General features: G+C 34.0%; 3 protein-coding genes and 5 pseudogenes across 3 annotated transcripts; 6 read left to right on the top strand and 2 right to left on the bottom strand.

The window, feature by feature from the left end:
• Window positions 1-19,103: 19,103 nt before the first annotated feature.
• LOC120124974 lies at window positions 19,104-23,548 on the top strand (annotated as a pseudogene).
• A 5,385-nt stretch (window positions 23,549-28,933) lies between these two features.
• On the top strand, window positions 28,934-30,965 carry LOC120125071 (annotated as a pseudogene).
• A 2,899-nt stretch (window positions 30,966-33,864) lies between these two features.
• LOC120125070 lies at window positions 33,865-36,248 on the bottom strand. The gene is made up of 2 exons (XM_039143569.1): window positions 33,987-36,248; window positions 33,865-33,882 (listed from the first exon to the last, which is right to left on the bottom strand). The coding sequence occupies exons 1-2, from the start codon at window positions 36,246-36,248 to the stop codon at window positions 33,865-33,867; spliced, it is 2,280 nt and encodes a 759-aa protein (XP_038999500.1).
• Window positions 36,249-36,487: 239 nt separating this feature from the next.
• Window positions 36,488-38,362, bottom strand: LOC120125069 (annotated as a pseudogene).
• Window positions 38,352-42,420, top strand: LOC120125166 (annotated as a pseudogene).
• Window positions 42,421-44,233: 1,813 nt separating this feature from the next.
• LOC120125165 lies at window positions 44,234-48,807 on the top strand (annotated as a pseudogene).
• Window positions 48,808-49,597: 790 nt separating this feature from the next.
• LOC120125068 (cyclin-dependent protein kinase inhibitor SMR6-like) lies at window positions 49,598-49,948 on the top strand. Its single transcript, XM_039143568.1, has 2 exons — window positions 49,598-49,670; window positions 49,716-49,948. Exons 1-2 carry the CDS (start codon window positions 49,598-49,600, stop codon window positions 49,946-49,948), a joined length of 306 nt encoding a protein of 101 aa, XP_038999499.1.
• A 20,170-nt stretch (window positions 49,949-70,118) lies between these two features.
• LOC120124872 lies at window positions 70,119-70,983 on the top strand. Its single transcript, XM_039143442.1, has 2 exons — window positions 70,119-70,333; window positions 70,437-70,983. The coding sequence occupies exons 1-2, from the start codon at window positions 70,195-70,197 to the stop codon at window positions 70,850-70,852; spliced, it is 555 nt and encodes a 184-aa protein (XP_038999373.1). The 5' UTR covers window positions 70,119-70,194; the 3' UTR covers window positions 70,853-70,983.
• The last annotated feature ends 1,106 nt before the right edge of the window (window positions 70,984-72,089 follow it).

Below are 72,089 nucleotides of genomic sequence, written 5' to 3'. Positions count from 1 at the left end.
CCGATATCTTTGAGGAAATCAGCGGTCTGGGTAGAGCATTTTGAGTATAAGGTGCAGTTTCAATTGGGGTGTTTAAAGAGTTAAACAGTTTGTGATCCTCAAATTTAACTTAGTCAAAATCAATAAAAACTCGACTCGAGATAACTCAAATTCGAGCTTGACTCAAGACCTTAACAAGTTCGCGAGCAACTCGTTAATTTTTTTATATAATTTTTCAGTAGTTATATTAAAAATATTTCATTAAAAATATAATTTACTAATAGATAATAGAAAATATGATAAATTACTCATCTATTAATTTTCTAATAAACAATAAAAAAATACTAAATTATTAATTATATTTTACTACACAAAAAATCAAACCATATTTATTATTTTAATGTATTTGTGGATTGGTACTTTAGAGTTTAGACTTTGAAATGTTTTATAAGCTCTTTTAATAATTTTTTTGTTAAATTTATTAATTTATGTTTATATTAAGCTCTATATAGTATCAGTAGATTTTACCTATAATTAAGAAAATAAGGTAAAAATTTCGGTGAGCTTAACTAGCATCGAGTTTAACGAGCAATGAGTCGAGCAACAAGTTTTTTTAACGAGCACGAGTCGAGCAAAAATTTAACGAGCTTAACAAGCAACGAGTCGAGTCGAGCAACAAAATTTTTTAACGAGCACGAGTCGAGCACTGTCCAACTCGCGATCGACTCGATCGATAAGCACCCCTAGTTTCGACTACCACGGTTGTTGAATTAAAAATTTTAATTTATTCAATAAAAATTTTAATTTTGAATTTTAAACGTTCAAATTAAAAATTATAAGATATTAAAATTAATTTTAATTAATATTTAAATAAATAAATTATAATAAATTAACTTTATATCATTAAATATTTTATATTGTTCAATTTTAAATTAAAATTATTATATTTTTAAAAATATCATTAATTTTAAATAAATAAATTATAATAAATTATTATATTTTTATATCATATATTGTTCAATATCAAATTTTAATTAATATTTAAATTAATTAATTATAATAAATTAACTTTATGTCATTAATAAATTAAATTTATTTCAATTTTTAGTTTTTCAAATTATATAATATTTTATTAATTTAATATTTTATTTTACACTCATTTAAATAATAATAATAATATAAATTTATTAAATTAATTCTTTAATCTATCAATTATTTAAAAATATTATTATTAATCTATTTCTCAATAAGTGAATTTATTAGAGATAATTCCAAATTCATATAGATTATCAATTAATGTATATTGTCTTTTATATTATAAACAATTTATAATTAGTTAAATGTAATCAAGGAACTGATAGTCACGCTTATCCTAACATGGATTATTTATTAGATATAATTCAATAAAATACAAATTCATATAGATTATCAATTAATATATTGTTTTTATATCATAAACAATCTTATAATGTAATTTATAGTTAGTTGAATGTAATCCATGAACTGATAGGGATAAACGACCAGATCCATGGGATAGCCCTTCCTGTTAAATATAATAGTAATGAAGGGGATAAAGCTTACTGGGGGTTAGCGAAAAATGGTAGGTGTTCTGTAAGTTCCATGGCTAGAGCTATCATGGAAATGGAAATGGAAGGACAACCGAGTATCAACCAGAAGTTGGTTTGGAAGGTGGAAGCGACAGAACGGGTCGGTATTCACATGGTTGTGCATGTTAAATAGGCTCAACGCAAATGAAATGCGCGTGCGAAAGAAAATGTCCCAAGAATCTAAATGCATGTTCTGTCAAGAACCGGTGGAAACTATTGACCATATACTTAGGCGATGCGGAGCGGTTGGGTTAATGAGGGACGCCGATGGAGACTGGATACGGGGTCTCATGCAGACGATATAGGAAGGGTAAACAGTACTGCGGCAGAAATTTGGGGTGTTAGGCAGGGATTAATGGTAGCAAAAGACATAGGAGCAACGAATCTAATTGTGGAAATGGATGCGAAGTGGGTCGTGGAGGCTCTAAACGATCATACATTGGAGGAGGAATCTGTTCATGTTCTTCTAGACGATTGCCGGAAACTACTGAGGGAAGGATGGGTTAGCGAAGTTAGACACATTTTGCGGGAAGGAAACAAGTGCGCTGATAGGTTGGCCAATCTTGCTCTGGACCGAACCGAAGATATGACAATTCTGGAAAATCCCCCTAGGGAGCTTGGTAATCTACTGGAGGCTATCAAGGAACAGATAGTTACGCTTACTTGTTATTTTAAACGACATATTAACTATGATTATTTTAGTTAATATTAGTTACGGTTGAACCCAAAAATTTCAATTCACCCTTACTTTTAGCTGCTGCTTTTCAATCCTTTCTACAATCTTGGTAATTTTAGGGTACCCCAGAGCAAGCTGAATCTCCAGTGGTGGCGCGTGGCCCTGTAGTTGGGCAAACAAATAACCCTCAACAGCCTGCTCAAGCAGCAGCTGTTCCTGCGAGGGACCCATTGCAAATCCATTAGACCTTCCCCCAAGCATGTGTTGGAAGCGTAGATGACTCTCGGTAATTTATAATTTGAACTTTTTATAGATACAAAACAAAATATTTTACAATGACACTACCTCAATGTTACAATACTGCAATACTAGCTGCGGCTAGTTTACAAACTCAACCTCACTATTTTAAGCTTTGCTAAGCTCTCTCTCAATTTTCTCTAATTTTTTTCTCGTTATTCACGCTCACTACTCACTCGTTACTCACTCTTTTCCTCATATCTCACTTGTGTTTTTCATATGGCTTACATACAGATATATAGTTGTAATAATCCGACATTGATTGAAGACTTTAGAAACTTCTCAATTTTGCTTGATGTGTTGTTTCATGTTTGCTGCAAACTTATCCTTTTATGGGACCACCTTAATAACTAAGTAATTCAAGATGCTTCTAGCTTTTGCCATCTTAAATCTTGCCGACATATTGTTGCAACTTCTAGCCACTTTTCTTGACTTTTCTACATAATTCCAAGAGTTTGAATTCCAACACTCCCCCTCAAACTCGACTTTCCATTCCTAGCTTTTCTTTGAGTCGATTGAATATATCTGCTCTCAATGGTTTTGTAAAAATGTCTGCTATTTGATCTTCAGTTTTGCAGTAAATTAGCTCCACATTTTTGTTCTTCACCTGCTCTCGTATAAAATGATACTTTGTATCAATATGCTTGCTTCGGCTATGGGAGACTGGATTCTTTGCAAGGGAAATTGTAGACTTGTTGTCGACATAGATTGTAATTGGTTCTTCTTGTGCCACATTTAGCTCGTTCAAAATATTCTTTAACCACATTGCTTGGCAAGTGCACGCTGCTGCGGCTATGTATTCTGCTTCACATGTTGAAAGAGCTACCGTTTTTTGCTTCTTTGATGACCATGAAAATGCTGCAGAGCCGATATGAAAGAGATATCCAGTTGTGCTTTTTCGATCGTCTAAGTCTCCCCCATAATCACTATCAGAACCAACCAGCTTTGAATTTTCTGATCCCATGTAGAATAAGCCATGACCTGTTGTACCTTTGACATATCTGAGGATTCTTTTTGCTGCAATCCAATGATCTTGTTTTAGATTCTCCATGAATTTGCTTACCAATCCCACAGCGTATGTTATGTCTGGTCGTGTGATAGTCAGATACCTTAGACTTCCAACGATGCTTTTAAACAACGTCGGATTCACTTGCTCTCTTGTTGAATTCACACTTAATTTGACTCCTGGTTCTGCTGGAGTGGCTACCGGCTTGCAATCTTCATTCTAAATTTTCTTAAAATTTCTTCTGTATACTTCTTTTTTGATATAAATATTCCTTCTTGCATTTGCTTCACTTCAACTCCAAGGAAGTATGACATTTCTCCAATATCTGTCATTTCAAATTCTTTAGTCATAGCTTTCTTAAAATCATTGAACATACCTGAATTATTTCCTGTGAAAATCATGTCGTCAACATATAAGCACACGATCATGATATCACCATCTTCATTTTTCTTTGTGTGTAAGGCATGCTCGTATGGACTCTTCATGAACCCATTTCTCTAGAAATATTCATCAATCCTCGTGTTCCATGCTCTTGGGGCTTGCTTCAGACCATATAGAGCTTTCTTCAATCGGTAAACTTTGTTTTCATGTCCCTTTTTAATGTATTCAGGTGGTTGCTCAATATAAACTTCTTCTTCTAGGTAGCCATTTAGAAATGCAAACTTCACATCCATCTGGTAAATTTTCCATCCTTTTTGTGCTGCAACTGCTGTGAGAAGTCTGATGGTCTCGATCCTTGCTACTGGAGCAAATACTTCATCATAGTCTATTCCTTGTCTTTGCTTATAGCCTTTGACAACTAGCCTCGCTTTGTGCTTCTCGACCTTTCCTTCTTTATTGGTCTTTGTCTTGTAAACCCATTTTAATCCAATTGGGTTATGGCCTTCTGGTTGTCTTGTTAGCTCCCATGTATCATTTTTTTCTATTGATGTAATTTCTTCATCCATTGCATTCCTCCATTTGTCATCTTCAATTGTTTCTTCGTATGTTATTGGATCACTGTTCACAAGCAAGCAGAAAAATGAAACATTATTTAGTTCATAATCGTTGTATCTTTCTGGCATTTTTCTCTCTCTTGTGGATCTTCGAAGTTCTGTGGGAGATGCTTCAGGATCTTTATTATGTTGCTGGCATCGCTGCTGTTGCTTGAAGACGATGGTATATTTTGTTGAGGACCTTGATCATTAGCTTGTTCATCTTGATTGATAAGATCATCATCTTTAAAAAATAGTCCTTCAACTTTCTTTTCCTCTTTGCTCCACCTCCAATAGTCTACTTCATCGAACTCGACATCTCTTGAAATTATTATCTTCTTTGTAAGAGGATTATATAATCTGTAAGCTTTGCTCCTTTCATCATAGCCAATGAAAATACATTTTTCTCCTCTGTCATCAAGCTTCTTTCTAGTCTGTTCTGGAACATGGGCATATGCGATGCATTCAAAAATCTTGAGGTGTCCAACTCCTGGTTTCTGTCCACTCCATGCTTTGTTTGGCGTCATATACATCACGCTTTTTGTTGGACATCGGTTCAATAGGTAAACTGCACATCGAACTGCTTCAGCCCAGAAATTTCTCGGTAGTTGTTTGCCTTTTATCATGCTTCTCGTCATGTCCAAGATTGTGCGGTTCTTCCTTTCTGCAACTCCATTTTGTTGTGGCGTGTATCTGGCTGTCAGCTGATGAATGATGCCATGCTCTTTGCAGAATTCTTCAAATAACTTTGATGTATATTCGCCTCCTCTATCTGATCTGAGTATCTTCAAATATTTATCGCTTTGTTTTTCCGTCATTGCTTTGAATTCTTTCAATTTTTCCAGTGCTTCTGACTTTTCTTTCAAGATATAAATCCAACATTTTCTACTAAAATCATCAATGAAAGTTAGGTAGTACCTGTTACCGCCAAGCGATGGTATGTCAAAAGGACCGACTATATCTGTGTGTACTATCTCCAGTGGTCTTCGGGCACACCAGGATCTACCAACTGCAAAGCTTTGTCTATGTTGTTTTCCTTTGATGCAAGCCTCACATAATTGATTTGGAGGGTTGATCTCTGGTAGTCCTTTCACCATGCTTGTTTTTTATAACAATTTCAAACCAGAAAATCCAAGATGTCCATATCTTAAATGCCACAGTCATGAATCATCTTTGATTGCGGTCTTCATGCACTTGACTTCTCCCGACTCGATATCAATTGTAAAGAGACGATTTCGAGTCATATCAACTTGGGCTATCAATTCTCCTTCTTTATTTTTGATGGTAAGCGAGCGGTTTTTCATCTGCACTTCATATCCTTTTTCCAGGAGTTGACCAAGACTGATGATATTGCTTTTCAAAGCAGGTACATAATAAACATCTGAAATATATTTCTTTTCTCCATTTCTCTGAGTAATCATGACTTCGTATTTTCCTTTTATTTCTGAGTGTGAGTCATCTCTGAACGTTACTCGTCCATGAACTGTTCATCTAATTTCATAAACAGTTCCCTTTGACCACATATACGGTTGCTGGCACAATTATCAAGATACCAAATATTTTTCTTGAATTCCCCATTTCCTTTATAAATGAGGAATATGTGAGATTTTTCAATTTTTTCTTCTTCAACTACTGCTACGTTATTTCTTTCTTCTTGTTTAGGAGCAGATCTACAGTCATAACTATAATGACCATACTTATTGCAATTATAACATTGTACCTGGAATTTACTTCCTTGTTGATATCTGCCCCTACCTCGGCCTCTGAATCCTCGTCCACGACCTGATGTTGGAATATTTTCACTCATTTGTTCGGGGCCATATGATCGACCACCACGTCCATGAGTTCCTCGTCCTCCTCTTTATCTTCCACGATAACCACCACGATTTCCTCGTCCTTGTGTGTAGCTGCTGCTAGCTTCTCCTTCGTTGACATTCATCTTGCTTTGTAGAGCTTGCTCCAGATTTTCTGAATCTTCATTTTGTTTTATTTTCTGCTCATGGGCTTGAAGTGAACCCACAAGCTCATCAATCGAAATTTGTGATAAATCTTTTGATTCTTCGATTGCCACCACCACGTAATCGAATTTTCTTGTCAATGACCGCAAAATGTTTTCCATCACTCTAACATCATCGAGTGATTCACCATTTCTTTTCATTTCATTTACGACCGCTTTCACACGGCTAATATAATCATCGATGGTTTCTGTATTTTTCATTTTTAACATCTCAAACTCAGCTCGGAGAGTTTGTAAGCGTACCTTTTTTGCTTTTTCGGCACCTTGTAGAGATTTTTGCAAAATCTCCCACGCTCTTCGCATCAGAAATTTTTTCAAAGGTAGATTCGTCTACTCCTTGAAAAATAAAGAACAACGCTCTTTTGTCTTTTTTCCGGGATTCCTTCAATACCTTCTTTTCTTCATTTGCCAGGACTACTTCTGTTGCTGCATTTTCAGGCTCGGTGTAACCATCCTTGATGATATCCCAACAATCTTGGGAGCCTAGTAACGCCTTCATTTGAATGCTCCAATTGTCGTAATTCATCTTTGTCAATCTCGGAATTTGAGGTTGAATCATGTTGGACATCTTCTCCCCACGTTAAACTCGAACCAAGCTCTGAGGCCACTTGTTGGAAGCGTAGATGGGCTCTCGGTAATTTATAACTTGAACTTTTTATAGATACGAAACAAAATATTTTACAATGACACTACCTCAATATTACAATACTGCAATACTAGCTGCAGCTAGTTTACAAACTCAACCTCACTATTTTAAGCTTTGCTAAGCTCTCTCTCAATTTTCTCTAATTTTTTTTCTCGTTATTCACGCTCACTACTCACTCGTTACTCACTCTTTTCCTTATATCTCACTTGTGTTTTTCATATGGCTTACATACATATATATAGTTGTAATAAACCGACATTGATTGAAGACTTTAGAAACTTCTCAATTTTGCTTGATGTGTTGTTTCATGTTTGCTGCAAACTTATCTTTTTATGGGACCACCTTAATAACTGAGTAATTCAAGATGCTTCTAGCTTTTGCCATCTTAAATCTTGCCGACATATTGTTGCAACTTCTAGCCACTTTTCTTGACTTTTCTACATAATTCCAAGAGTTTGAATTCCAACAGCATGTTGGTATGCAGTCAAATATTTGTTATACCAAGGATTTTAAGTTTGGGAGCGACTTTGAACTTATAAAATTTCAGGAGACGAAAATAAATTTTTAATAGAAAAAATCTAAAATATATGATAATTTTAGATTTTTAGGAGGGCGGCTGGCCCGCCTAGGTCCATCCCTATGTTAAACCATTAACTTGATGGTCATGGCATTCTCAACATGGGTTCAGATGGTGCAAAGGTATACATTCAGATATAGATTCTATGTTATGGAGTGTCAATTTTTAAAATTTTAGAAGGGTGAATTTATAAAATTTTATTGTGGATTTTTCTTCTTGAGTAGAATGTTGGGATTGCATCCACTATTGGGTTATGTTCCAACGATCAGTATTTATTGTAGCACAAATTTTTCATATTTCATTATGAATTAAAGTTTCCTTGTTTCGTTTGTTTTGTTCTGCTATTTTTTGCATGTAAACTTCAAACTTGAGGCTTGATGGTCGGTATAGGTATCATTGAACGGGATGGTATCAATGGCTTACTAGTGGTTTTGTTTGAAGAACCTACCAAATAGCAGGTTTGCTTCCATTCTTCTCCCTCATTTTTTATTTCTTCTTGAATGTTTGGTTTAGAGCACGATTACATTTTGGTCATATTCATAATGTTCGGTTTTGTAATCGCAGGAAATTTGCAGAACCAAGTAATCATGTACTGTACAAGCAAACTCTTAAGCTGCCAATTAATTTTGCAAGCCCTTCATTTGTGCTGCAATTACCACTATTGTTTGTAAGACATTCATTTACTGAAAATTACGGGGTTTAAAGTTCATTCGAGACGGCAATCTGTAATGTCCAACAGTTACGGTGACCGACAGTTGACGATAAAGATTTTGATCAAATTCATCAATCAAATTAATTTTCTATCCAATATTTAAGAGTTAATTTGGTATTTTATTTAAAGCTTATACACTTATGTCTTATCTATGGTTTTTTTTAATCGTTTGATTGGATTTTTAAATCATTTTTATGTATAATTCTTTTTTTATTTTTAGGTGACTAATTTGTTAAATTCAACGATTTGTGTGATTAGTTAACTTTTGTCTTTCTGCACTTTTCTTGTAATATTAAGTATTTTTCCTTCTATTTTGTAAAACTTCTACTTTAGATTTAAAAGGATAAACTACATTAGTGAGAACCTAACTATTGATAGATTTTATTTCAATCAAATTAAATTATGACTAAATTGATAGAATGTATAAATATTGAGGATCAAATATATAATTATACCAAGTTTTTTAAATGCCACGTCCACTTTAAAATTTAATTGGCATTGACTTGATTGAAACATTTAAATATTTGGGTGGTCTGACTGACTCAATCGAAATATTGATGGTCAAAATAAAATCTGACAATAGTTAGTTGGCCACCAGTGTAATTTACCCCAGTTAAAAAAATCCTAAAAAATTTGAATAAAATACCATGCTATCATGCACATATATAACATTTGGTTTGTGTGAAACCTCACAGCCATGGGAAACTCCTAGCAACACAGGCCTCAACATACTGTATAAACCTTCCATGTTTATATGAACTGGTATCCCACGCTTGTTAAAACATTTACCAGTAAAGTATCCCTTCTTCTTTCCCTTTGTATACGGGTTTCCCTTTCCTTCCGCTATGTGTTCTATCTCGTGGATAAATTTTCAAGGGGATTCCAAAGGTGATGGATTTCGTCGGAAAGGAGAAACCGGCGACGGCGGAGGGCAATGGCTACGAGAACTCTTTTGATGCTATGTTCCATTGCATGTTTTAATTTCTTTTCTCGTGTTATTGGGCTTCAAGTCCTTGTAGAACGAACTCATCTTACAGGGCTGCACCGACCTGACCCAACCCTGATTTCTTACTCCAAACATTCTCCAACTCCACTTCTTACATCTCTTGGGCCTAAAGATTTCATTTGTCCGAAACATTGGTAGAGACCTCTACATGTTTAATCCCATGTTGGCCTAAGGCAAGATTTTATGGAAAATGTGAGATGCTTAGATCAAGCTGCATGTGCAAAGTAATATTTAAACGATGCGGATAAAGTAGTAATGATAGCTAACAATTGAGTTATGGTGGTTATAGATGATTTATTTATTTTTTAGTTTGAATGAAGAATTATAGTCGATGGTTAATAGTGAAGTTTCATGCATGCATGAATTTTTAAGATTTTGAGAAGTAAAAAAAAGTTATTTTTAGTGTTGATTGAGTATTTTATAGTGGTCTTTTTAGTTAGTGTCAGACATAGAATTACGATGACCACTCGTAAATTGACAGGTTAAATGAATATGAAAGTTCGACAATAAATTTAATTCTAACAAATCACTTGTTAACTATCGCTTCAAGAAAATGGCTCGCAGAAGGTATGAGGTACCAAAATTTGTGACCCATACAGGGAAACTTTTCGAAGAACTCTTATTCTGAGGAGTTCGATTTTTGAAAAAGTTATTTATGGATTAGGTATAACAAGCATGATTAGTGTCATTATGTACTTGGTTATACCACCATCATCATGATGGTCCATGAGATGATGACTTAAGTAGGCCAGCATGTCGAAGGTTTTATTACAACCTTGGTTTAGCTTTGGGGTAAAATAGGCATACATGTTGTGTCTCTCAGAGAAAGTCATTGCTCATCATCCATGTTTCATATGGCTTAAAAAAGTTTTTTTTTATGTGAAAGTTTTACCGAGCGGCAGCTTTAATATACGGTTAAAGAAAAACGTTATCGGTTTTGTTATTATTTTTTTAATATTTTCGGTAAAGCGCTACCTAAAATATTATTATTTCTAACTAAAACATTAATATTTTTTTAACATTTTCGATAAAATGACCAATAATAATAAAATCGGTAGAAAAAAATAATGTTTTAGATAGCGCTTTACCGGATATGTTAACAAAACAGATAAAACGTCCAATAATAATAAAACCAGTATAAATAATAATGTTTTAAGTAATTTTTTACTAAAAATATTAAAAAAATAATAATAAAATCGATAACATATTTTTTTAACTGTATATTAAGACTATAGTGCGTAAGAATTAAATTTTTTTTTTCATCTCATGATTCTATTCTCTTCTTTTGATGCTAAAGTCTAAGTGGAATTCCCTTTATTGTTATTTTTTTTATTCTACTTTTAACTATTATTCTAAATCTCCATTTTATTAAGTTAAAGATAAATATAAAATAATAAATGTTCTAAATATTCACAATAATTTGATAATAAATGATTAATCATCTTATTGTAATTGTGGGTGATCGAAATCGTAACTTCTAAGAACAATAATGATTCATTTAATCACTGAGGTAAGCTGATTCGTGCTAGATGTATTTGAATACTTTCAATTATACCCTTTAATTTTTAGAAAATAGGATAAAAATTGATATAACTTTATTTTTATTATTATTAATATTTTAAAATTTAAGTTTATATTCTTATGTAATTATAATTTATACTATTAAATCTGACGTAAAAAAATTAAGATGTAATTACACTCCATTAATCAAATCAATTTAAAAATATATAATTTCTTGTAATTATATATATATTTAAAACAATTTCACATTGATATTTAAACACATCGATGAAACACGATGAAGTCACAACAAACTTAATTTTTAATTTTCATCTGTCACATATTCTAAATTTGATCTTGGACATTTTCTCCTCTCTTTATCTAGCTTTTAGAATTTGATTTTGTTATGATAAAGGTTTGATCTCTTTTAGAATTTCATTGTGTTGAATAGACGGTTACAAAAAAAAATGAATAATTGTGATAATTTTTAGAATAGTTGTCACTAATATAATAGTGACAATATTATTAGTGATAACAAGTGACGATTTAAAATTGTTACTATATATTTTAGTGTCTAAATTTGATGTTTTTAGTGACTATTTACATTATCACTAAAACTACATTTTCTTGTAGTGATTTTAGGTATTTTATATTTTCATATTGAAAATATGATTAAAAAATAATTCAAATTTCGAAACTATATATTAATTTTGATTTCACAATGTCAAAAAGAATATTAATTTGTTTAAGACCTTATCTTGTTGAAATGGGATGGAATATATAATAATGTTAAAGTTTGCAACCTTTAAGACCTGATTTGATGGGCTTCATGACAAACTCCCTTAAATTCCTTGAAGAATGCATTTTTCGTCAACAAGCTGCCCACTAAGTTTGTGGAGTTAGACCTTACATTCTTTTGCTCAAATTCTATTCTCATTTACTCCGTTTTCGAGATTGTCAGGGGGTTTCCTTTTTCCCTAAAAATAATTTGGTTGAAAAGAAAAGGAGAGTATATGCTATAATTGGGATAGAAAAAAATATAAATTGACAATTTTGTTATACTATACGATAGCAACAACGAGCGGTAAAGATCATGAATTAAAGGGCAAATTACATGATCGACTCAAAAAATTATAAAATAGTCATTCGATTGTTTATTATATTCTAAATTAGTTATTTTTCGTCAAAAAATTAATGGTCATATGAGTTGGATATTAACATGCTAACTGAGATATGATAGTCGTTTGGGATTATGAGATCAAATTTTATCATATCTCATTCATTAGGTTAATGTATAGCTCAGACAATCGTCAAAATTTTAACGAAAAAAGAGAGTTTGGAATATAATAAATAATTGATGACCATTTTATAACTTTTAATAGTCAAGAGACTCAACAAAGCAACTCCCTATAGTCGGAAGATCATTTTGTAACTTTTATTAGTTGGAAGACTTAATAAATCAATACATATAGCCATGAGACCATTTATGTACTTTACTTTAAATTAAAAAAGAAAAAGATAAAATATTAAGATTTTACATAGAAAATCATAATAAAAATTATCATAGGAAGAGGAAGAAAATTTGTACTTAAGTTAAAGAGAAAAAAAACATTTCATAGCTTTTTGTTGCTTAACTTAACTCCTAACCATAATCTTTAATATCTATTTATAAGAATAATTACATGATTATAAAGAAAATTTGTATTAAAAAACAACTCAAATTAGGCTTTCTATTCTTAATCAACGTTTAATGGTAAAAGTATTATTTTATATAGATTTTGAACGAAATTAAAGTAACTTTGGAGATTTCCAACTGTAGTATCGATAGAGTATCGATAATGCCCCTAAAATATCGATACTCAGGGTATACAATATCGATATTGGGCCAAATTTCCAACAACAGAAGTCATTTTTGGTACGAATACTCATAGGGGTATCGATACTTGACCCTAGGGTATCAATATTGTAAGTAGAGTATCGATACTACTCATTTTGGACAGTTAGATTTGACCTTTTTAAGCCCCGTAAAAGCTAAGGATGATCAGTAATAATGAAACTTAGTCTATGAGGGACATAAATGATGAAGATAGCCTAAAACACTCATAGGAGGGAGTTACTACTGAAGTAACCATACTAAGTGTAATACGTCCAAATATCTTCAATCCAGCATGTACCGACAAGCGGTACGATAAGTAAGTTAGATTATGTAATAACGAAATCATGTACTCAGGGAACGTCAGTGTACCGAGACCGTATAAGTCGTACCTCCAATTCAAGGGGTTTTGAAGGAAAGTGCAATAAGAGCGACTAGAGTGTCGGTACCCAATGATAAACATGAGTCATGTATCGAGTATGGCCTATAGAATTTCATTCGACATATACATATATAATTGTGATCAGACCTTTTAATCCTTTTGTTGTTTTTTCTTCAAGCATCAATATTATCAAAGTCATCTTATATAACTCTAGGAGGGCATTGTCTAAATCTATATGTGCTAAAACTTTCTACATCTCTACCTATCACAATGTGAATCTAGTGTTGTTGATAAAGAAACGGTAGCAGATTGATGGATGTTACTCTTGTTGAAGAATCAAACCTAGAATGCTTTAGACTCAATAAAAGAACTAGAGGGAAAGATGATGATGTGGGCGGCGAGAGAGGAAGATGTTTTATTGCTATAAAATGAGACAAACATATTATTAAGACAAGAGAAAACAAGGGTATTATAAAGATAAAGATAAATAAAGACAATGGATGTAATAAGATAAGAATAACTGAGTCAAATTAAGGTTTTTGACAAAATTGATACTGACACGGAATGAGACAAGTAGATAGGTGTTAGAAAGGTAATTAAATAAGGAATTTGAAAATGCAAATGGAATTGAAAAAGGATAAACAATCGATGGAAAAACTGAAATTGAAATTTCTCCCCGATAGGTATGGGGTTAACGCAAACTTGATATAATGGAGATGTTGGGCGTGTAATTGATGTAGAAGATGATGGTGGTGATGATAAACGATGGATGAGTTTCCTACGAACCATCCTAATCGCAATTGACTAGGCAAACTCGATAATAAACTCTAACCAGCCCTCTTAATCGCAATGAAGAGGCAAACTAGAGTGTGAATATCTCTCTCACAAAGAACTTGAAAAGAACTTAATGGAAAGAAGCTTCGAAGGCACAAGAATCAACACTTGCAAAAACAAACTCTCAATGTATTATATTCAATAAAAGATGTGACTACAATGGTGGGATGAGCATCCTTTATATATGTTTAGAGGAGACCTTGTTGTAACATGACTAAGTAATATAATAAGAATAAAATAACAAATAAAATTTATCCTAATCTAGATGGAATGGGTGGCACCAATGTGAGCCCTTAATGTAGTGTTTGATCCAACAATGATGATAAAAACAAGGAGTTTGAAAGCTTGATAAAGTCTCTTAGTTTGTATGATGAGATGGACGGTCATGATGAGTGTTTTGGAAGATAATATGCAACTAGGCTTGATAAGCAAGGTGATAAGCAGTCAAGCTTGTGATAAGCAAGGTGATAGGCAGTTATGGGCTTATGATAAGCTATTAGAGCTTTATCATTACAAACAATTACCCCTTTATCCTTATCCTAATATGATAAAATAAAAACTCTTATAATTGTCTAAATAACTCAAATCCTAAAAGAGGAAATTATCTTATGCTTTATAAATTAAGCAATAGGTAATTTTACAAGATGGATCTCATATAAGGGGCTTGAACATAATTTCAGGGTTCTTTTTGTGATTCTTGCAATTTGGGCCGGAAACAGTTTCAACTTTTGTTGTGATGATCCAAGTTGATGTAAACAGTGGAAGATGTAGATTTCTTTCATTGAAATCTTCAGTCTCCATGTGGGCGTGTAAGCTCTCGTTGATGAAGGCTTACACAATCGTCTAAAGTTTGTCTTTAAGAAGTTTGACCCATCCTTGTGTGATTGGGCCAAGTGGAAGAATTAGCCTATCTTCTTTAGAGTTGTGGTGTGTGGTGCATGTATCAGTTATGATATAATAATACATTTTCATAATTTAGGGACATTATTATTGTGATCAAATGAAACCTTATACGTTCTAATACCAATTTATGATGCCATACGATGATAACAACAAGTAGAAACGATCGTAATGTAAGAGAAAGAAAATTGAGATACTAAGATTTTACGTAGAAAATCCTAATAAAAAATTACAAACAAAGAAGATTTTTTTTAATTATAATAAAAAAAGGAATACAAGATAATTTTCAGGTTTTCGTAGATCGACTTAACTTCTAACCCTAATCTATAATATCTATTTATTAAGATAATTAATTGATTGCAAAAGAAATTTGTTTAATAATAAATCTTTTCAAAAAAAAATTATTTTTAATCAATGTCTAACAATAAAAGTATAATATTGTAGAGTTCAAACGAAATTCGGGTCACAAAATTTAACCATTGAGGTGAAGGTTCAATGGTCTTCTGGTTTCTAAAAGCACAGCAAAAAATGAAAAGAAAAAAGGTCATAGGCCAATTGGATCTCAGCTTTGAGGCAGGAGGATTCATCAAGGGAACATGAACTAATTATGATCGACAACATGTTTTGAATGGGCATTGGCCTGCCGACCAAAGCACCATCTCAATACGAAATGCAACAGCTAAGGACCGATTGTAAATATAATGAGAATGGAAGGATTGAAGATGGAACATATTAGCAAAATAATAATAATTTTGTTTTTGAAGTGACCTTACATTACACGTCATGCATCATTTAACCTAGAGTCAATGCAAATACAAACGCACTGAAAATGTCAAAAAAAGGTGACCTTTGGCACCCACCTCTGAAATGTCCATTTCGTTGTGTGGACCTTACTCAAATACTTTCCTTTCTCATGCTCTAGATTTTAATTAAACATATTTATTTAAATCGTTTGTGGTAAAAATCATCATTAATATATTAAATAACTCAGGTTTATTACGTTGATCTCTTGGGTTCAGCTTTTCTTCTTCCTTCTGATGATAAAAAGGAAAACACTGAATTTTAGCGGCCAATGTTACATCACATGGATATATTTATATAGAAGAAGAACATCAACACCTGCCTCTTCTCCCTCGAAAATGTCGAATATATATTCATATGAATTGATCTAACTTTAAAAGGACCTTTTAAAAACATATATATATATATATATATATAATAAAGAAAAAGAATAAACACATGCTATGCTTCCCTTTTCTTGAAAGATCACTAATTCAGTTTAAGCACATTACCGCGTAACACAGCCATTGTGGAAACAACACAAGATTTCTGTCATGTCTGACTATGAAGCAGTTTTTTTTTCTTTTTCTTCTTTTTCCTAATTAATTATATTTTCAGGGAAAAAATAATTTGTTAATTATCTTAATATTGTTTTTTTATGGTAATAAATTTATTTTCTCAGATAGGTCTTGTTTTAATTGAGAGTGGGTGATATTAAAATACCATTTTAACTTGTTACAACAGTGGGTGAGTCAAGGAAGGGGTTTATATTTGTAGAAATGAAAATATAAATATGATTTTTTTTCCTTTTTGAAAAAAAAGGAAAGCGAATATGATATGGGAAGTGGGAGGCATCATTGCCAGATACCCTATAAAGAGAAATAGATAAGGGAACGCTGGCCCAAAGGGCAGGCAAGCCCTCCTAGGTGCCTTTACTAGCCATCTAATTAACTATATTTCATTTACGGCTCTTAACCTTATGGTCGTGGGATCGAGTTTCACTGAGGGTAATTTATAACGGGGGTCTTTCACGGAAACTGTTATCAACCTCGCGTTGGGGGCAGCCTATTACCCTACCTCCCTTTTATCTCATTACATATGAGAATAGGGTCAGCTAATTTTCATTTACGGCTAAGTATTCAACAACCCACCGGACAAAAAGAAAGAATGTAATTTAATTACAATTAATTAATCTATAAAATAATGTTAGCAATTAACATTGGTTTCAAAAGTTGGATGAAAAATTAATTCTATGATTATAAGCGTGGTTTAAATGTTAGACTAAGTGCTTTGACAATCACATCATTAGTTAAATCTCTCGATCTACCTCCGTTATTTCCGGTTGTTTTCTTTCTTTCTTTTTTAACTAATTAAGATTAATCTTATTAAGTATTGCTTCGGGAAAAATTATGAAAATTGAAAAATTAATATGATTACTATATATGATCAAATAAAATAAATGTTTAATTTCTTCAATGAAATAATTACTTCCCATCACACGTAGAGTCAGATTTGAAATGTTACCTTGTTAGGTTGAAAGAAGGGAAAAGAATAATCCAAAAACCAATTGCAAATCATAGTTGAACCCCTAAATTAGAAACACGAAGGAGGCATGCATGGAGATGGAGGCGATTGTAATGAAACCAAACAAAAAAGCATGCGAATGCAATTGGCATGGATGTCTGCATCAGTGGTGGATTTATAAATTAAAAATTGGGGTCTAAAATTTTAATATCCTATTTTAAAAAAATTGAATATGCAAATTTTCTTATTTTTTTCTATTTCCATTAATAAATTAAATTAAATTTAACACTTTCTTAAAATAATTAGTGTGCAATGGTTCTCCTAGGCAGCCATATACATCAACCTCTGGTCTGCATCATACCCAAAGCCAAGACATGCACAATAGCCAAGTGCGCGTGCATGCCATTGCCAATGCACATCATCGTATTGTCTCATCATATTGTGAGCGTTGATGTTCGAATCTGAAAATTTTAAGAGTAATAACGATTCGTTTTTTCTTTTAAAGAATTTTCGCTTTTAAATTAATATTTGAATTAACCATTTTCTCTTAAGTCGACGTTTTTCCTAAGTTGATGTTTGAAAAAATTTTGCTCTCAAGTTGCACTCGAAGTTTCATTTTATCTGTTATGTTAATAATTTTAGTAACGATATTAACTTAATGGAATAGAAAAATAAATGTGTTGCACGTCAATGATGATATCTTCGTTTATTTTTTTCTTCAATTTTTAAAAACTATAAAAATAATAAAATATTCAAAATAAAAATAAGAATTAAAAGATAATTATCTAGGTTTATTACTTTCGTCTACTTTACTACTCTATTTATTCATATGTTTATTTTGGCGTCCTCGTTTATGTAGGGTGTTGGAAAAAAAATTCCCCATATAAGACTCTATCCAAATTATTTCTTGAACTGAGGTATTTGATACAGTGACCTCATTGGTCGCCAAATGATCCATAGGTCGTCAAATGCTCATTGCGACAAAATCTCATCTGTTGCAGCAACTCTTCTCTCTTCTCTCTTCCCTCTTATTGCAGCTCCATAGGTCACCAAGTGATTCATAGGTCACCGTGTGCTTCTGGAGATTTATGGAGGTATGGAGGTCGTCATATACTCCTGGAGACCTATGGTGGTCACTGTAGCAATCAATCTACTTAAGCAAATAATTATTCGACTGCACTATGTGCAATTTTTTTTCCATTACATTATTCAAACACTTTTGCCTGTTTATTTTTATTCGAATCTTCAATATGTTTTTCATTTACCATGAGAATTTTTTTTTACCTTTTCGAGGTGTAAAATCATAACATTTTGCTCTTTCTTTTATTGTTTTATCTTAATTTTAAATTTAACACTATTAATAAAAGTATTAAAAAAATAAATGAAATTAAAGTTTAGATGTCAATTTAAGAACAAAATCTTTAAATACCATTTTAATAGAAGGTACTTAATTCAAATATTAATATAAGAATAAAAACTATTTTGAGTACCGAATTGAAAGAAAGCACCTAATTCAGTATCAAATGCATATTTAATCTCAAAAAAAAACTAAGCAGCTGACACAAAGAACATCTAGGAAATGAAAAAGTAGTAGTTAAAGCAAAGAACTTTGGAAACCCAGACCCAGAGGCAGAATCAAGTGTAAATTCCTATCTGTCCTCACAAACCAAAGTAAAGAATACCATATAATCTCTCATCATTTAATGAACACAAAAGCTAAATTTTGCAGTCCTTGTATCGGAGACCGGAAACACAGCCCTTCTTCTTCTCTCTTCCCCCCCCCCCCCAAAAAAAAAAAAAGAAGAAGAAGGAAATAATTAACCCTAAGCATGATTTCATCACTACTTTGTATTTATATCGCCCCACCCACATGCCCGAAACTTTAATAAAACTCAACCCATTTCTGCGTTTTCCATTTTCTAATCACCCAAAAGAAGTTTTTATTTTAGTATTAAATATTTTGTTTTTGTTTAAGTTTTTTTCCACCCTTCAAGCTTTGGAAAATGGTGAGAGATTGAGGAAGTCAAGAGAGTTTGAGGATGGATTATTCGGTGGGAGCTTCGTTTCTTAATGGAAAAACTAGGAACAATCAATGGTGTTGTTTTGGTCGAAGAAGACGACAACGGAAATGTGAAAAGAGAAAAACAACCGACACCAGACATGGCTTCTTCCTGTTCTTGTTCTTGTTGTCGTAAGATTTCGCCAATCATTCCCTTTTTTGTTTTCTTCCTTGTTGTTTCTTCTTCGTTTTGTCCCGTTCGTTCGTCGGAAAATGGTATTCTCGATCCAAAAAATCAAACTTTCCGGCCGGGAGAAGAGTCGCAGAAGTTGAAAATGATGAGGAAACGTCTCGACGAGATCAACAAGCCGGCGGTCAAGACAATTCAGGCAATTTAAAGCTTTCATTAAAACTTTGACTTCCAATCTCTGTTTTTTTTTCACCAACGCATTTCGAAAACGGCGGTGCAGAGTCCAGATGGTGATATCATAGATTGTGTTCTATTGCATCATCAGCCGGCGTTTGATCATCCTCGATTAAAAGGAAAAAAACCATTGGTAAAATTATTATTAGTGAATTTTATTACCATTACCGTTCATTAAAAACAAAAACAAATTATCGGATTGAACAGCTTTAATTGTGTTTTTCCTTTTCTCTCTCAGGATCCACCGGAGAGACCCAGCGGGGTTAACGGGAATGGAATGGGAGCTGACGATTTTCAACTGTGGAGCATGTCGGGTGAATCATGTCCTGAGGGGACAATTCCGATCAGAACGGCGGAAGCAGACATGTTGAGGGCTAGCTCTGTTAGAAGATTTGGAAGAAAAGGACCAAGAAGACGTGTTCGAAGAGACTCCACTAGCAATGGCCATGAGGTAGGTTTCTCCTTCAAAAATTACTTCTAATCCCTGGAAATTAGTTCCACGTGTCAGGGATGTAAATGAGATGAAAGAGCTCGAATTTGATCAAGTTAAAGTTTGATCAATACTTAATCCGAGTGAATTTGATTCGAATTTGAGATCAAATTAAATTTTTAATGAGTTGAACTCGGCAGTAACTTCGATTTTGAGCTTCAATCGAATTAATTTTAAAAATATTTTTAGTTCAAAATTTTTCTAATTCAAATCAAGATTGCCAATTTTTTAGTCAATATCATCTTTGAATTTTTTTAATCAAATCTAACTAAATAATACTTTGAACTCAACTAATTTATTAAACTTATTTTTCCTTTTTTTTAATTTTCACTTTATTTTTAGTACTAATATTTAGGTATCTAAATTCAAATGAATAAAGTAGCTAAAGTGAACAGCAAAACTAGGCATGCCAATTGTCTCCCTTTCTATGTATGATTAAAGATGACAACCTTATCAAAGAAAGAGTTTTCGATTAACAATGCTTATATTTTATTATTTATATGTTTACTATATTATATTTATTGAATTGGATATAAAAATGTATTAATTCTTTTTAAATATTAGATACCGTGTAGCGTTTTCCTAAAGATATAGAAGAGAAGATACCAAAAACTTGCTTTATGATTTTTTTTTAATATTTGTTCTTAATAAATTTAATGCGATTTGGAAATTACATTAAAAATAGCACAACAAGATTAAATTTGTACTTGTTAGGGATGGTAAAAATATCTGAACTTCAGATCCGACCAGATAAGGATTGTTTTTTCTTTTGAATTTTTGGGTCTCAAGACGGGACAGGGTTTAAGTTGAAAAATCATTGACCCGACCCAATCAGGTTATTATATATATATTATAATTAATATTTTAAGAATTTTTTATATGTTAAAAATATTATTTAATTATTAAAATATAAAAATATTATAAAATATATTATTTAACAGTTTAATAAATACTTATAAATATATTATTTTAATTTTTTAAAATATTAATATATTTAGATCGAGTCAGAGTCGGGATTTTAGTCTAAAAATCGGGACTGATTTAGGGCAGAAAAAAAATTAAAATTCCTCAAGATGGGACGGGATTAAGTTTTACATATATGTTTTTAGGTCAGTTCGGGGTGGCCAGAAACCCAGCCCGTCCGTCCCGTGCCCATCCCTAATATCAAGGAATGGAAACTTTTGTTCAATAAATAAGCTTCATTGTTTTAGTACTTTTAACTCTATGTTTCAACACAGCCCGGGATAGTCTAGACGGGCGGACTAAAAATTTAAAATTACTATATATTATAAATTTTATTTATATATATTTTTTGAAAATTTATTTTTGATTATTAAATTTTATAAGTTTAAATTTGTCCCCTAAAAATTATAAATTCAAATTTATCCCTTAACATAAAATCTTGCGTATGCCCTTAACACAACAGTAAAATTGCCTACTTATAATTTGAAAAATATAATTCAAACGTGAAATATATTTTATATTCGAATATGAATATGAAGTGTGACATATAATTTATGGGATAACAGCATGCAGTTGGATATGTGAGCGGAGAACAATATTATGGAGCAAAAGCAAGCATAAATGTGTGGACACCTCGTGTCTCAAATCAATATGAATTTAGCTTATCACAAATCTGGGTCATCTCTGGTTCATTCGGCGACGATCTCAACACCATTGAAGCTGGCTGGCAGGCATTTTCCATTCCCATTTACCTTCTTTTTAGGGTTTAATTTTGTATTAATTGTAACCTCGGTCGATGTTAAATGCAGATCAGCCCGGAGCTATATGGGGACAACTATCCCAGAATCTTTACTTATTGGACCGTAAGTTTACTTTAATTAGTTTTGTCTTAAAGAATATTATATTTAGAGATGGGTCGAGAGCGTGGAATCATATCTTTGATTTTTTTTAGTTTTATTGGTTATTTAGTTTTATATGTTTTGAAATTTATAATTTCGTATTCCCTTAATTTTTAATATAATTTTTTGAGTTTGTATTCTGATTTTGATATATTTTGGACAGACGGACGCATACCAAGCGACGGGGTGCTATAATTTACTATGCTCAGGGTTTGTACAAACGAATAATAGGATAGCAATTGGAGCTGCCATCTCCCAACATCATCATACAATAGCGGACAATTTGATATTAGCCTCTTGATTTGGAAGGTAATATGACTGCCCATCGGGTTCTTTTAGGGACAATCATTTTTCTGAATTTGTCGAATTCTTATATGATGAATTTTCTTTTAATGTTAATATCTTGTTAGGTTAAGTTTAGAGTAAAAAAAGTCCAATCCGACTTAATATAATAAATAATAATTTTTTATATATTTAGAGATAACTGCAATTACATCGTTCTATATTTTTTTTTTCAATTAGGTCTTTATTTTACTTAATAATTTGTTTATTTGTGTCGGGTTTGGTACAAGTTTTGACCTTAAAAATTAATCGAATTTTGAATCGTGGGGAGTCCTAAATCAAGGTCGAGTAACATGTTGATGGATGAATTTAATTTTCTGATCGGATTTAGATGTACCAAACATTCAACCTAATATGACCCATAACCATCCCTCGTTCATATAATACAAAAGAAGAATATAACATCGAGATTTTATCTGTGGACTCCGAAAACGGTGTTGTGCTTTCCTTCTAATAGAACTTTACTAATGGGTAGACCTATTCATGCACTACATAAATGGTGCACTGCCAAGAAAATGCCTGTAATTCCCCTAGCTTTTTTAGCTTTTAAGATTCCATTCTTTCCACTTTGTGCACAAGAGAATCATTTGATTTTCACCATGAAACTTCCTTTTTCATAATTTCTTTCTACTTTTTTACGTACCAATTAACTCAACATGTTTGTTTATGACCACTTGAATTGTTTTAGGATCCAAAGCATGGGAATTGGTGGCTGGAATTCGGGTCAGGTGTCCTAGTAGGATACTGGCCAGCCTTCTTATTTACTCGCCTACGGGATCATGCGAGCATGGTTCAATTCGGTGGGGAAGTTGTGAATTCGAGGGCGGGGGGTTTCCACACCTCGACCGAAATGGGAGCGGTCATTTCGCCGGAGAAGGCTTCGGAAAAGCCTCGTATTTCCGGAACATGCACGTCGATTGGGACAACAACTTAATCCCGTTGTCGAATCTTCGGGTGCTTGCGGATCACCCCAACTGCTATGATATTCAAGGAGGAATCAATAGAGTGTGGGCAATTACTTTTACTATGGAGGACCAGGAAGAAATGTTAAATGCCCTTAAAGATAAGGGTACATTTTCACATATTTATTTCTTTCTTCTTGTTTTAATTTATATAATTTTTTTCTCTTCAGTAATAATTGTTGGGGGATAATGGATGAATTAATTTCATTGTTAGCCAACCTTTTTTTTTTTTGTTAATTTTCAACCAACAAGGTGTCCATTGATTATAACACCTTTGGGGACTTAATGTAAATGTGGAAAAAAGTGATGGAATACAGTGAATGCAGTTAGGGTTGTCAATGTGTGCTTTCCTTTTCTTTTGCTTTCAGTTGATCAGGAACATTTTTAAAAATTGTCCATTGATATGTATTAACATCTACTGAACGAACGCATTATTTAAAAACAGTGATGAAGAAAGTGAACTTTTAGTTTAGTATTAATTATGATACTTTCCAAATGGAGCCACCCCTTTCATTATACATTATGAAATTAATTCCATGCATGCTAGGGACAATATCATTATTATCCTTACTGTTAGTAATTCTTTTTTGCTCAATAATTAAATTAACTTTAAAAATTTATTGTTTCTTTACTGCTTTTACTAAATAACTACAGAATTAATTAAGATCAAGAAATAAAAATTTATTCTCAAAATTTGAATATATTTTTCTATAGGTTAAGATTAAACGTTGGAAAATTAAATTGTCTTGACTTAAATTGTTTTAAGAATCGGGTGGCGGAGTTGCCACGTGTGATTCGGGATCATACGGGGAACTGGATCTCAGGGTTCTCCAAAAGAGTTGGGCATTGTTCGCTGCTTAAAGCCGAACTTCAGGGAATCTATGAAGGATTATCTCTTGCTCGAAGGTTAGGCCTGGATTTTGTGTGTGGAGTCGGACAACAAACACGCTATTGATGCGATCAATGATAGTTTTAGGACTGTAACTATGACCTTAATTCACCATATTCGGAGGGTGGGTAATCGGTTTGGGAGAATGGAGTTTAGATATGTGCCTAGGGAGAGGAATCGGGTGGCCGACTGTGTATGTCTAGCGCATTTGGTTGTACGGGGTAGCTCTGCAATTCACGTCCACCGGCTTCCACGGAGGCTATTGTTTGAGTAAGTTTTAGCTTTTCCCACCAAAATTTCAAAAGTAACAAATTGGTCACTAATGTTATCATTTGTTACAAACTGATCACTCGTCGTTAACAACCATCAGTTTAGTAACAAAATGATGATATAACACGTTAAATCAACTGACTCAACATGTTTGATAGACTGTTTGACTCTTCTTCTTCTTCAGTTTTAGGCGAGATGATTATAGTTTCTGCGAGATGATTATAGTTTCTACAAGGCTCGAGAAGGTAATGATGTCTGGTATGATTCATGAATTGTGCTTGAAACAATCGTATATTTGTTATTGGTATGATAACTAACTCAAACATTAGTGACTATTTGTGCAGTTTACCCTTAATTTTTAAATTATTCATGGACACAGTTTCTTGTGCTTTCTGTAAACCTACTTCTCGAGATGATATAACTTTTTTTCCTGTCAAAATTTGCTTAAAATGAGTTTTAATTAACACCTTTGATACTAAGAAAAACTTTATAATAAATGTTGTACGAATAGAGTAGAAAGATTAATATAAAGGTCAAACTAACAGTGCCCATTTAAAGCAGGCAAGAAATGATGCTCTCTAAAACAAAAAATTGATTTGACTTGGAAGCAAAGTTAGTGGTCCACTCCTATGAAATTCTTACATTACTTCAACCACAAGCAAATACAGAAATAAACATATATATGCATGTATGCATACATGTAAATATAATGCATTGTTAAGGTGAGTTTGGCAAGGCTTTCAATTGCAGATATCAAATCTAGTAGCTGCTATATGCTTCCTCTTTAAATTCAGCTTACCGGCATTGACAATGACTGTTTTTGCAAGGCACTTGAATAATTGCCTTTAATGGACATTATAAAAAATTTTGAAATTGACTCATCACTGAAACTAACTGGAACTCTATCTCCTAGTCTTTACCATTTCTATCTGACATTTGGACCACAAGCTGAAGCAAAAATTGAAAGCATCATTGTATCTTCAAATATGTAAAAAAGTCCACGCATCTCTAATCTCTTTGTTTGATACCCTTACCTCATGGCAATTGGCAAGGGCTAAGAAGTAGTGTGCAACCTTGTACTCTATACCTTGTCTAAGGGTCGAGTTACAAGTCCAATCGGCCGAGCTAGTCTGACACTCGGCCGAGCTTGGACGGGTTACGATTCAAGCCTCTGGTGTAGTCCGGTTTTCACCTAGCTAAAGCAATGTTCAAGATGGGAGGAAAAATGGAAGACGTTAGTCTAAAGGTTAGGAATTAGAAACAGTCATCCAGTAGTAATAATTAAGATATAAGCAGGAAGGTTCTGCTTTCTTGAGGTGCTTTTTGGTGGTCAACTATCAGATTAAAGCATCAAGGCAGATAAGGACACAATAGCAGAACCTATCCCACTTTTGGGTATATAATCCAACAGGAGCTTCAGATTCTTGAAGACAAGAGGACATGGTAGTTTTTGTTGGAAAAATGTAATAAATTGGAAACTTTAGGGTTTATTTTCTAAGTGTAAAGATGAAGAATCGAATAATGAATTTATTGATTCATATTATACCCCGTGAGATCTTTACAATCAAAATAATTGAGTTATGAAGAAATTATTGCTCAAAGTAGGATAAATAAAATTGTATTATGTAAGGAAAATGGAAAAACTCACATCTCACTTTAGTGGGATATCAAACAAGGAAATTGTTTATATACATGAACTCACTTACTAGTTATTAAATGACTTGAATTAAGATTGTCTTATCTACAAGCCCACAATGTGGGCGATGCCAAATATTTGGACCAATTTAAGCTTGTGTATATTTTCTTTAAATATTGCATATTTTTTTGAATATTCTTAATTAAAAATTATATTATGTGATTTCACTTTAATCAGAATATTAATATGGTACGACTTACAGTTCACGAATATATTCTAATTAAGCGGTATTAATTGATTTTTAGATTTTATTTGGATACTAATTAATAGGCCTAACTTTTAGAATAAATTGTTTCCAATTCTTCTCCTAAGTGAAACACTATAAACCGTGTAAACCTACTAGGTTTTACACAATTCAAAACAAATTCTTTTCCTCTTCACTTGTTTTCGGTGATAGCCTCTAGCAAGATTCGGCTCGTGATCTCGCAAGTTGTGCGTTGTGCGTTCATTATATCGTTGTTGTATTCTGGAAGACAGACGACCAAAACATTTCGTGCACCAAGAAGTGACTGAAAATTTGTCTTAAGGAAACTGCTAGTTGTTGGCCTCAATTCGTTTCCAGTTTATTATTCGGGTTCTTTACTCCAAACTGTATCTCTTATATCACTAATAATTTATTTTATTTTATTGTTTTCTCGGATTGTAATTTTAACAGTTTTGCCTTCCAGACTCACCTTCGTTCCTCCAAGGGACCAGACCAATACAGCCAGTTATATATGTATCCAGCATGATTTCATTTCTTGACCCTTTCAGGCTGGCCAACCATCGTGTAAAGCGCCATGAGACTGTTATAAGACATGGACCTAAAGCCTGGTTAAAGCGCTTCTGCTTCTCCTTCACTTTGTTTTTACAATAACCCAATCGTGTAGCTTACAAGTAACCAAAACACAAATCAATAAAAAAAGGCTGAAATCTAATGAGCAAAGATTCGCGTTACTTCACTCAGCAAAGTCAACAAAGATTGCAAGGTGATTGAGTTTACGGCTTGATTAGTCTCCAAGCGGATCTAAAATGTCAACCAACAGGATCTGATCGGACCAGATTTCTAGTCCATAACATGATTTAAATATCACATTATTTCATCTATATCTGATTTGACTTGAGTTTAACGTATTAAATTAAAAAGGTGATCTCTAGTTATTTTTCCCACTTAATCAACAACAACAACAAAACCCAATTCCCATATGTATGGGGTAAGGGGGAGGTAGGGTAGTAGGCTGCCCCCAACGCCAGGTTGAGAATAGCTTCCGTGAAAGACTTCCGGCAGTCAGAAAATTAAAAATATAGATAAAATGCAATGCATGTATAAATAATTACATAAATACATAGCTAAACGGTATTCATATGCAGTCATTAATATCATATGTGCTTCTGTAATGGGGAGTAATCCCTGCAAAATAATCCCTGCGAAAGAATCTCTGCATATAGACAGAAACATAAGACCGGCTAAATTTAACAGAGGATCTCTGCATATAGACAGAAACATAAGACCGGCTAAATTTAACAGAGGAAACATGACGAGAATGATACACAGAAGACAATTATAGCAAGCCCAGTTCTAATCTTTCATAAATACCAATAACAGAAAAGTATAAAAAGTAAAAATCATGGAAATTACTACAAATGCATTTAAAGAAGACAAAGATGATACACCCTATAGATGACCCACTACTCGACTACCCTAGTCTTAAGCCTCCATAATTTCCTATCATAGGTCATGTCTTCGGTAAGGCCTAAATCCACCAAATCAGATCTCAAGCAGTCTTCCCACTTCCGCCTTGGTCGTCCTTTCCTTCTGGCACTGTCGACTGTAATCGACTCTACCCTCCTGACCGCATCCGACGGTAGTCGCCTAAGGACATGCCCAAACCACCGTAGTCTTCCCTCCCTCAATTTTTCGGAAACATACACCACCCCTAAGGACATCCTAATAGTAGAGTTTGTCGTCATATCCCACAGAGTCCTACCACATGTCCATCGAAGCATTCTCATTTCTGCGGCCTCCATATTTTTCCCACTTAATGTGACCCTTAAATTGAGAGTAATATATAAATCGAGTGTTTTGACCTTATTTCGATCAATACTACTTTTATAGACGTAAGAATGTTGGTCGAGTTTACAGTTTTCTAGCCCACTTGCTATTCATATTTCAGGCAAGTTTAATCATCTATAAATACATTTTAATATAAACTCCGTCATTGACTTCGGGTTGTACTCTTATTCTATTATCAATGAATCAAAATCTCTCTTTGGTATTTTTTTTGTAGATTCATATCTATTGTTATTTTAATGGTCTATAAATATATTTCAAGATAAATATTATAAAAATCCATTTATTTTTATGTCAAATCTTATCCATTATCGTTTTAATCGATTTGAATTATGTTTTAAGATAAATGTGATACGTGTCACATATTAAAATCTTTATTCGTTACAAAATTAATCATTGATAAATGATGCGGACAAAAATTGGTTTTTAATTTAGTTAAAATCTAGTTCATTAGCTAGATGGGAAAACCCTAGTTCGTTCACAAAAATGTTGCCAAATAAATATGGTAAGTACAAGTTTGGATATGGCCATTAATATTTTCAAGATTTTTTGCCTTTTAAAGGTTCCGTTTTTATTTTTTGGCTCGATGCGCTAAATCTGAAAATCCAAAACCAAATATTGATAAATTAGAGGTTAAGCACCGCCCAGCCTCTTGCATTTTCTCCCTATATATAATCCCAGATATCCTCAGTCCAATCCACACCCACAACAATATTTGACTGAAAACAGCGTTATCTCGGGATCAGTTTCGTAGAAGCGAAGATGGTGGTCGGCATTGAGAAGGCAGTTTCCGCCGCGAATTCCGTCGTGTCCTCCGCCAAGAAGACGCCCACTGCTGTCTCCTCCGACTGGTCATCAACTTGGCTCGGTTTGTTCATCGCCTGCATGCTTTTTTCCTCTTTCGATATGGGGATCGTGACTGTTACATTGATTAATGTGCATGCATTGCGATCTGATTTGAAAGTGTGATCATGTGATTTTTTCTTCTTACAGCGGTGATCCGACCATGTACCAGCCATACTGGAGGAGAATGGGAGACAAGTGTAGGGTCGTGATCCCCGGTCATGATCTGATGAGTTATTTCAGTGACCCTGGAAACTTGTGCTGGTTTTTGATGCCGGAGCTCGATGATGCAATCAGGAGACTGCACCGTGTCGTTGGGAATGCGGTGGTTGACGACGACCGATACGTAATTGTCGGCACTGGCTCGACTCAGCTCTTCCAGGCGGTGCTTTACGCCCTCTCTACCCCGCACAATCCTGACACTGAGCACTCAGTGTAGTCGCCGCCGCCCCTTTTTACTCGGTAACACTTGATACAATCTTAACCCTTGATTTCGGTTGACTTTTGATATGTTCTTCCCCCCCCCCCCCATTTTTCCCTTTTTTTTAAATAACTCGGTTAATTCAAATCAATGTATCCCACTTCTGTCGTGTTGGGTTCTTATCGTTTTGGTCGAGGGTTGTTTCCATGTTTAATAGAACGTCTTTGCATTAATGGATTCTGTTCCATTTTTCAATGACATAGGGAAACGTTTGCACTATGGGGTTGTCTCAGATGGGACAATGGAACGAATATGTTTTCTCAAAAACTAACACTACTTTTCCCAAACATATGCATGTCGGCATTGTTTGGATCTTAGAGCAACTGGTAACATGGGCATGTTTAGTTTCTCAAACCATGGAGAGTCAAGTCAACCCCATATCCTCCACGATCCGTAGTACGATGCATGATTTTATATTTTCTTCCTTTTGCTGCAGTCGTATCCTGAGAGACGGAGTTTCTTCGATCGGGGCTGTACAAATGGGCGGGCGATGCGTACACATTCAAAGATGGAGCTACGTCGAGTGTGTAACATCACCCAACAACCCCGATGGAACGATCCGAGAAGCGGTTGTGAATCGGAAGGTGTAAACTCGTTTATGACTTAGCCTACTATTGGCCTCAATACACCCCCATTACTGGTAAGCTGATAATGATTATGCTATTCACCTTCTCCAAGCCACTGGACATGCCGGTTCTCGCATTGGGTAAACAATTTCCTGCCATGAAATGATAATCCATAGAACAAGTGTTTTGGTCATTTAGTTTATAACCTTCATTTGTTTTGCAGATGGCTATCATTAAGGATAAGAAGTGGCTACCAAGATGGTTAAGTACATGGAGCTGAGCGCATTGGTGTATCGAAAGAATCCCAGCTTCGAGCTGCCAAGATTCTCGATGTGATCGCCGAGGATTGCTCGAATTCCGGCCCTGACAAAGAGGAAACTTCTTTGAATACGGTCATCTTCTCATGTCCGAACGATGGGAAAAGCTTCGGGAGGTGGTTAAACGCAACGGCGTTTTCAGTCTACCTAAGTACCTAGAGACTTCTGCCAATTTCAAAGGCAAAGAAACTGATTCAAACCCTGGTAAACGAAATCATAAAATTCAATCAAATCATCATTTTGACACACATTAAAACTTGAAATTTGTTTCCCCCCCCCCCCTTGTACAGCCTTTGCATGGTTGAGACCAAGGATGGCTTAAACTGTGACAATCTCTTGAGGGAGCATAAGATTGTCACGAGGGGTGGAACAAATTTCGGGGTCGACTCGGATATACTCGGGTTAGCATGCTGAGTATCGACGATGAGTTTAAGCTTTCCTGGAGAGGTTGGCAGCAATCAAAGGGACCATCAATGGAAATTAGTAGTTTCAATGAAGAGCAAAAGCCTTTGGTCATCTTTATGTGTATATGCCAAGTTTTAGAGTTCAATTACCCCTCTAGGAAGTAAGTTTTAGACCGCAGTTTTAACTTTCTAGCGTGGAAAGAAGTTAGGGCTCATGGTTTTATAAAGCTGTTGGCTCTATCTAGCCATTATGATTTCGCATATATGTTGCTTGCTTAATCATAACGATTTTAAATAAATTTTGCAAATAAAAAAGAATTAAAATGTTTAAAAATTAATATCTATTTAAAAAAAAATTGTTGACAATGCATATTTGTATTTTAAATAGAAAAATGTAAGAGATATTAGAAGAATGAAGCGGTGGAAGTCTAACAAGAATATATAAAAATTTTTAGTTACCAAGTTATGATTTCATGGAATAGAAACTATATTATTTTTAAAAATAAATAAGAGAACTTAATTGACTAAGAATTATTCAAATACTTGAAAGCAATATATTATTGAAATAAAAAAAAAGTAATTTTTAAACCTCATTGGTTCCTGCCGTATTCATTATGTAAGAATTTTTCATTCTCTTTTCTGTTTCTTTATCATCTATGTGAGTTCAAAATCATCAAATTTTTGTTATACAGTTCCACAATTCATTCTATATATATATTTGTACGTATCATTAAATAAATATAAAATAATTTTCAATAAAAAATTTGAAATATTATCGTTTGAACTTCCACACTATATACAATTATTTCAACTATTATCATTTAAAAATAGTAATAATCGTCACGATCCTTATAATTGGTAACTAAAATATAACCTGAATTAAAGATTAAAGTCATTACTTCAGATACAAACAATGATGCAAGGCAAGTGGACATGAGGTGAGTACAAAGTCATGTTCATGTTTAATCCCACCATCTAGGACGAGTTTAATTTTTATCTAATTTTCGTCCATCATTTGTAAAATTCATGCTCCTGACTTCATTTAATTAAATACGAAGTAGAATAAATCCTCACGAAACCCGTTCCACAGCGTCCCTGTATGAAACCTTTACCATCCCCAATTTTAATATTTTCTAAGAAGCCCTTGATTAAGTAGTTGAGGCCTCATTAAAAACCACTCATATTACGATCAAGTCGAGGATCGATTGAGACAACGGAAAGGAAAAGAGTGTCCGGGAAACTTTTATTAATCAGCTCGGGAAGCAAAGATAAGTACATTGACCAGTTACAAGCTATAACCATAATAACACCCCTCAACTACATCAAGAACCCGCCTAAATAACAGTAGCACAAGATTGCAACCAAAAACTAAAGCCACGGCCTGGTGATCACCTACCAATCTCAACTAAAATCGTGCAACCACTAGAATTGGAAGAAGTAAACTGCTAGGAGAAGAGATTATCGAATAAAAGGCAAGATTATCGAATAAAAGGCAAGCTTTTCAAATTCTCCACCAAAAGAGAAGGAAACAAGAATATCCCAAATGTCCTCAAAACAATGATGGGGACTCCAAATTTAGCATAACCAAATAACCTCGGATGAATTTTTTTACTTACTAGTCCTTAAACAAAACAACTTATACCAAATGTTCAGTTTGAATTTCTCTTAGTTCTTATGGTTTCCCTGTCCTTGTGATTCTTAATCTGAGCCATTGTTGGATTGCCACGTACTGAAGAAATTATAGTTCAATTCACCAATTTTATATTAATAAATTTTTTGAGAAACAAACAGCTGTAAAATATTTAACACAAAACCATTTAAACGAAAAATAATTTTCATATTTCATTTACTGTAAAACAGGCTGATATCCAAGTGCACTGAGCTGACCCATTCAAACAATTAATCATTAAAAGAAGAGACAAAAAAGGGGGATAAAAGAATTCTCAGTATTGTATTTGCAGTTTGATAAGGGAAGAAAAGAACTCTTACACGCCTATTAGGGGAAAAAAAATTATAATGCACAGAAAGTATAAGATGAAGACACTCTCACATGCTCTTCACAGGGCCTTTGTTATGTAAAAACTAGTTTCTTGTATTCCTACTCTCCCCAATGATTCAAACTCAGTGAAAAGGAAATGACAACTTAAAAGCAGTGACTATCAAATAAGTCTTAGTTCGTACTCGCCGGCCATTGTAATGTACCGTACCCACGGAAGAGCCTGATAACCACTTTTCTAAATGATCTTCAGATAACGAACCTGTGAAACCCTCAACAGGTAAAATTAGGAAAACTATAAAAAGAACACCAAACACTAGAACTCCCTCTCTTTTTTTAGTGATTGCTTTTGTTAGCAAATTAACACAACAATATTATCATTCCGGCCAATTCCTAGAGGCAAGAGTTATCTACATAGTTGTGCCAAGAGAAAGAGACGGACTTGTGTTCTTATAGTTGTATCTTTAGCATGTTCATGATGGATATATAGCTTGCTAGCAATCAAAACTAGCATGCTAACCAATCGTCCTTCCTCAAAAAACCTTTGAATGAGACATGAAATGTTTGGTCAGCAGGTTATGCTTGATATGCCGGCATCATGTTAGATTGATATCTTTAACCCAACCTGTCAACAATTCATCACCACCTTGAATGCCCCACAGTCTAGACAAGCTTAGCACACTTCTTTACGACAGGGCAAAACTTCTGAGTCAAAGGCTTGCTGATGGTACCATAATTCTTTACAAACCTTCTGTAATACCCAGTCAATCCCAAAAAACCTCTCAAAGATTTTAAAGATTTTGACACAGGACAATTCTTCATAGCTGCCACTTTAGTAGGATCAGTAGAAACCCCAGAAGCTGAAATAATATGTCCCAAATATTCAACTTGAGGCTGTCCAAAAAAGCATTTAGACATCTTGGCAAATAATTGATTAGTCTTCAAAACTTCCAGAACTAGTTTTAAATGAATAATATGATCAGCTATAGAAGTACTATAAACTAGAATATCATCAAAAAATACCAAGACAAATTTTTCTGATAAATAATTCATTCATTAAGGCTTGAAATGTAGCAGGGGCATTAGTAAGCCCAAAGGGCATTACCTTGAACTCATAGTGGCCCTGATGAGTTCTGAAAGCTGTCTTGTATATATCCTCAGGCTTAATTCTGATCTGCCAATAACCAGATCTTAAGTCAATTTTAGAAAAATAGACTGCTCCATGTAATTCATCTAGTAGATCCTCCACCACAGGAATAGGGAATTTATCCTTCACTGTCATACTATTCAGCTTCCTGTAATCTACACAAAACCTCCAAGTACCATCCTTCTTTTTTATTAAGAGACAAGGAGAAGCAAAAGGGCTTTTGTTTGGTTGAATAACAGATGAGGAAAGCATATTAGCAATCTGCCTTTCCACCTCAGCTTTCTGATTATATGGAAATCTGTAGGGCCTTAAATTGACAGGGGTAGCTTCAGGTTTAAGAGGAATAGCATGGTCATGATTTCTTGTAGGAGGCAGTCCTGTAGGTTCAGTAAAAACAGAGTGATACTGGTCCAAAAGAGGCTGGATAGCTGTAGAAATAATCTTAGAATCCTCCAACATATTGAATAATACAACATGTCCCAAAATAGGAGAGTCAGAAGCTGTCATCTTCAATAGAGTAGCTCCTGAAATCTGCTGCAAAAAATTTGACTGTTGTTGGCCTTTTATAGTAATTTGCTTCCCCATATGCACAAAACTCATTGTCATTTTATTAAAGTCCATCAAGATTGGACTAAACAACTTCATCCAATCCACCCCTAACCATATCACTCCTAACTGAAGTAGTCTGAAATCATGCAGAAAAGAATGACCTTGCATCTTCCATTCCACCCCATTACACCTTGCTGAACTGTAGAGTTGCTGTCCATTAGCTACTGTAATAGCCAAAGGATGAGTAGTGTTAATCTGATCCCCAACATCAGCCCACTGAGGTGTTAGGAAACTATGGGTACTACCACTATCAATTAATATATTTAATGGTCTCCCTTGAATTGTTCCTTGTATCCTCAAGGTATTATACCCAATACAGCCAGTAATGGCATTGATAGATATTTCTAAGCTTTCCTCTTCTTGCACCATTGGCTGCTCTACTTCTTCTGAACCTTCTGGAAGTACAACAGTATCATCTTTAATCATCATATTTAACTGTTTAATTTTGCATTGATGACCTGGAACAAATTTATCTCCACACTTGAAGCATAAATTGTTTTGCCTTCTGTAATCCAGTAAGTTTTGCCTTGATGATGTGTTTGCTGCATTTTTTTGTTGTACTGGTAACTGACTTGACTTTTGAGTAGATATAGGATTTGGGTAGGATGAGTTTCTAAAGGTTGATCTCAGTCTTTTGCCCTCAAATTCCACAGACAACTCATACAGTTTAGCTTGCCTACAAGCCTCAGAGAGAGACTTAGGTTCCAAAACTTTAACTCTGTGTTTAATATCTTCCCTCAACCCACTCACAAACAGAGAAACAAAAAATTCTTCCCCTAGTGTAGGGTTTTGCAATAACATATGTGGCTGTAATTCTTCAAATTTGTCCTGATATTCTTCCACAGTTCCTTTTTGCACTAACTTTGTGAACTCCTCCACAATATCAACAAAAATTTTATCACTGAACCTATGACATAGGTCTGCCTCAAACTCATGCCAAGTAACATGATGTTTTTGCATAATATAACCATCAAACCAAACTTCAGCCTTCCCTGCTAAATACATTGTAGCCACCTCAACTCTTTGCTCATAAGCAATATTACAAAGAGAAAAATATTTAAGGCATTTTTGTAACCATCCTCTTGGATTAAGTCCTTCAAAAATTGACAGCTCAATTTTTTGTCTTTGCCACATTACCCCTGACATGTTAGAAGACTCCCCAGTACCTCTTTTATCCACATCTACTGCCATTAGCTGATTCCTAGCAGCACTGTTCTCTCCCATTAGATTATCATTCTTTAAGCTAGTCACTTGGACAGGCAAATCTCCTGGTTTAGACTTAAGAATTCCAGGCTCCTCAGGGTTATAAGTAAACCTAGTCTTATCATTAATCACCGTCACTTTAACAGGTTGTTTACTACTCATATTAACTGAGTTAGGAGTCTGTACCTGGTCCTCAGCAGACTGGTTTTGGTCCTCCTTCCTACCAGTCAAGATCTTCAAAATTTCTTCCACATATCCATGATTCGTAGCCATCCTTGATTCCAATGCCGAAATCCTATTATCCTGAGTCTTCCACCATTTAAGAGGGTTAGACTCATCCTGTCCCTGTTTCACCAATGCTGTCAACTCCTCCATCTGTTTCTGCAACCCCACTAAATCATCTGTCATGTTCTGATTTTTCTTGGGCATGCCACCAATTTTGCCAGAAACCGAGGCTCTCGATACCAATTGTTATAGTCAATAGAAATAGAGATAGATTTGAGAAGAAGAATTAGAGAATTTAGAGAATTCAGAAGAAATGCTTCATTCAATACTTGAGGAATTCAATCTCTCAGCCGTTGTTTATTTAGTTACAGGGCTAAAATGGTAAAATAAGTACTCCAGCTGGCAGTACTATATAACAGATATAACAAACTGCTTTTATCTTCCCTTCTCAGATATTGGGCCATCACTTGGGCTACATTATCTCTTCCTGGACTAGACTTGCCTGCTGATCCATGCCCTCTTGACCCACGTGCTCCATCTGCTCCCCTTCAAAATACATCTTTACCTCTTCATTTCCTTTAATCCCTAATTTCCCAATTTCTATCTCCTCTCTCACCCCGATTCCCAAATCACCATCTGAAATCCCTAACCCTTGACCATTGCTTTCCCCAATTATTTCCCTGCTTCCTTCGTTTCTTCCAAGCTCTTCTCCTCCAACTGTAACAAACTAATGCATATTCCCTTAAGACGAACCATATATCTTCAAACAACCAGAAAACACAGCTCAAATAAGTTCTCATCTTCAATGCCCCGACAACATCTGACCTAATTATTTGTCCATTGTTGTTGACAAGTATGTTCACATTTTCTACCACATCCAAAAACACCTGAAAGGAAGAACAAATCATCATAAGCTAGTGTCTTAATACACTAAAAATAATTCAAAAGAATAACTATAAAAAAACCACCTACTTCATTCTTCTTGTAGTTTATTCCTTCACTATGCCAAGAGACTGCATTCGTAACAGCCATTGGAGGTCTCTGGCTAACTTCCATCCTATAAGCATCGGTCTTGATAAACTCACCGAGTATTTTTGCTTCGGTGTATTGAGGGTAGCCAAAATCCATAATCTCGTATAGTAACTCATACGGGCAGATGCATAAAAAACAGCCAATTATAAGTCCTCTACTAAAATTATAAACCAATACAGTGTAACAACCAATGCAAGAAAACAGAATTTGATTTTCACATACCACTACAACAAAGTTATCCCTAAGCGATTCCTCTTCTAACTCCTCAAAATAATGCTTAAAAACCTGAAATATTAATATCAATACTGAGAATTGAGATCGTATACTTCACAAAGAAAACGGAAAGAAAAAAAAAACACACCCAAATTCGAAAAAAATAAAAGGCATAAACTACAGTTACCGAATTGGCTTACATCGACTAAACGGTGCAGGAAGAAAAGAAGACTGGCGGCATTGCAATTCTGCCACGTTGCTGTGCTGTATAAACATGTACGTTACTCCATAATCATAAACCACTGGATCTTGCGACTGCGGATCTCCCTGTGAACCAAACCCAAAGGACCGAATTCAACAACACGCTAACCAATTAGAGCACGACCAAATTAAAAACTGATTCGAAGTATAGATAGCTAATTTCAAACTTAAAAAGAAAATAGCAAAAACAGAAGAATGCATTCATTCTAAAAAGAAATTACATATGAATCGAAATCCTAAATTTGCAAAAGGAGACAGAGAAAAAAACCTCTTTCTCGATGAGCTTGGTGAAGAACTTGTCAGCTTGAGCGGCGGAGACGTCGCCACGGTAGTCACGCCACACCAGAGCGCGGCCTTTTATATCTAAGAAAGTGCAGATGCTGCCCCGCCATTTCTTCTGGTTTTGTCTCTGTCCCTAAGAAATCCCTGGTAATTTTGCAGATCAGATCGGTGTGGTTCACGGTTTTTCTTATGATCTGATTTGAATCAAACGCGAGAGGGGAGATCATTTAGGCCAAGCTTACGCTCTGGCATACCACTGAAAAAGATAATTGAACCCAAATAATCACACTTATATCTAAACACATCATCATACCTTGATTATTTGATATGGTTTTTTATATTGATTTATCATCTTTTTCCACTACTTAATCTTAATTTTTTAAAATATTTATTGTGCCATTGATCCGTTTTAATATTTTAAAATTCAGTGACATTTATAATCGTACAAATAATTGAATGACTTATGATGTATTTACCCCCTTCGTTTTATTCCTTTTCTCGAGGCTCATCGTTTCGTCCCTAACCGGCAAGTTAAAGCGACGGATTCTCCGACCGTGTATTTTTCTCATTTGCTCAGAAAGAAAAGGAAAAAACAATCCAAAATTGAAAATGCGAGCTCGACTCACTCCAGAGCCTTCACTTTCTTTGTCTTCAATCCAAATCAACTCTCGCAATCATAATCCATCCCGCATTCCGACCTCGCTTCGTTTCTTGAATGAGAATGGCGGCCGCCGTTTTATCGGACGAAAATCGCGTTTGATTGCCACGAGAGCTGTTTTGGACTCTGCAGCTGTTGAGCAATTAGGGCTTAACGAATCCGAAACCCGGCGATTTCTTCAACGTATCGAAACTCTAAGTTGCCGAAGCCGAAGCAGACTGTGCTGGAAGCTCAAGCTAGGGTTTGCACTGGACCCACTCAGACCAGACCGCTCTCTGAGGAACAGGCGTTTAAGGTTTTGGACACCATTTTAAGATCAGGTCAAATGTTCTTTACTCTGTTTCTCTTATAACTCTAACCTATTTTTATTATCATTTTCCCCGGGTATTAAATTATCTCAAAGTTAACTAAAGATTGTTTTGTTTTAGTAAAGCGATTTGCATTTTTCAATTCATTTATTTTAAAACTTAGGAATTGCATGAAGGTTTAACATACAATGACTAGGAATTTTCTTTGTACAAAAATGATTTTGATGCATAAGGATCCTTAATTTTAAGTTGTAACTTATTAATTCTTTTGCTCTGTGTCATAGTGTTTCATGTGTTTTTTTTCCCATTTAGTAGATGACTTTGATGCTTAAGGAAGACCTTCTATCACTAGATTAAGTGATAAGTTGGTATTATTAACTGAATGCCTCATTCAATAACATGGTTTGCATGTATTGACAGTTAGGGGAGAACTAAAAGATGAAGAACAAGTTTCAAAGCTCACTTGGAGTGTTCTTTGCTGGAATGACAATCCGTGCTAATGTTTTCCCTGAAGCAACTCAATGGAGTGAAGGAGAAAGGTGCAATGAAGAAATTTTGGCCACAAGCACGAGTACTACCACCTGATTTTATCTTCATTGCTGATCCCGAAGGCTCTATAATGGGATTTGGAAGTGCAGCTGGACCCCATTTGTTGGGAATGGAACAATGAAATGAATTGGTTGGTGCACTTAGAGAAATTTTGGCTGGAGGTCACCTTGGATACGAGGAAGTCCAAGTTGTTCTGAAAGATGCTTTTGCATTGAAATTGGAAGATGGAAAATCCACTGGAGTTAGTGAATCATCGCTTTCGGCATTCTTAATTGGTCAACGAATGAACAGGGAAACAGATAGGGAACTTAAAGCATGCTGCCTCGCATTTGATGATGAACTTGGTATGTAATTTACATTTTTATTTTATTTTTGGAAACTTTGTTAGACTGCTTCTTTTCAAGTGATTAATATTGACCAAATGAAATTATTATCTTCTGATTAATCTATCATGTGAAGTCAGGTCCCGCTCCAATTGCTGACATTAGATCCTTAACTCATTATGGTGAACCTTATGATGGAAACACACGATACTTTAGGAGCACATTGTTTGTTGCTGCAGTTAGATCCTGTTATGGTGAAATCTTCCTTGCTTCATGGTGTGGAGTGGATGCCACCTAAGGTAAGTTCTCAGTATTCCTGTGCTGCGTGAATCATTTCCTTTATTAATCGCGGAAAATAAGAATTAGGTGTTAATGTTCCAACTGCTGCAATTCATCTTCTAAGGACAAGTCCATCTGAAAGTACAACTTCCTTTTGCTGCTATAATTTTTTTTTGAATTTCAAAATATAGTGTCAATGCTTGTATGTTTTTGCACACTCATCGTTTCTAATGTTTCATTGATCATGAGGAAATCTTCCTTCTCTCAGGAGGGTGTGACTGAAGAACAAATGCTGAAATTTATGGGAGCAAACACAAACTTATCCTTGCATCAAGCAAAAGAGCTTATTGAGGTTGGTTCTCTCCTACTCTTCTCCCTCGCTCCTTGCCCCCTCCCTCTTGTTTCTCTTTCATTGCTGAATCTTTTAAAATTGCTATTTCAGGATGAGGAGTTTGGTTTTGCTTACATAAGTCTACTTGAAGCTCGCCCATCCCTGTATGGAATCTAACCAAATAGTCTACTGTCTTCTCTCTCTCTTTCACATTTTTTGGGCCCATGCTCCATACTGCAATAAAAAAAATTGGGGAAAACTAAAAGGAAGTTGGAATAAATGAATAAGAGTTCAACATACATAATTTTAACGTTTGAATCTAATTTCATGATGTGTAATATTTTTATATCTTCTCTATTTCAAGTGAATATGATCTTATTCCATGATGCGTGATATTTTCACTTCTAAGCAATTTATAAGAGTACATATTTCAACTGCTGAGTGAATATTGTTTCAGATTATATCTTCTCTCTTTCATGATGTGTGAGATCTTATTCTGGCTGAAAACCTGGGCACCTAAGACCATAGCACTCATTAACGTTGATTGTTCTCCAAGTATAGATGTAATTAAATATTTAGTTCAACTACTGTATTAGTTGATGGTCTATTGGGTTAAAGTGGGTTTCTTGTTCGGAAGAATAATATGATTAAATTGAAACTCTTTAAGATTTTTTCACTTTTCAGTGAAAGGGTTGGTCTTGATTTGGTTAAGAACTGTATTATGGCGTAACTGATTATGTTTATTCCCTACTAATATAATGACAGAGTTAAGAATTTTTTTAATGATGTTTTTAGATGTTCATTGATTGGATTGAGGGAGCAAATAAAAAAACGTCCACCACTGGCAACAACCGAAAAGGTTCAACAATTTATTAGGTGAGTATATGTGGATAGCAATGCTAATAGCAATGTTACTTTTGTTCTTAGTTTAATATATTGTATGCAAATTTATGATGTTCCTAACGTAGGCTTGTGTAATTATTTCACAAGGAATGTTGTTTCTTTAACAGGCAAAGGGGAGGGAATCAATTGTTTCAGGGTTCTATCATGAAGGCTATGAGGAGCCGCTGTTAATGCTTATGTAAAGAAGAGGTGTGCATTCTGGCTTAGTAGTGAAGGTAAGAACATTTTGTCAAATGTGAAAATGTTTTGATTATGGAGTAGAGAAGAATAAATTACGACTCACCTTTCTTGATATTCAAGATATCTTTGTTTGACTTAAATTCCAAAAGAAATCAACAAGTAATCTGAGCGAAACACTTAAATGTTTGATACTGCTTTTATTTAAGGGTGAAGAAGGTGCCCTCTCAATGACAACTAGGTTGCGATCAGCAAGCACATCAAAAGGACTCCCTGTGAACTATTGTTCAGGTTTTCGTTCGGTTGGCATGGAATCAGCTTTTGAAGTGGATGGTTCGTATATATGTCTGTCTGGAATCCATTTCGAAAGCTCTCTGAATATCTAACAGAACAAAGATTATTAGCAGGATTTTAATGACATCCTGTATCCTAACATTCCAGGTGTATCACGTCAGACTTTCAAGCTTGAGGTTATGCAATGGACTACGGTTTTGAACCAACTGATACTCCAAGAACTGATAGATCGGTAAAATTCGAAAAACCTTGCTCTATATCCATCTTCCAACAAACCACCCGAAAGGGTGGAAATGAAACTCCTCTTTCCCTGTCTCTTTTGTTTGTTATTTTTGAAACTCCGTTGTCATACGATCATGTTTGAAATAATATATCAGGTATCAAAGAATATAGAGTTGGGTTTTGCAGCTCTTCAGGGTGAAAAAGGGCAAGCATATGACCGGATCGTTTTGAATGCCGGAATTGTTGATCATTTACTAGGATGCGACGGTGCAGAAGATGTGTCCTTAGCTTTGGAAAGAGCAAAAGAAGCCATTGATAGTGGTAAGGCCCTCAAGAAGCTCGTGAATTATATAAAAATGACCAACAAGATAAAATAATGCACTATGAAGCAGTCTTACAGATCTCACTTTTTTTTATCTGTTTTTTCAATTAATAGCATTGAAATTTCGTAATTGTTCTTTATATACTATCCTCAAAAGTCGTTCTGCTTTTAATCTGGAACGTCAGTTTTGATAGTTATCGGATGTATGAAAACTAGTTCGGTCAACTGATCTCTGGTGAGATGTAATTTGGTTCTGTTTAATCGACGATATCATAGTTGAAATAATTGAATCAATATTTTCATTTTGGTAATTTAGTTAGGATAATTAGGGTTAGGTAAAATATTTGGTCCCAGTGGTAAATAGTGGTATGTTTTCCTTAGGTGATTAGTGTTCGAGCAGCTTTATTTGAAAGGTGTGCGGAAGTCGATAGCTTTATTTGGCCCGTGAAGTCCGAATTGTCTTCAGGTAATTTTTTATTTTATTGATTGTGTCTAATTTAAAATTTTATTCGGTACTCATTGCGTTTAGAAATTTAATTTTTTTAATATAAACGTGTCCATTCTCAAAAATATTTTTAAATCATCATTAGCGTAAATTTATCTGGCTGAAATAGAATAGATATTATTACGAGACTATGTTAGAAGACTGAAAAAAATATTTACAATATAATTAATATATTCATTTCATGAACCAAGAATTGATTAATTATTTAAATTAAATAAATAAAAACTAATATTGATGATTGGTCAAAAAATCCAAAGCCATTCCCATCAGTAACAATATTGTAACCAGTGCTACAGGAAAGCATTTGCCATCCATCATGAGACATCTAGCACTAATTTTGTCAATACGCTATTATAATAAATAATACCTCAAATAATTCGATTAAAAAAACACAACAAAAACAATGAAACGTTAATGTATGTTGACGAAATTACCCTGCTACCATTGCCATTACAAAGATTGTTTTTTCAATTAATAGCATTGAATTTCGTAATTGTTCTTTATATACTATCCTCAAAAGTCGTTCTGCTTTTAATCTGGAACGTCAGTTTTGTAGTTATCGGATGTATGAAAACTAGTTCGGGTCACTGATCTCTGGTGAGATGTAATTTGGTTCTGTTTAATCGACGATATCATAGTTGAATAATTGAATCAATATTTTCATTTTGGTAATTTAGTTAGGATAATTAGGGTTAGGTAAAATATTTGGTCCCAGTGGTAAATAGTGGTATGTTTTCCTTAGTGATTAGTGTTCGAGCTTTATTTGAAAGGTGTGCGGAAGTCGATAGCTTTATTTGGCCCGTGAAGTCCGAATTGTCTTCAGGTATTTTTTATTTTATTGATTGTGTCTAATTTAAAATTTATTCGGTACTCATTGCGTTTAGAAATTTAATTTTTTTAATATAAACGTGTCATTCTCAAAAATATTTTAAATCATCATTAGCGTAATTTATCTGGCTGAAATAGAATAGATATTATTACGAGACTATGTTAGAAGACTGAAAAAAATATTTACAATATAATTAATATATTCATTTCATGAACCAAGAATTGATTAATTATTTAAATTAAATAAATAAAAACTAATATTGATGATTGGTCAAAAAATCCAAAGCCATTCCCATCAGTACAATATTGTACCAGTGCTACAGGAAAGCATTTGCCATCCATCATGACATCTAGCACTAATTTTGTCAATACGCTATTATAATAAATAATACCTCAAATAATTCGATTAAAAAAACACAACAAAAACAATGAAACGTTAATGTATGTTGACGAAATTACCCTGCTACCATTGCCATTACAAAGATTGGAAAAACATCCCCCAAAGGATCAAATATGAACCACACTTGGAGTTGGGTTCAATCTCTACCAAGAACTCGCAGTTTGAAGCTGCACCACACTTCCTCCAATTTTATCCCTTTTGAAACACCCAAATTGAATTCCCACATTTTCGAAATAATCCAATTTTCAGTGGCTCTGCTGCCGCCACTGCCACATCTTTATAAATATATTGCCTTTTTCCCTGACGAGAAAAGTCTGCTGGCACTTGCAACTTAACCAACCACCCCTCGGGAAATCAGTTCCCCACGCCACTCATCCCCACTGGTTAGTCTCGTTTAGAGGAGTCTTTTCGTTTATGCAGTTTCTGGTTGAGGGTAATCTGTTTGGGTTCTTTCGTGATTTATGATTAATCGAGTTTAGGTTCTGAATCTTAATTTATTCCTTTGCGGATTCTGGGATTTATGTTTTAACTACGTGATTGTGTTGATAGAGACCGTTGACTTATTGACTTTTGCTTTTCGTTTTCTAAATGCATTTCTCTGCCTGAATTTTGGAACTGGAAAACGAACTGATTTCTTATATGAAAAATCAAGATGTTAAATCGACTTATGGTTTTAAGTTTTCTTACATGTTTGAATACCGAGTCCATAGATTGACAAGTTGAAGGAAGGAAGTTGGGTATCATGGGACTTAAGGCATTAGACTATGAGACACTGAATGAAAACGTGAAGAAAGTTCAATATGCAGTCCGAGGCGAGCTGTATCTTCGAGCTTCTGAGCTTCAGAAGGAAGGGAAGAAGGTATGCTTTTGTTTGTTTTCTCCTCATTTTATTTGACAATCCAGTTCAGCTTCTTATGCTAAGCAACTAGTAGGAACAGAAGTTTATATGTTGGTCATTTTAGCTTTTGTAATCAACAGAGAATGTGTAAATTCCGGTTTCTTACATATTATTTGTTGGGGCTTTTGTAATCACACTTTTGAGCCAAGTTATTTGGTGTCTTCAGAGTTCAGAGTATTCATTGATTTGATTTCTTGTTTCCTAGTTAAATGTCTGCCTTGATGAGTTGATTCATATATTCATCTTGTGTCTGAACTTTTCTCAAGGATCGGATTCTTGTTGACGGACACAATTAAAATGTCTGTGTGAACCTATATGCGGTATATGAAATCTCTACAGTTTACTAGAGTCCCTTATGTGCTTGGAGAGTGCATTTCCATGTATTTAATTCCTCTCAGGAAGAATGTTTTTCAGAATTTTATATTTTTTATGTTTCCAGAAGTATGACTTGATGGTTTTGCATGTTATTAGTGAAACGAGCTCTAGAAACATGGTGCTGTTAAATTGCAAAACAGTTGTGCACATGTTAATTTGTTTCGTGGCTTTATTGTTATGTCTACAGATTATTTTCACAAATGTTGGCAACCCTCACGCTCTTGGACAAAAACCACTGACTTTCCCTCGCCAGGTATATCTATAAGTTCTATCTATTTCGGTTTTCATCTGTTGGAGTCATTCTTTGTTTTGCTCATTCAGTTGTTAATAGCGTGTATTGAACCAACAAATCTGTGTTACTGCAGGTGGTTGCTCTGTGCCAAGCTCCATTTCTGCTAGATGATCCTAATGTAGGACTTATGTTTCCCGCAGATGCAATTGCAAGAGCAAAACATTATCTTTCACTGACTTCTGGTGGTCTAGGTATATCGTTGAGCTATTTATACGAAAATTGTTGTTAAGCCACCTGAAGTACATCCTGTTTGTGCTTTTTTTCTTCAGTCTATGTACTTGTTAAATAATCTACATATCGAATTTTTATCTTGCCATATTTTTTTATATTTGAGATTGCCAAGGTTTTTATTCCCATTCACTGGAACTTAAGAGTCCAACATTCTACCATACACTGCACGACAATTGGCAACTTTTATATTGTCGTTATTTGAATTATTTCTATATTTTGCTTATTACTTTACAAGTATCCTATTATAGCTTATCTTTGAACCGTTCCAGAGGGTTTTCCGAATTTGAAGTATTCAAATATGATCTACAGTATAAATAACATTTGTTCCTTCACTGTCTATCTAGGTGCATACAGTGATTCCAGAGGTATTCCAGGAGTCAGGAAGGAGGTAGCTGAGTTCATTGAAAGGCGTGATGGGTATCCTAGGTGATAATTTAGATGCCAATTCATCACTGACAATATCACCTTTCATACAAACAAATTCTCAATTTTGGTTCCAAAGTTTTAAGCTTATTGGTTGTTTGCTTCTTTTTCCAATTGCAGTGACCCGGAACTCATATTTCTCACTGATGGTGCAAGCAAAGGTGTGATGCAGATCTTGAATTGTATTATCCGTGGGAAGGGGATGGGGTAACATATTTTCCTCATCCATTTTTTAAAACATGATTTCATCATCTGTACCATCTTTTCTTATTGTCTTAGTTTGATTTCTTCTGCCTTGTAAATTATAATTTAGAGATTTACTACATTCCCAGTGCATAATTCTGATGATATGTCGTATTCTATTAAAAATTTTGCTCTAGATTTTGGTTCCCGTCCCACAGTATCCACTTTACTCTGCTACAATATCTCTCCTTGGTGGTTCACTTGTTCCATACTACCTGGAAGAGACCGCAAACTGGGGGTTAGATGTTAACAATCTTCGCGAATCAGTTGCACAGGCTCGCTCCAAAGGATTAACTGTCAGTATGCTTTTCGTTTTGCTTGTTTACAAAAGAATTCCAGAAACATGGTCTGAAACTACACAAACATCACAATTAGATACAATGACGGATAAAAGGTGACCTGCTTAAGAACCATAAGCATATATAATTTGTTTGACTAAATAATCGCATCCTGCTTGTTGGGACTTAAAAAATCTGATTCATTTTGGCTGGCATCAAACGCATTTTACTTCCCAAATTTATTTTCTCCATTTGATTCGCAAAAGTTGTTTTCAATGCTTAAATTCCATTTGGATTTAACACTACAGTACCTTTTATTATTTTGGTAAATGGATCTTCTTTTTGCTGTATATATGACCAGGTGAGAGCAATGGTGATTATTAACCCTGGGAACCCTACTGGTCAGTGTCTCAGTGAAGCTAATTTAAGAGAAATAATAAACTTCTGTTACCAAGAAAACTTAGTGTTACTTGGAGATGAAGTTTATCAACAGAATATTTACCAGGACGAGCGTCCCTTTATCAGTGCTAGAAAGGTAGATTCTATCTTGCTATTAGATGAAGCTAGGTCTGAATGTTTCTCATGGCGTGTTAATTGTTTTTAATTGCATAATTTTCCTTTACCTATGGAAGGTTTTGATGGATATGGGGCCTCCCATAAGCAAGGAATTGCAACTCATTTCTTTCCACACCGTGTCTAAAGGATATTGGGGTGAATGTGGGCAGCGAGGAGGATACTTTGAGATGACCAACCTTCCTCCCCAGGTTCGAGTCGTTTTAATTTGCTTTAATGAGTGTTTTTCAGAGGGAGCCAGGAATTTCTCCCAAATGTCAATACGTGATGCATTGTAAAATAATTTTAGCACCATTGCTATTAAATTTCCATGTTAGAAAGGTATAGTAGTTTCCCAACTTTGATGATGCTAAACGGAAACCACAACTAAGTTGCTTTCATATTCACAGTCATAGACTTTCTTCTTCTGGGGATTGAACGTAATACGGATGCTTAGTTCAATTTTGCTTTCCTGATCTTATATTACAGACAGTTGATGAGATCTACAAGATTGCATCGATAGCACTCAGTCCTAATGTTCCTGCTCAGATATTTGTGAGTTAAATGTCATTCTATTTTCTGTGACTTCGAGCACTTTTAAGTTTCTGTGGTGATCTCTTAACCGTAAAATAAGTAAGCTTTCTCTTCTCTTTACAGATGGGATTGATGGTCAACCCTCTCAAACCTGGGGATATTTCATATGAGCAATTTATTAGGGAAAGGTATGCCTACTAAGACAAAGTTCCCAAAGACTTGGTTAATGCATGTTTTTCTTTCTGGTTTAATAAAAATGGAGGGTGCGTTTTTCCAGTGTTCTCATGATCGTGCTAAATGATTGCCTAGCACTGACTTAACTAACATTAACACTTGCAGCCAAGGAATCCTTCAATCGTTGAGAAGAAGAGCGAGGATAATGACTGATGGATTTAACAGCTGCAAGAATGTGGTCTGTAATTTCACCGAAGGTGACTCGTTGTTCTTATCAACTGGTTAATCAAAATCCTTGGTTTTCTGCTATTGTTCATCAGTACTTTATTCTCGGTGATCCTACAGGCGCCATGTATTCTTTTCCTCAAATACGCTTGCCTCTTAAAGCTATAGAAGCTGCCAAGAAGGCAGGAAAGGTGCCAGATGTTTTCTATTGTCTCAAGTTGTTGGAAGCAACAGGCATCTCCACTGTCCCTGGTTCCGGATTCGGACAAAAAGAAGGGTACTTCGAAACTCAAATAATCATCTTTCCTGTTCGGAAAACTTCTAAACTTATTCCTTCCGCTCATGTTCGATGATTTGCAAGGATTAGTTATTTGATAGTTTTACGAAATGCTTGAACGTTTTGCTTTTTCCAACAGGGTCTTCCACTTGCGGACAACGATTTTACCTGCGGAGGAAGACATGCCTGCGATCATGTCGAGCTTCAAGAAATTCAACGACAAGTTCATGGATGAATATGAAGATAAGTGGAATCAGTCAAGGATGTGAAGCATGCTTCCAAAGTGTGGTTAGTACTTATATATGAATTGGCTGTTGCAGGCCACTCTATCACACATGTTCAAACTTTACTCATGTTCTTTCTTTTTCCTTGAGCTGTAAAACTTCATCCTACTCAACATTATATCCGCCGCTCTTCTCTTATCTCTTTTCCCATCTTTCAATCTGCTAACACATGGTCAGAGGCTTGGGGAATTTACAGTAATCCTTTCAAAAAATTCAACTTGATCTTCGAATTCTTTTTAGAAACTTTAATTGAACTTCGAAATTTTTTAATCTTTTTAATTAGGCCCCTTGAAAATTTTCAAGAAGTCTTTGAAAATATGAATTAGATACCCCAAGTTTTGAATATTAATTAGATACTTTAACACATCTCACCGACTAGGTTGTTAACTCGAAAGCTCAAATTGAGCCGAAACATATCGTTCATCAATTCGAATGATAATGCTTATACATATCAATAACAAACGTTATATTTATATGCATATAAATTCGTATTTGATTACACTCGGTTCAAATTTTAAACATGCTTTAGATCTACAAATTGTTCGATAATCTTAATTTTTTTCTCTCAGTTGGGAGGTTTCAACATCTCCTTGATCTAACAAAACACACACATGTAGCATACATCAAAACACAATCCATCACAATTATGTACTCAAATTTAACATGGATGAACCCAAATTTAAAGAATTAGCATGACTCAAATTTATACCAACATTTCAATTCCTCCCATCTTCTCCCTTTCCACGACTTTCCTTGTGCTTTCCTATTGATTCCCTCCACAAAAAGGGGGAAAAAGTCCCGTCTTTATTCGCCTATAGTATTTCTAGTCATCTTCAAGCTTGGAACTTTTGGTTTGGGTATGGGGGTTCCAGGGAAGCTTCAAGTGGATGGAGGAGTGTTGGAATCCGATGCCAAAAAATGGGTCACTGCCGGCATCTGTTTATGAGCTCCACTGAAGTCTATTTACACTGATCCAGTTGATCGTCACAAAGATACAGAAACCTCCATTAATGATAAAGAAGAAGACGAAGAAGAATCATGTTCCAGTTCCATCACTCCAACGGGGCAGGAAGCCAGAATTCCGACGTCGTTGACATGTCCACCGCCTCCGATGAAGAGAAAACCTACTATGAAGTGTAATTACGGGGGTGCTAGAGAGTTCTTTACTCCCCCGGATTTGGACACTAACTTCATACGCCGCTATGTTTAAAGAGTTAACGAATTGCATAAAAGCTCTCCACCTCTCTTGTAATGGGCTTATCATTTTCATTTTCTATTGTAGGGGTTTTTTAAACGGTAGTAAGTAACCACTCGAAGTTTACGTACAGAGGGAATTCTTTGATGAATAACATGTCGAAATTCAACTTCTTTTACCTTTTTAAATTTCTATATCTGTAGTAGTAATTAACTGTGGGAAGTGTGTGCACGTTATCCCTTGTTTTAGACTGGCATTTCACTGCCCCATCTCCCACTTCAAACTCTTGAGAAAGCGAGAAGCTTCTTTGTAATGCTCTTCACTTTTCTGTGATATAACTCAATACAAGGGGACAATACACATGTGGTACGGAAAAATTATGATACGTACTCGGTTGATCATATTATTCGTACTTTCAATCATAATATTCTTTCATCTTATTTTTTAAGTTAAATTTTTATCTCTATTTTACGTATAAATAAGAATGAAATTATTTAAAAGTTATTTTAAAATTAATAGATATAATTCACGAAGACCATGATGGTGAGTACGATCTATAAAATAATTTATCATTGTTAAGACATGGGTGAGAATCCTATTCAAGGGTTTGAATGGACGTTAATTTACTCTCTTCCAACACCCCCTTAATTTATGAAAAATGTCACTTGCATATGCTGATATGCATCTCTATTTCTCAAACTTTACTAACTATCAATCTACTTTTGAATTAGGATAATCAAAGTGGAATGTTTATTAAAAAGAAAGGGTTAATCCATCTGTTAAAAACCCAGCCAATGTGTAGGCAGAGTTCAAAGAAATGTAAAAATGTTTTTGGGGCTATATACTTTTGAAGAAAAAATAATTTTGTTTTTGAAATAATTTTACACCAAATATGACCCTCTATTTAAGAAAATAAATATAATGTGATTCTTTTTTCGACGTCTTCGATATTGATGTAACGATTCATGATGTTGACGTGACGATATACGACGATTGATGATATAACAAATGACTTGGTAGATTTATTTAATCTAATATCGAGTTTTATTTTTCATAGTTATTAATATATGATCTATTAATTGATTAATATGAATTGGATAATATACAAATTCATTATGAGGATAGACTTTTTATAATTTATTATATTTAGGATTCATATATATGCGTGTGTCATTATTTAAAAAATTCAATACTTTTATTTTATTAAATTAACTTTTGATAATATGAAATTTCAAGTTTAATAAACTTAAACAAAGCTTTATGGGGATCGGAGCTTTTAGATTGAAGCAATAATATACTAATTTTTGGATCATATTATTTCATTAAACTACACCCAATAAGTCAAATACTTGGTGGTATTGTTGGAGACCCACATGGGATATGGGTGGCTTTCTTTCAAATAATACATTCTTCTTGAGCCCCTTTCTCGCTTCTTGAGTACCTTTATCATCTTTGAATCTCCACCTGATTTCGCCTCCACCCTGCAGACGATAACCCATGAAAAGCCATCGGAACATGAGTTAATCGACCGCCAATCGACGTGTGTATCCCAACAAACTCCAACGCTATAAATTGTGATCCTACACGAGTCTAATGTCCAATCGACGACAAAGATGACTATGCCTGATTAGGAAGATGGCAAGTACGACATCGAAGACAGTGGCCAAAAAGGACGACATTGGTGGGTTTGAGTTAGGGATTTAGAATTTTTAGAGATTTGAGGGGTTTTTTTTTTGTAATTTAAGAGAAATTTGAGTGATCTTTTAAATATAATAATATTTTAAAATTTTAAGAATAAAATAAAATTTTTAAAATTATCATAATGTGACACGTGCCACTTAATAGAGTTTTTTAACTGCTGTCACAGTCGGGACGTTTGTAATGTTAGACACATGGATGGATCGAAAGAAAGTTTTTAAAAAAACGGTATAGTTTAGACACTTATTTTCTAGTTAAACTTTTTTTTTAAATTAAACACTAATATTTAATCTATTCATCTATTAATTAAAATCAATTTTTACATGGACCATACGATAACGTTTGGGATTATTAAACCAAAGTCATTTCCCCTTTTTTCCCTATAACTTTTATCCTCGAGAAAAGAAACCCAAGTACCATTCTAAATCATATTTTATGGGGGTATAACCCAACAATATCGATGGATCTTTCATGCTACATTTTCCTATATATTATGGGTCGGGAAAATCATCATAAGTCCAGATTTCAGCAGGGACCCTTTATGCTACTCTTCAATGGCGAGGTTCATTATTATACATATGGGAAACAATGTTAAGAGCATCTCAAAAATTGAGTAACTCGATTGAGTAAGATTGATCTTACTCAGTGGCGAATGCATGTCTTTTTCAAGATGGGTACTTAAATTTGAATTTTTTTCATGACAGTTGTCCATTTTTATAGATAATTTCCGTCCTAAAATTTTATTTGTGATAGTCTCGTAAAAGATATTTATACTATTAATATGTATGGACTCACTGAAAAATATTTCTGAATCCGTCATTGTTCTTGTTAGACTTGAATTGATCAGAGCTGATACGAGAACATAGAATCTCTAACTTTAAATTCATTCCATGTTGATTGGGTGAATCAGTTCTCGTTTTCTTCCGATATAGAGGACATGAAAAATATGATTTCTACGAGATTTCTGGATCCCAAGTTCTTCCACCTTTCAAGTATCTAATATGTCTCTGAGATGAGTACGGGACAGGTAGAGCTTGGGTACGTACCAAGGACGTCTATGTCGAAAGGATACTAACATACAGCTAGAATTATCTTAGCATGTCATAGAGATTTTCAGGAACGACGTTTTATCTTCACACACATATCGACAGTTATCTTTTAGATTTAAAATTTTATTTAAAAAATGATTTTGAATAAGAAATTGAAGTCGGTTTTGGAGTCTAGAATATCTAGTGACTTACGGTAAATTTTCAAATGGGGTCCGAGTATTTCTAGATTAATGTATCTTCTTACCGATGAGCCTTTTTTAAGTTATCTTTCAACACATCTTAAAACGTCTCAATTAGATGTTGTGAACTTAAGATAAGTCAATTTTAACAAAATTTGTGCAAATAAAAAATTGGATAATTTCTTATGTTTGATTTTATAGTAATTATAAATTTTAAAAAAATATTTTTATTTATCGTACTCTTGTCGTACATGTACCACATAATTTTGAACATTAGTATTTCATGTTTCCTTGTTCGTTCTTGTATCTATCAGTGTATTCGTATTAGTGTAACATCTTATATAGGACTGTCAGAGAATTAAAAGAGCATGTTAAAAAAAATATAAACACAAAATGAAAGTTGCTGGTTGTGAATGAACTAAAGAGAAAATAGTGTGTAACCAAGAGAGAGAGAGAGAGAATACTGTAGAAAAGTATTTTTTAAGAATAAATTGTAATTATTTAATAAAAGTTGTATATATTTTCAAAATTCAATAATAATGAGAAAGCATAAATCCAAAAAGAATAAGTATGTGCATCCAACTAGGAGCCGGGTATGACTAGACATTCGTCTTTCAAGTGGCGGTAGCAAGTATCCACCAGCCATTGTGCACCTTGTTTGGCTTGGTAGTTACACTTAGTTTTTTTTGTCCTTTTTTTAATCATGGGATAACCGACGTGCAATGTTCTAATAAATTCTTAATTGAGAAAATAAAATATCCTGACACGATTCAATCGAATTCAAGGATGATTAATATTTTTAGAAATTTCTAGTTCAAGTACGTCGTCTGTAAAAGTATTTTAACGTTCATTATTAAATGATTGAAAAATATTTCGAATAAATATTACATTATAATCACTCTATACCGATCAGATAATATTATGATACGAATTTGTGCCAAATTCAAGCAACTGCTTCATTAATAAGAAGTTAAAAGAATCAATACCATTAAATGGTGCTCTCTCCATTCCTCTAATTTGTCGTAAGCCGACACTGCAAAAGATGTCCGAACACGAGGCTCGGTAAAAGGAGAGGTAAAGACTTTGATGATTGTCATGGTATTCACTTTATTCCTCTAAATATTTTTCTCAACCACATTCCTGGTTTCACACCCCTTATCCAATGACTTAATGCCACGTGAGAGATTGACATGGGGGCTATGCCAAAAAATTCAACTATACTCTTAACGTGTCACCATGATACAAGTGGTTCTCCTGGATTGAACTAACGACATTTATATAATCATAATAATATCATCCCATAATATTTATTATAATATTCGCTATGTTGTAATTATAGCACAAATAAAAGCACGATTACAATCGTAATTTAAATAGCTGAGAGACAAAAACACTTGGAATATGGGCATAACATAAAAGATAGATCATCAGAAGCAGGTCACGGCAGGTGGTTATTAGGTACGACTCACATGGTCTCAACCAGAAAAACATGGGATTGTCTTAGGAAAGACAGACTAATATACGGTTAATATACGGCGTTACTAGATATATTATAATATATTTAATAAATTCGGTTTAACGCTACCGGAAATATCGAGTAATAACAATGTTGTAGGTGGAAATCATGAAGAAAATATTAAAAAATTTGGCAACCGGCAAACATAACTTGTCGGTTTCTGTCGATACAAATAAAAAATGTATCGCTCCATAGCAATATAACAGGTAAAAATATGATAAAAACCGGTTTCATTATGATAAAATCGGTAAACCGCTACTGGATATATCGAAAGTATCGATTAGATTTAAATAAGTATAGACACCTTTAGAATTTAAAAGAGAAAAAGTAATAGCGCCTATAAAGTGTCGATACTTTATAAAAACGTATCGATCCATAACAATATAACAGGTATAAGTATGACAAAACCGGTCACGAAATTATAAAACAAGTAAAGAGCTACCGGATATATTGAAAGTGTCGATACGTTAATATAAGTATCGACACTTTTTGAATTTAAAAGAGAAGAAGTTATAGCGCCTATAAAGTGTCGATACTTTATACAAATTTATCGATCCATAGTAATATAACAGGTAAAAATATGACAAAACATGTCTCGAAATGATAAAACCGGTAAAAAGCTACCGGATATATTGAAAATGTCGATAAATTAATATAAGTATCGACACTTTCGTAATTTAAAAGAGAAGAAGTTATAGCGCCTAAAAAGTATCGATACTTTATGAAAATATATCGATCTATAACAATATAATAGGTAAAAATATGACAAAACCGGTATCGAAATGACAAAACTGGTAAAGCACTACCGGTTATGTTGAAAGTGTCGGTACTTTAATAAGTACGCGTAAAAAAGTATCGACACTTTCAAAGAAATAGGTAAATATCCTATCAAAAGTATCGACACTTCACATAAAAGTATTGACACTTATGTAATTGTATCGATTAAATATAAATAACATATCCGGTGTAAATATAAAGGCATAGCTAAATTTCCTCTGAAAATAGATAGAGTTTTTTGAAATCGAAGCGTAATTGTTGCTGCATTTCAGAAGGCGTTTCTACGTTGAAGTTTGTTTGTTTGTTGTTGCATTTCAAATCGAAAGGTACATTGTTGAAACCCTAGTTTTTTATTATTACTGTAATTAGGGTTTTTATGTGTTGTTGTTTGGGGTTTTCGACGTAAAGAAGCATTTAGGACCGATTACATGTAGAAAGTGATCTTCTAGGTAGATGATAAATATCGATAATTTTATTTAATATTATATGTAGAAAATGATATTATAGGTTGTATAAATGTGTCGATACTTGGAGTATTGAGTGTTCCCATTCGTTTGAAGGAAATAGGGAGGTTTTGGGATCGATTATTATATAATATTATAGGTAGAAAATAAATATGGATACTTGTATATAATATTACAGGTAGAAAATGATATTTTAGGTTGTATAAATGTGCCAACACTTGTTGTAGTGGCCATTCAAATTCTTTTGAAGACCAACCGTTTTACCACAAGAGTGGTTATCGATTTTTGTATACAAGTATTTGATTTGATTTGCGTAAATTGATATATGAAGGAAAAATGAAGTCAATGGGTGGAAAGCAACCAAAGGGTGGATATATGTACTTCTAATAAGTATCAATTTCTTTTTGTTATTATTGTTGAAATGATAATTAGATTAAAGTATTTAGGAACTTTAAAATGATTATAAATTTTAAATGTTGACAGTATGGCCGAATACAAAAGGATGAAGGAAGATGGCACACACAGCGGTTCGGTATGTAAAATGAAATTGACATTGAGTATTATTTAGCGTTAATGTATTGATTAAGAAACGTTTATGCTTAATATTAGGTGACAAAAGATGTGAGGTCGAAATGGAATTCGATGAGTGATGCTCAAAAGGAACCTTACATCACACGGTCAAGGAATGATAGTAAAGAATACAAAGAACGGAGAAAAGCACATGAAAAGAAGGTATTCATTAAACTTGTAAATAAGTTGATACAAGAGATATAAGAACAATAACATTATATATTGTTAAAAAATGTAGGATGTGTCGACAAGGTGCAGCATAAAAAGGGTGTATTCATTAATTGAACACCTTAAAAAGAATGATCAGTTGAATGTGTTGAGTGAAATGGGGTTTGGATCATTGATACGAGTAAAGGATCGACCAATTCGGAGGGAATTGTGTCGATCCTTGATGGAGCAATTTGATGTCAAACAATGTATTGCTAAATATGGCGATTATTCATTCCCTCTGGGGGTATCGACTGCTGCAGCCGTCTTGGGGGTACAAAACAAAGGCAAAAGTATTGTAGAAGTATGTAGGAGTAAGAACTGGAAAGCACTTGCCTCCAAATATGGTTTGAATCATAAGGTGACATATGCTGAAGTTGAAGAGGATATCAAAAGCAGATCTTACCGGGGGGATGAGCTGAAGGCCCGAGTTCTATTGTACCTTGTCGGGATATTTCTTTGTTCAACGGGTGATACGTCAACGAACAAGGACAATATGAAGCTCATTTGCGATGAAGGGTGAATTCAATTGGGTTGAATATGTCCATTCGGGATTGATTGAATCAATAATCACCTTTCAAAAGGGCAGCCAGAGATACCTCAAAGGGTGCATAACAATCTTAGAGGTAACTGAGTTGAAGAATGTTTTTGTTTTTTTATATAAAATGATGGTATAGTTATTATATAAAATGATTAATTTTATTATAAATTCAGGTTGCACTGTTCGATTATTGGTCGGGCTGTGATCGTTTGCCGGCTTATGAAAGACACGGAGTGGCACGCATCCGTGCATGGGGGAAGGAAGAGGTGGTTAGAGTGATGGCGAAGTTGAAGGTGGATAAACCGAGGAAGCTAGAAATGGTAATAAATGAAATTAAATAATATTAATAATATAATCAATGTCTTAATACAAATTTAATTTTGAAGGTTATTTTCAAGGATGTAGAGGAGGCAGAGGAGGCAGAGGAAGAGATGGTTGGAGGGGTGGATGACGGTCAGGGGGATTACGGTCAAGGAAAACAGAGTAAATTCGACATTTTGATGTATGAATTGGCTGATATTAAAAAAATCATTTTTGATATTCATCAAAGACAATCAAGAGTCGAAGAGACACATGAGAGGCATAAGATAGAAGTGGAAGGAAAGATAGATGTATTGGTGAAAAAAGTTGAGGTGTTGAGTGGTGAAGTTAATCTGTTGACGGGTGGAAAAATTGATGGAGTTGCAAGGAGGTTATGGAAATAAGGAGTGAACTTTCGGGGATGAAGGAGGTGGTTCATAAAAACTTGGATGAAGGGGGGAAATTAAAGGGTGAAATAAAAGAGATGAAGAGTTGTGTAGAGAAAAATACGATGAACTGAGAAAATTTGAAGAAGAAAAGATGGAGGAAGAAGAAAAGATCCAGTATGCCTGCTTGTTACTCAAAATTATGATGGTCGGGATTTCCTTCGTGTTTCATTTAGGTTGATTGCTCCGAATATATAACGACATTTGATCTTCAAATCGTTGTTGGTTTATTGGTCGGGCTTTTATATCCATATTTGCTTCTTTGTACACCGATACATTTGAGGATTGTTGAAATATCAACACTAATTATACTATGCATAATGAGTTTGCTTTATTCATTCATGTCGATACATGTTGTCCAGAATGTATTTACAAACCAATTGCACTAACAAAGTGTCGATACATTTATAAAAAGTATCGATCCCAAAAACATCGAGACCCATAATTATAATGTAATAGGTAAAATAACAATGTAACCGGTCTAAATATATCGGTTTATGAGAAAAGGGGTATACATAAAGTATCGACACTTTATACATTTGTGTCGATACTTTGTGTCCATAATGTATTTTCCAACCAAAACAAGTTCACAAATAAGTGTCGATACATTTATATCAAGTGTCGATCCCAAAAACATCGAAACCCGTAACTATAATATAATAGGTCACTTTACAATGTAACCGGTTTAAATTTACCGGTTTTATGAGAAAATAGGTCTACAATATGTATCAACACTTTATTCATTTGTGTAGATACATGTTGTCCAGAATGTATTTCCAAACCAAGTGCACGAAAAAAGTGTCGATACATTTATAACAAATGTCGATCCCAAAAACATCGAAACACATAATTATAATGTAATAGGTAACATAACAATGTAACCGGTCTAAATATATCGGTTATTAAAAAAGAAAGGTATACATAATGTATCGATACTTTATACATTTGTGTCGACACTTTATGTCCATATAAATTTTCCAAACAAGTTCACGAAAAAGTGTCAATATTATACAAGTGTCGATCCCAAAAACATCGAAACACATAAATGTAATAGGTAACATAACAATGTAACCGGTCTAAATATACCAGTTATTAAAAAAGAAAGGTATACATAATGTATCGATACTTTATACATTTGTGTTGACACTTTATGTCCATAATAAATTTTCCAAACAAGTTCACGAAAAAGTGTCGATACATTTATAACAAGTGTCGATCCCAAAAACTTCGAAACACATAATTATAATGTAATAGGTAACATAACAATGTAATCGGTCTAAATATATCGATTATTAAAAAAAAGGTATACATAATGTATCGATACTTTATACATTTGTGTCGACACTTTATGTCTATAATAAATTTTCCAAACAAGTTCACGAAAAAGTGTCGATACATTTATAATAAGTGTCGATCTCAAAAACATCGAAACCCGTAATTATAATGTAATAGGTAACATAACAATGTAACCGGTCTAAAAATACCGGTTATTAAAAAAAAGGTATACATAATATATCGATACTTTATACATTTGTGTCGACACTTTATGTCCATAATAAATTTTCCAAACAAGTTCACGAAAAAGTGTCGATACATTTAGAAAATGTGTCGATCCTAAAAACATCGAAACCCGTAATTATAATGTAATAGGTCACTTTACAATGTAACCGGTTTAAATTTACCGATTTTATGAGAAAATATGTCTACATAATGTATCGACACTTTTTAAATTAGTGTCGATACTTTTTAAAATTATGTGTGTGTTTTTCTTATATATATAAAACCCAAATCGAAAAACCCTAAAGGTAGAGATCTCTTCCACTCCGATGGTAATGAACTTCAAATGGAGCCCCAGCGTATCAACATTGAAGAAAATCGAAAGCGACCAGTAAGTATCAATGTATTCATGTAATTGTTCTTGAAATGGTAATTGGATTCAAGTGTTTAAGATCTTTTAATTGATTACAAATTTCAAATCTCTATAGTCTGACTGAATGCAAAATGATAAAGGAAGCTCATAATCATGTTGATTATATAGCCAATAAAACACCCTTTCAGGGTCCAAATGGTAAGCTACGAATTGGTAAGATAAGCTTTCTTTTGAGGGTTTAGGGACTGAATCCCTATAACATAAGGGAGTACATGATTGAACATTACTATAAGTTGTATTCAGTTGTTGAAGAATTGTTTTAATTTTATACGAATAGTTGTAATGTTCAAACATGATTGAATGTTGTGGTTTATTTGCAATAACAATAGGTTGTTGTACATGTGTTTTTTACACAGTAGGAGTCATGTTGATACTTAGGAATATGGAGATTGTTGTCTGCATTATTCCAAATGTCTCTAACATCATGTGCGGGACTGAATGACCAGTCCATTTCGTCTTCAAAAAAATCAGTTGAAGTAGGTTGTGTGCTTGTATTTAAACCCATCTTGACTTGAGGACATGTTAGTTTGTTATGTCCCTCACCGTTGCAGAACCCACATTGCCTAATTTTCTTCTCGACCTTGTTCTTTGTTACTTCTTTTCGCTTGCGTTGTTTTCGTTGAGGGTCGCGAACGTTGTTTGATACACTGCTCCGATTGACTGAGTCATGCAAACCAAACGAGTTCTCAAATTCTTCTGTTAATCTTTTCATCTCATCTCTTGCGGTTTTGAAAGACGCGTCTGTTTTTTTATGCAGCATAGCATAACATACTTGTTGTTGCACGTAGAGAAGCAAACCTTGCCATTTGTATTATTTCTGGAGGCACATTCAAATCAACAAAACTGGTGCAGAAGCCTTCGCATCCTTAGTCCACCTAATTTGAATCAAAGACCCGGGCAAATATGTGTAATCCAAGTGCTTAAAAATGTGAAGTTGATGGCGACATGGAAGTCCAACTGTCTTGAATTTTTTGTATGAGCAATTTAGGGTTTCCGTACGAGAATCAAAACTAATTTCAAATGTCCTATTTTTTCTTTGTACTTTTTCAAATAAAAATATTAACATTCATCTTATAAGGATTGAATCTCTTCCTGAATTCGGTACAATGTCTCCCGTTGAAGTTCTTCTTGGAACACACAAAAAGATTCACGCGTATAAATCTCAGAAGCATGACTTACAAATTCAACCAGTTTTGTGATATGGAAGGGCTTCGTCTGGGAACTTAAGTAATCCGCTTTCAACTCGTTCAGACGCATTCTACTAATTCCATCTTCAATTGCACGAAAAACATCTAAATATGTCTTCTTGTGTTTCAGTACAATTGCGAGTGAAGCATTCATAGACTCGCACCTTTGTGTTGAGCGAATATTAGAAAAGAAATGACCGGTTAGATATGCTTGTGCCCATAAGCGCCGAGTATTTCCCTTCTCAATCACCCATGGATGTTTTTCGACGTTGAACTCTGAAACAACTGAACGCCATTGAATATCAAATTCGTCGGTTGTCCACCAGGAAACCATGCATTTTGAGAATGTTGCTGTAAATTTTGGGTCACCAATGTTAGCTTGTGCATTGTGAGAAAGATGCCAAGAACATAATATATGCTTAGCATTAGGGATAACAGATTTGATAGCCCTCTGCATTGCCCTATCCCCATCGGTGACAACTGAAATAGACGATTTGTTCATCATGGCTTCTAAAAAATTCTGTAGCACCCACTCGAAAGATTGGGACGTCTCGTCAGCGATTTTGGCAGTAGCAAACACAATTGTGTTATGGTGATGATTGACACCGATAATAGGCATAATTGGTCGACCATACAAATTATCTTTGTACGTTGTGTCGAACGCAATTACATTACCGAAGCATATGTAATCTGATCTCGATGTAGAATCCGACCAAATAAAATTATGCAACGCCCCTGATTCGTCTACCGAGTATGTCACAAAAAACCCGGGATCATCATGTTTCTTATAATCAAAGTAAGCATAAGCGCATTCACATCCCATCGACGATTTCCTTTGCTTTGCCTCTTTGAAGTGCATTGTAGAGGTCTTTATGTGTAAATCCAACATTATGATAGCCCCCTGCCTGCTGCGTTAAATAGTACATTACTTGTGACGTGCCAACACCGACCTCTTTCAATGCTGTTGCCTCATCGATATCAACCTTACTTACAGCTCTATTAGAACGCATAAAAGGTGTCATAGCAGGTGTGCACAATGCATGATTATGTTTCTGATAAGACTTACTTATAACCCACTGATCGTTTGTATTTGTTGATGTAACTACGATTCTAGCCTTGCATCCTGTTCTTGTGATTGGCGTATGAGCACGTTGACGATCAACGGTATTGACTTTTTATACTCGAAACCTTTCTTTGGAACAACAAAATTCTTGTGTCTTCATATTCCCTTCCATGTCAAGCCGTGTTGTTCCCCGACGTGCACTAAACCCATGTTCCCGTGTGAATTCCTTGTAAAAGTACCAAGCTTGATCACGTGAAGAGAATAGCTTACCAACCAATATGTCAGATTCATCAACATTATGTACTTTATAGCATTCCTCGGTTGGCTTAACATTGTCTGCATCAGTATGATCCATGGCAAAAATTTTATTGTGCAATTTCAGTGGTCCCAACAGGAGTTGATGGAGATGTATGTAAGTAAAAGTTCATTGAACAATATGTTTCAGTGGTGCTTTCAATAGGATGTGGTATTGGTAGTGGTGGTAGTTGAAGGGTGGGTGCAACATTAAATTTGCAGGACATATTCAGGTATGTACAATAACTACAGAATTCAATAACTTTAAAGTAATAGGTAAAATTACAATGTAGGTGATAAAATTAGACTATTTTAATGACAAATAATTATAATGTAATAGGTAAATCGACAATGTAACCAGTATACATATATCGTTTAATTATAAAACATGTTAACATAAAGTATCGACACTGTTAGATTTTGTGTTGATACATTTATAACAAGTATTGATCCCAAAATCAAAGAGACCGATAACTATAATGTAATAGGTAAATTTCCAATGTAGCTGGTAGAAATATATTGGGTTCATGAGAGAATAGGTCAACATAAAGTATCGACACTTTTTTAATTTGTGTCGATACATTTTTTCAAAATGAATGGCAAACGAGGTGTACGTATAAAGTGTCGATACATTTGTAAAAAGTATCGATCCTCGAAACATCGAAATCGATAATTATTATGTAACAGGTAAATTTACAATGTAATCGGTTAAAATATACCGGTTAATTAGCAAATAGGTCTACATTATGTATCGGCACTATTTAAATATATGTCAATACTTTTTTCCAAAATAAAGCACAAACGAGTTGCACGCATAAAGTGTCGAGTGTCATAGCAGTGTGCACAATGCATGATTATGTTTCTGATAAGACTACTTATAACCCACTGATCGTTTGTATTTGTTGATGTAACTACGATTCTAGCCTTGCATCCTGTTCTTGTGATGGTGGCGTATGAGCACGTTGACGATCAACGGTATTGACTTTTTATACTCGAAACCTTTCTTTGGAACAACAAAATTCTTGTGTCTTCATATTCCCTTCCATGTCAAGCCGTGTTGTTCCCCGACGTGCACTAAACCCATGTTCCCGTGTGAATTCCTTGTAAAAGTACCAAGCTTGATCACGTGAAGAGAATAGCTTACCAACCATAGGTCGATTCATCAACATTATGTACTTTTAGCATTCCTCGGTTGGCTTAACATTGTCTGCATCAGTATGATCCATGGCAAAAATTTTATTGTGCAATTTCAGTGGTCCCAACAGGAGTTGATGGAGATGTATGTAAGTAAAAGTTCATTGAACAATATGTTTCAGTGGTGCTTTCAATAGGATGTGGTATTGGTAGTGGTGGTAGTTGAAGGGTGGGTGCAACATTAAATTTGCAGGACATATTCAGGTATGTACAATAACTACAGAATTCATAACTTTAAAGTAATAGGTAAAATTACAATGTAGGTGATAAAATTAGACTATTTTAATGACAATATTAAATGTAATAGGTAAATCGACAATGTAACCAGTATACTATCGTTTAATTATAAAACATGTTAACATAAAGTATCGACACTGTTAGATTTTGTGTTGATACATTTATAACAAGTATTGATCCCAAAATCAAAGAGACCGATAACTATAATGTAATAGGTAATTTCCATGTAGCTGGTAGAAATATATTGGGTTCATGAGAATAGGTCAACATAAAGTATCGACACTTTTTTAATTTGTGTCGATACATTTTTCAAAATGAATGGCAAACGAGTGTACGTATAAAGTGTCGACATTTGTAAAAGTATCGATCCTCGAAACATCGAAATCGATAATTATTATGTACAGGTAATTTACAATGTAATCGGTTTAAAATATACCGGTTAATTAGCAAATAGGTCTACATTTGTATCGGCACTATTTAAATATATGTCAATTTTTTTCCCAAAATAAAGCACAAACGAGTTGCACGCAAGTGTCGATACATTTAAAATTGTATCGATCCCGAAAATCGAAATCGATATTATAATATAGGTCATTTATAATGTAACCGGTTTAAATTTATCGGTTTTATGAGAAAATAGTCAATATAAGCGCTACATATTACATTATATAAGCTACCTAATTTGTTATTGTACTTGATAATATTTCCGGTTAAATGCATATTTTATTATATAAGCGCTACTTATTACATTATATAAGCGCTACCTAATATGTTATTGTGCTTGATAAAATTTTTGGTTATATGATATAACATAATCGGTCTAAATTTTAATTGATCACTTATTTAATCGATCACGTCGTTTTTTAAACTCCGCACAGCATAACTCCCGAAAAACATGTTGCATTGTTAAAGCCACCGTACGTCTGGTTCCAATTCGGCATCTCAGATTCCAAACTTGCGAGTCGAGCAAACTTTGGAGAGAATAAAGATGAATGAAAAGCCCGCTTTGATTGCAGTGCATGACATATGGGACGTCAACACAGATTCGGTAAAAAAACAAAAAATATTAAACTAAGAAACCAAGAAAAAAGACAGCCGACTTTTATTGTCTGTGATCAGATGACCTGTGAATGAATGCCATTGCCAACTTGGTGGGGTTGCGTGTTGAAAGTTCAGGTCTCTAAGATCCATTCCACGTGGATATACAAAATGTAAGGTCTGTGTTCTAGCAGCATGTCCCACCCAGAATAATAAAATTTTATGCTAAGGTCCAGAAATATTTTTAGACTGAATACACATATATTAATAATAATTTTTTTAAAATGAAATGAATATACATAAAATTTTAGGATGATCACCGTCTATAAAATAAATATTTAATTGAATAAAACTCATATTTTATGGTGAATTCGAAAAATTTCAAGATAGATATTATCGAAGAAAACTCACATTCAAGTCCTAATATAAGTTGCTATTTTTTGAGCCAACGAAGCGTGCTTCACCGAATTTGGCAAAAGATATCTCTCATATCTTCTATTTTTTTAAAGTTGTTTGATTCTATTTCTAACTCCTTTTATATACATGATTCTATTTTCATTATTTAGATGTTAATTTGTGCTCTTTGATAACTGATTAATGTGATTAGCCTACTTGAATTTTTGTAAGTTTTTTTACGATTATAGTTTTGTTAATTATTTTTTTTATTTAATACAATTAAATATTATTATTCTTTGAATAAAATTAGGTTTAGACCTATAAATTATAAAAAAACAGGACTATATTTTCTTAATTTTTAGACTAGAATTTCATTTAAAACTATCAACTGCGTTAATATTCTTAAACTCCCATCACCAAACAGAATTATTTATTTTCTTTAATAATTGTGTATACATTATTAGAATAATACATAAAATGAGATTAGTTGTTTATAATATATTAGTAGGACAGTACATCAAATATATTGAGAAATCCAAATAAAAAAAATGACAAATATCAAATATTTATTTGTTGTAAAAACTAAAAGAAATAAATAAATTTGTTTGAGAAGGAAGATTGTTAAGCTGCTCTAAATCTATGTTTGCAGCATCAAGCATCTTTCTTAATGTTTTACGTAACGTTTTACTAGTAAAAAAATAATGTTTTAGGTAACGTTTTACCAAAAGTTTAGAAAAATATTAATATTTTCGGTAGCGTCTTTATTTAATCGTATATTAAACTGTCATACGATACAATTACCCAATTTCATTGTGCTTTGGCTTTTGGTGAGATATTTTTAGTGCTAAACAAGTCATTTGATTGTTACTTACGAGATTTTTCCTTTCTTAATTCAATACTTTTAAAGTCATAGTTTAGTGTATTTTACAAGACACGTCTCCATTATGCCGTTTCATGACCAAAAATCAATATTAAACATTTAATTGTTTGATTGAGGTGAGAGCGACTTAATCTCCTTTTCACACATTAAAAATAATCATTCAAAAACTATTAAAAAATTAAAAATAATTTTATGTTCATGTCTAGAGTAAAATTACACTTCTATGGCCATTGAGCTTCTAAAATGGTTATACTTTCATCACTTAAAATTGAAAAACTTTTATTTTAGTTACTATCATCAATTCATTTTCATCATGATCATTGTCATTAGTTAGTGTTAAGAAATAATGATGTGAAACATTAAGGCGATTTTACCGAAAAATCATCCTGACAGGAAATAATTACCTGTCACCGTTTCGACAAATTTTACCGATGTAGTATCCTTTATGATGATCCGTGCCTTTTCGGGGTTTCGTCCGAGCTGGCACCACGTATGCCTTATCATTTTAAAAAATAAAAAAAATAAAATTATATGGACTAATATCATAATTTAATATATATTAGTTCCGTGAGTTAAAGAGCTTAATGGGGTTAGTTTATATAGACATATTGGAGTGTTTAGGTTATTTTTTTAACAATGTGGGATAAAAGCTAAAAGGTGTACTATATAAACTAATCTCATTAAGCTCTTCAACTCATGAAACTAATATATATTAAATTACAATGTTAACCCTATAGTTTTATTTTTTTAATTTTTAAAATAATAAGGCGTGGATGGCGATTCGAGTTTGTCCTTACATGGCACCAGTTCGGATAAGGCACAAATGAAGATCTGTACTTTTCATGACATCATGTCAACTCGGACGAAATCCTGTAAAGAAACGTATGACGATCCACGTCTTATCAAAATAGATACTAGATCAATAAAATTTAACAAAATGGTGTCTGACAGATAATTATTTCATGTCAACGTGATTTTTTTGTAAAATCGTCAAAAATTAAAATCTTCTATTAAAAAAACACTACTTTTCTAGATTGACAGTCATCCTAAAAACTTGATTTTTCGATGAACTAAATTGTCAACGATCAATTACAATAGACTTAAATGTATCATTGTCCCTTAAAGATATTATTTGTACCAACTTATATCTAAAGTATTTTTCGGGATATTTTATCTCCTTAAGTTTAAATAGTTGCCTAGTTTACTCCAACATGTTAATTCCATTAAAAATAACAAGGGTAAATTATATATTTAGCCACTCAACTATTTTTACGGTTCTATTTTAGTCATCAAACTATTTTTTTCTCAAAATCGTTATTAAAATTAAGTTTTTTGTTCCGTTTTGGCCATTCAAATAGATTCAACTTATTTTTAAAATTAATAATAAATAAGAAATCATTTATATCACATTTTTTTTACTTGGCACGTAAATTAATTTATAATAATAAATTGAATTACTTATTCAATCATTCGCTTGGCACATAAATTAACTTATAATAATAAATTGAATTACTTGACACACAAATTAACCAAAACAATCATTTGCTCATCGCTTCTTCACTGGAGTTGCTTATTCAATTTATGGGGAAATTATATTTGATTACATTCTGAATGATTGTGATTTTTTTTACCCATCTAATTAGTATTCTTACTGCAGCGCAAAGCACTTTGGAAATGCGATAGTAATGCCAAATTTGAAGCCTCCTGTTACTACCACTGCTGCTGCTAATGCTTATCGAGAACCAATCTTACGCCGTTATAGAGTTTGAATTTTTACAGTGTTTTCTCTTCACAAACGCCGCTAATTATTACGGCGTTCGTTTTAGTAATGTTTTTTGCGACGTTTTATTTACGTCGAGAATGTTTTTCTGACGCTTAAAAACGTCGCTATAACACTTAAAAAACACAATTAAAAACATGTTTTGCTGCAGTGACTCCACCAATAATACTACATTTAACAGATAAAATCAGTCCCAATGAGATCAAGCTTGCTGGTGAATTTATCTCATTTTTAATATGGTGTCTAGGATTTTTCTTATTTGTTTCACGTGAAAAACCTCTACCAAGTTCCAGTCTTTTTCTTTTCGGTGTCAGGCTTTTGCACTTACAATCGTTTTTGTTTCCAGTTTTAGGATTTTTTGCTACAACTGTTACACCGCAACATCTTATTTTTAATAGAAATGCTCTCCTCCAAGGAGGATTACAGCCTCATAGTTATTGTCTTTCTGTACTTAAAAGAGAAACCCACAATATATTCCACTCAATTTTCCTTAACGCTGGAAATAAGCATTGTTATGTCTATGTCGTAGGACTTCATTTAGTAGGGATGGCAATCCGATGGGACTGTCGATATTTCTTCCTCCGTCTCCGTACTCACTTTATATTTTCGTATCCACCACTTAATTATCATCTACGATGGGTAAAATTTTCAAATTCACATCCGTTTGCATATGTATATTCTTAATTCTATCTCCATACCCACTACCTAACTAGATATTCACCACTCATCTCGTATAAGTCATGTCCTATAAAATCTTAAGATTTTCGTAATAATCTTTGAAATTATACTTAAATTCATAATGATCCAAAATATACATGGCAAGCGGATGCGGGGCTACGGAAGCGGGGCAGGTAATCAAACACATTAGCTACCCACTACCCATGACGGATATGACTTTTTACATTCACATCCGCCCGCTACCCACTAAACTTATATCCATCCTCACTCTAATTGGAGTGAATATAGTACAAAATCCACGAAATTGTACTAATTTGTCATTTCTATCATTTAGGGGTTGAAATTAATATATTAACCATTGCTTTTATTAAAACACAGTGTAGCTATGATATATGAACGTGCTATTGTTTCTTATGGTTTTAAAACTTATAGTAAGATAAATTCAATAATATTTCTTAAAATATTGTAATATTTTGTCTTATAAAAATAATATTTTATGTATTAAAAGATGAAAATGAATTGTTATACTCTTATTTAAATTAATTCTTATATATTACAAATTTTAAAATAAATCAAATTGAATTAGGTTATTAGAACAAAAACAAAACTTAAATTTAGAGATGATTTTGAAAAAAAAAATAGTTTGGTGACTAAAATTGAACTGTGAAAATAATGTAGTGGCTTGAATCTACCCTTGCTGTTTTTAACGTAGTTCACAGTTTGAGGCAAACGAGGTAATAATTTAAACTTTATGGAGCAAAACGTCTCAAAAAATACTTTATGGTGCAACTCGGTACAAATGGTATATTTTATGGGATAATAGTGCATTTAAGTCGTAACAATAATGTGAAGGCTTTTATTTGATAAAATGATTCACATAGTTCAATTTTAAATTGATGCAAAACTAGACAATATTAGATAAAAAATATTTTAGCTTTTATTTCTATTGAAAGATATTTGGACAGAGAAAGAAATAGAATAAGTGTAATTTAGTGATATTTTCAATCATAAAAATCACCGAACAATGATAGAAATTGAAAGGAGGCGACAATCCAATAGAAACTAAAACTTACAATTTCTGATATGTTACAATTAATCATCGAATCAACTTGAAACTGAATTATTGTAATCTTCTAAACAAACAAAGCCTTTCACCATTACAAGTAATGGACGATTGTTTCGTTCATCTAAAAATGATTTTTATGATGGTTGCTAAAGATTATAGTTTTTTGATATGTCAGTATTTCTCAACGGCACTAATGGAATGTAGTGATTGTAGTAAAATCAAATTAAAAGTTTAATGACTATAATATAAGTATTAAAGTATTGTAACTAAAATGAAAGGATGCTAAATATTAAGTGACTAACATTGAAATTCACCCTTTTTTAAAATGTGAATACCAAAAATTAAAGTTTTGTAACTAAAATGAAAGGATTCTAAATATCAAGTGACTAACATTGAAATTCACCCTTTTTTAAAATGTGAATATCAAAAAGGACCGGGCTGGGTCAAGTGAAGACTAGCAAACCACAAAGAAAACGGGCGTTTGAAGTTTGAACTTATAAATTTCGAATAAAGCGAAAAATATATATATTTTTTAAATGAAACTTTTACCTTAAGAATTGGAATATATGACGTAAGCAGAGTGGGGCCATCTCAACTTTTTCAACCTCCCATGTTACCGAAGAGCATAAGCTAAACTCTATAAATAGGGTTCCAAGGATACCAAACCTAGGCTTGAAGACGCCACCAGTCGAAGCCTCTTCCTCATCCGCCGCCGCCGCCTAAAACTACTAAAAGTTCTTTTCTTTTCTCTTCACAAACACCGGAAAAATCATGGTCGGAGCTAACCCCACCATCAAATTCCTCTGCAGTTACGGCGGAAAAATCGTCCCTCGTTACCCTGATGGAAAACTCCGTTACCACGGCGGTGAAACCCGAGTCCTCGCCGCTGACCGCTCCATATCCTTCGATGGTTAGTATTTTCTTCTTTTCTTTTATCCGCCATGTTCTAGAATGTTTTCAGGTTAAATTGGCGTTGTTATAAGCATGGAGAATGAAATATATATTATATACAGAGCTGTCGTTGAAGATGGGAGAGATGTGCGGGACACCGGTGAGTCTACGTTGCCAGTTGCCGACTGAGGATTTAGACGCGCTGGTTTCGATCACTTCCGATGAGGATCTTGCGAATCTCATCGAGGAATACGATCGTGTAGCGTCGCCGCCGTCTTTTTTAAAGATCCGAGCCTTCCTTTCGCAGCCGAAATCCGCCAAAAAAGCGGTTTCTTCTCCTCCTTCGTCATCGGTTTCATCGTCAAAGTCATCTTTCCCATCCACTCCGAGATACTCCTGCGTACTCCAGATCACGGGGACTCCCGTAGCTTTCCCTCTTTATTCTCAGAAATCTGTGGGGAAAATGATTCCTTACTATGGTTACCATGGAAACCCTCGCCATATTTACCTTCTTCACAGCGGGAATCATTGGCAATAGCAGAAGAACAAGTAATGATCAGTACTACCCGCAGATGAACAAAAGAAAACAAATTAAGCTATAAATTATTTTGTATTTTAAACTGTATATCCTTTAAGAAGAACTGCTTTTGATGATTGTGTGGCCATTAATGAATCCCAGCTCCTATATTTGTTTTCGATCATCTCCCCCTACCCCCCCCCCCCCCCCAAAAAAAAAAACCTCATTTTTCCTCTTTCAGAATGATTTCCATTCAACTTCAATTTCTCACAGCATAGCTTACCCCAATAATAATTCTCCGTTCCGTTGCTTTTAATCATTAAAGCGGGTTTCATAATCTTCGTGCCATGTTCTTTTTCCTTATCCTCAGCAGTTCCCACCGTTGAGTTCGACACGTGAGGCCCACGCTTGTAACGTTTATCCTTGTCCTGTTTTACCTGTGGTTTCATTTACCTTTATTTTTTTTTTGTTCTTTGTTGTTTATTCTGATCTTTTTGCTTTTTCCCACATTTTTTCTTTTTTATAATAGAGGATATATTCTGTGTGCTTAATTCTTTGGTTATATGGCTTCTGCAGGTAATGTACTCTGGGGGGATTAAAACCCCCAAACAATCTTTGAACGATCGGAGATTAAGCATCAACTGGTAAGATGCATGGAATCTATGAGGTGGTGATGAAGAAGAAGAAACAACCAGACATGTTCTTTTAGCTGTGAAATATGGATTTGTTCAAGACGGTACCCTAAGCTATGGGACTTGGTTAAGGACACGTAAATATATTTTACGGGATGAATTTATAAAATTTTAAAAATAAAAAGATATTGAAATATATAATAATTTAAAACTTGTAAGAGTGACACCCCATTGTATTCCTTGGATTCATCCCTGACCATAGCTAAGTCCTGATCAGTGGGTTCATTTATGAGCACAGATTTGATGCCACTAGTTACAAAGCGGCAAAAGAAACAACGGTGGTTTCGACCAGCAATTGCAATAAATTGTGGAGGGACCATAGCATGAATCGGATGAGTCATGACTCGGATTTATTGAACAAAAGCCATAAAAACTGTCCCATTTTGACATCCAAGACAAATATGAGGGAGGTGCTGCGGATAATGAATTTAAACAGATATTATTTATTTATTTTTGAAATGATGAGCCTGAAGCTGTGGATTGTGATTTTTGGTTCAAAGGTAGGGTCTCCACTAACTCGTATATCATTGAAGAAGAAAGATTCCATTTGGGTGTCCCAAGCAAAT

Source organism: Hibiscus syriacus, unplaced genomic scaffold (assembly GCF_006381635.1).
Source record: "Hibiscus syriacus cultivar Baekdansim isolate YM2019G1 unplaced genomic scaffold, ASM638163v2 tig00110429_pilon, whole genome shotgun sequence".
Classification (NCBI taxonomy): Eukaryota; Viridiplantae; Streptophyta; class Magnoliopsida; order Malvales; family Malvaceae; genus Hibiscus; species Hibiscus syriacus.
Note: the sequence above shows the minus strand (reverse complement) of the source record. Positions and strands in the feature narration are given on the sequence as shown.

Excerpts from the sequence above, each read along its gene's own strand:
- LOC120125070 (XM_039143569.1), bottom strand. The coding sequence starts at position 36,248 with ATGACAGATGATTTAGTGGGGTTGCAGAAACAGATGGAGGAGTTGACA.
- LOC120125068 (XM_039143568.1), top strand. The coding sequence starts at position 49,598 with ATGGGGGTTCCAGGGAAGCTTCAAGTGGATGGAGGAGTGTTGGAATCC. Across the intron at positions 49,671-49,715 it reads CAAAAAATGGGTCACTGCCG|TTGATCGTCACAAAGATACA; the intron begins GCATCTGTTTAT and ends ACACTGATCCAG.
- LOC120124872 (XM_039143442.1), top strand. The coding sequence starts at position 70,195 with ATGGTCGGAGCTAACCCCACCATCAAATTCCTCTGCAGTTACGGCGGA. Across the intron at positions 70,334-70,436 it reads CCGCTCCATATCCTTCGATG|AGCTGTCGTTGAAGATGGGA; the intron begins GTTAGTATTTTC and ends TATTATATACAG.